Source organism: Pleurodeles waltl, chromosome 7, assembly GCF_031143425.1.
Source record: "Pleurodeles waltl isolate 20211129_DDA chromosome 7, aPleWal1.hap1.20221129, whole genome shotgun sequence".
NCBI lineage: Eukaryota > Metazoa > Chordata > Amphibia > Caudata > Salamandridae > Pleurodeles > Pleurodeles waltl.
Genome location: NC_090446.1, coordinates 59,484,632 through 59,556,720, shown reverse-complemented (window position 1 = coordinate 59,556,720; position 72,089 = coordinate 59,484,632). Strand labels below are relative to the sequence as shown.

At 44.9% G+C, this 72,089-nt stretch overlaps 1 protein-coding gene across 2 annotated transcripts; it reads right to left on the bottom strand.

Annotated features, from left to right (window-relative positions):
- Positions 1-19,843: 19,843 nt before the first annotated feature.
- On the bottom strand, positions 19,844-69,243 carry LOC138303627 (C-type lectin domain family 2 member B-like). Of its 2 annotated transcripts, XM_069242924.1 has the most exons (6): positions 69,021-69,243; positions 57,740-57,853; positions 53,181-53,389; positions 47,335-47,438; positions 34,498-34,894; positions 32,488-34,179 (listed from the first exon to the last, which is right to left on the bottom strand). In XM_069242924.1, exons 5-6 carry the CDS (start codon positions 34,870-34,872, stop codon positions 33,796-33,798), a joined length of 759 nt encoding a protein of 252 aa, XP_069099025.1. In that variant the 5' UTR covers positions 34,873-34,894; positions 47,335-47,438; positions 53,181-53,389; positions 57,740-57,853; positions 69,021-69,243; the 3' UTR covers positions 32,488-33,795. The 2 variants fall into 2 exon arrangements, with proteins under 2 accessions (XP_069099026.1, XP_069099025.1); XM_069242925.1 differs by lacking the exons at positions 32,488-34,179; positions 34,498-34,894 and adding an exon at positions 19,844-27,102 and having other exon boundaries at positions 69,021-69,230.
- Positions 69,244-72,089: the final 2,846 nt, after the last annotated feature.

Here is a 72,089-nt window from a genome sequence, read left to right as displayed (position 1 = left end):
ACAGTCAAAAAGCCTTGGCCACACGAAACAGTTTAATCAGCCAACCATCCCCGTTCCCCAAGGAAGCCCTTAAACATTCCCATTTACAACAATACCCTCTCATCACACCAAAGTTGCATCCTTCAGTAACATCCCAAGGTGCAGTCCAACACTGCTGCCCTAGGTTTGACTTTTCAATCCCCCAGAGTCCATCCTTTCCCGCACCGCTCACCGTGATCATCAAGAAAGCCAAACTTTATTCAAGTCCTGAAAACTCCCTTTGTCCCCCCCAGCAGGCTGGCTTCAGGAGATGCACTAACAGTTCACCTTCTATTTGTGGCACCTTCTCAGTGCGGCTCCTAAGGGCCTGTTTGCCCACCAGTGTTGTGGACGCAGGCCAGAGCCGGAGACGTTACCCTCTTGAGAGAACGCCATCTGACGACAGCTCTGGCACTACATGTGCTGTAGGACAGTGGTTCCAAACCTTTTCACTTCTGTGGACCCCCATTTGTCATTACTGGAAGCCAGGGACCCCCACTTTGTCATTACTGGAACCCAGGGACCCCAACTGAATCATTACTGGAACTGGAGACCTCCCACTGAGTCATTCCTGGAAGTCAGGGACCCTCCACTGAATCATTATTGCAACTGGGGACCTCCCACTGAGTCATTCCTGGAAGCCAGGGACCCCCACTGAATCATTATTGGAATCCGAAGACCTCCACTGAGTCAATACTGGAACCCAGGGACCCCCACTGAATCATTACTGGAACTGGAGACCTCCCACTGAGTCATTCCTGGAAGTCAGGGACCCTCCACTGAATCATTATTGCAACTGGGGACCTCCCACTGAGTCATTCCTGGAAGTCAGGGCCCCCCACATAATCATTATTGGAATCCGAAGACCTCCACTGATTCAATACTGGAACCCAGGGACCCCCACTGAATCATTACTGGAACTGGAGACCTCCCACTGAGTCATTCCTGGAAGTCAGGGACCCTGCACTGAATCATTATTGGAACTGGGGACCTCCCACTGAGTCATTCCTGGAAGCCAGGGACCCCCCACTGAATCATCATTGGAACTGGGGACCTCCTGCTGAGTCATTTCTGGAAGTCAGGGACCCCCACATAATCATTATTGGAATCCGAAGACCTCCACTGAGTCATTACTGAAACCCAGGGTCCCCGACAGAGTCATTCATGAACGTCAGGGACCCCCATTGAATCATTATTGGAACCGGAGACCTCCCATTGAGTCATTACTGGAATCTGGGGACCCCCACTGAGTCATTATTGGAAGCTGGAACCCCCACTGAATCATTATAGGAAACCGGGACCCCCCCAGTCATTCCGGGAAGTCAATGACCCCCACTGAATCATTATTGGAACTGGAGACCTTCCACTGAGTCATTACTGGAAACCATGGACCCCCACTGAATTATTATTGGAATTGAGGACCCCCACTGAGTCATTACTGGAACCCAGGGACTCCCACTGAATCATTATTAGAACTGGGGACCTCCCGCTGAGTCATTACTGGAAGCCAGCAACCCCCACTGAATCATTATTGGAACTGGGGACCTCCCGCTGAGTAATTTCTGGAAGTCAGGGACCCCCACTGAATCATTATTGGAACTGTGGACCTCCCACGGAGTCATTCCTGGAAGTCAGGGACCCCCACTGAATCATTATTGGGATCCGAAGACCTCCACTGAGACATTACTGGAACCCAGGGTCCCCCACCGAGTCATTACTGGAAGCTGGAACCCCCACTGAATCATTATAGGAAATGGGGACCCCCCAGTCATTCCGGGATGTCAATGACCCCCACTGAATCATTATTGGAACTGTAGACGTCCCACTGAGTCATTACTGGAAGCCATGGACCCCCACTGAGCCATTACTGGAAGCTGGAACCCCCACTAAATCATTCTAGGATATGGGGACCCCCCAGTCATTCCGGGAAGTCAATGACCCCCGCTGAATCATTATTGGAATTGGGGACCCCCACTGAGTCATTACTGGAACCCAGGGACTCCCACTGAATCATTATTAGAAATGGGGACCTCCCGCTGAGTCATTACTGGAAGCCAGCAACCCCCACTGAATCATTACTGGAACTGGAGACCTCCCACTGAGTCATTCCTGGAAGTCAGGGACCCTCCACTGAATCATTATTGGAACTGGGGACCTCCCACTGAGTCATTCCTGGAAGCCAGGGACCCCCACTGAATCATTATTGGAACTGGGGACCTCCTGCTGAGTCATTTCTGGAAGTCAGGGACCCCCACATAGTCATTATTGGAATCCGAAGACCTCCACTGAGTCATTACTGAAACCCAGGGTCCCCGACAGAGTCATTCATGAAAGTCAGGGACCCCCATTGAGTCATTATTGGAACTGGGGACCTCCCATTGAGTCATTACTGGAATCTGGGGACCCCCACTGAGTCATTACTGGAAGCTGGAACCCCCACTGAATCATTATAGGAAACCGGGACCCCCCCCCCAGTCATTCCGGGAAGTCAATGACCCCCACTGAATCATTCTTGGAACTGGAGACCTCCCACTGAGTCATTCCTGGAAGTCAGGGACCCTCCACTGAATCATTATTGCAACTGGGGACCTCCCACTGAGTCATTCCTGGAAGCCAGGGACCCCCACTAAATCATTATTGGAACTGGGGACCTCCCGCTGAGTCATTTCTGGAAGTCAGGGACCCCCACATAATCATTATTGGAATCCGAAGACCTCCACTGAGTCAATACTGGAACCCAGAGACCCCCACTGAATCATTACTGGAACTGGAGACCTCCCACTGAGTCATTCCTGGAAGTCAGGGACCCTCCACTGAATCATTATTGGAACTGGGGACCTCCCACTGAGTCATTCCTGGAAGCCAGGGACCCCCACTGAATCATTATTGGAACTGGGGACCTCCTGCTGAGTCATTTCTGGAAGTCAGGGACCCCCACATAATCATTATTGGAATCCGAAGACCTCCACTGAGTCATTACTGAAACCCAGGGTCCCCGACAGAGTCATTCATGAAAGTCAGGGACCCCCCATTGAATCATTATTGGAACTGGGGACCTCCCATTGAGTCATTACTGGAATCTGGGGACCCCCACTGAGTCATTATTGGAAGCTGGAACCCCCACTGAATCATTATAGGAAACCGGGACCCCCCCAGTCATTCCGGGAAGTCAATGACCCCCACTGAATCATTATTGGAACTGGAGACCTCCCACGGAGTCATTACTGGAAACCATGGACCCCCACTGAATTATTATTGGAATGGAGGACCCCCACTGAGTCATTACTGGAACCCAGGGACTCCCACTGAATCATTATTAGAACTGGGGACCTCCCGCTGAGTCATTACTGGAAGCCAGCAACCCCCACTGAATCATTATTGGAACTGGGGACCTCCCGCTGAGTAATTTCTGGAAGTCAGGGACCCCCACTGATTCATTATTGGAACTGTGGACCTCCCACTGAGTCATTCCTGGAAGTCAGGGACCCCCACTGAATCCTTATTGGGATCCGAAGACCTCCACTGAGACATTACTGGAACCCAGGGTCCCCCACCGAGTCATTACTGGAAGCTGGAACCCCCACTGAATCATTATAGGAAATGGGGACACCCCCAGTCATTCCGGGATGTCAATGACCCCCACTGAATCATTATTGGAACTGGAGATGTCCCACTGAGTCATTACTGGAAGCCATGGACCCCCACTGAGCCACTACTGGAAGCTGGAACCCCCACTAAATCATTCTAGGATATGGGGACCCCCCAGTCATTCTGGGAAGTCAATGACCCCCACTGAATCATTATTGGAATTGGGGACCTCCCGCTGAGTCATTACTGGAAGCCAGCAACCCCCACTGAATCATTATTGGAACTGGGGACCTCCTGCTGAGTCATTTCTGGAAGTCAGGGACCCCCACTGAATCATTATTGGAACTGGGGACCTCCCGCTGAGTCATTACTGGAAGCCAGCAACCCCCACTGAATCATTATTGGAACTGGGGACCTCCTGCTGAGTCATTTCTGGAAGTCAGGGACCCCCACTGAATCATTATTGGAACTGTGGACCTCCCACTGAGTCATTCCTGGAAGTCAGGGACCCCCACTGAATCATTATTGGAATCTGAAGTCCTCCACTGACTCATTACTGGAACCCCAGGGTCCCCCACCGACTCATTCCTCGAACTCAGGGCCCCCATTGAATCATTATTGGAATCGGGGACCTCCCATTGAGTCATTACTGGAATCCGGGGACCCCCACTGAGTCATTACTGGAAGCTGGAACCCCACTGAATCATTAAAGGAAATGGGTACCCCCCAGTCATTCCGGGAAGTCAATGACCCCCACTGAATCATTATTGGAACTGGAGACCTCCACTGAGTCATTACTGAAACCCAGGGTCCCCGACAGAGTCATTCATGAAAGTCAGGGAGCCCCATTGCGTCATTATTGGAACTGGGGACCTCCCATTGAGTCATTACTGGAATCTGGGGACCCCCACTGAGTCATTACTGGAAGCTGGAACCCCCACTGAATCATTATAGGAAACCGGGACCCCCCCCAGTCATTCCGGGAAGTCAATGACCCCCACTGAATCATTATTGGAACTGGAGACCTCCCACTGAGTCATTCCTGGAAGCCAGGGACCCCCACTAAATCATTATTGGAACTGGGGACCTCCCGCTGAGTCATTTCTGGAAGTCAGGGACCCCCACATAATCATTATTGGAATCCGAAGACCTCCACTGAGTCAATACTGGAACCCAGGGACCCCCACTGAATCATTACTGGAACTGGAGACCTCCCACTGAGTCATTCCTGGAAGTCAGGGACCCTCCACTGAATCATTATTGGAACTGGGGACCTCCCACTGAGTCATTCCTGGAAGCCAGGGACCCCCACTGAATCATTATTGGAACTGGGGACCTCCTGCTGAGTCATTTCTGGAAGTCAGGGACCCCCACATAATCATTATTGGAATCCGAAGACCTCCACTGAGTCATTACTGAAACCCAGGGTCCCCGACAGAGTCATCCATGAAAGTCAGGGACCCCCATTGAATCATTATTGGAACTGGGGACCTCCCATTGAGTCATTACTGGAATCTGGGGACCCCCACTGAGTCATTATTGGAAGCTGGAACCCCCACTGAATCATTATAGGAAACCGGGACCCCCCAGTCATTCCGGGAAGTCAATGACCCCCACTGAATCATTATTGGAACTGGAGACCTCCCACTGAGTCATTACTGGAAACCATGGACCCCCACTGAATTATTATTGGAATTGAGGACCCCCACTGAGTCATTACTGGAACCCAGGGACTCCCACTGAATCATTATTAGAACTGGGGACCTCCCGCTGAGTCATTACTGGAAGCCAGCAACCCCCACTGAATCATTATTGGAACTGGGGACCTCCCGCTGAGTAATTTCTGGAAGTCAGGGACCCCCACTGAATCATTATTGGAACTGGGGACCTCCCGCTGAGTAATTTCTGGAAGTCAGGGACCCCCACTGAATCATTATTGGAACTGTGGACCTCCCACTGAGTCATTCCTGGAAGTCAGGGACCCCCACTGAATCATTATTGGGATCCGAAGACCTCCACTGAGACATTACTGGAACCCAGGGTCCCCCACCGAGTCATTACTGGAAGCTGGAACCCCCACTGAATCATTATAGGAAATGGGGACCCCCCCAGTCATTCCGGGATGTCAATTACCCCCACTGAATCATTATTGGAACTGGAGACGTCCCACTGAGTCATTACTGGAAGCCATGGACCCCCACAGAGACATTACTGGAAGCTGGAACCCCCACTAAATCATTCTAGGATATGGGGACCCCCCCAGTCATTCTGGGAAGTCAATGACCCCCGCTGAATCATTATTGGAATTGGGGACCCCCACTGAGTCATTACTGGAACCCAGGGACTCCCACTGAATCATTATTAGAACTGGGGACCTCCAGCTGAGTCATTACTGGAAGCCAGCAACCCCCACTGAATCATTATTGGAACTGGGGACCTCCCGCTGAGTCATTTCTGGAAGTCAGGGACCCCCCACTGAATCATTATTGGAACTGTGGACCTCCACTGAGTCATTACTGAAACCCAGGGTCCCCGACAGAGTCATTCATGAAAGTCAGGGAGCCCCATTGCGTCATTATTGGAACTGGGGACCTCCCATTGAGTCATTACTGGAATCCGGGGACCCCCACTGAGTCATTACTGGAAGCTGGAACCCCACTGAATCATTAAAGGAAATGGGGACCCCCCAGTCATTCCGGGAAGTCAATGACCCCCACTGAATCATTATTGGAACTGGAGACCTCCAACTGAGTCATTACTGGAAGCCATGGACCTCCACTGAATCATTATTGGAATTGGGGACCTCCCGCGGAGTCATTACTGGAAGCCAGCAACCCCCACTGAATCATTATTGGAACTGGGGACCCCCAATGTGAGTCATTCCTGGAAGTCAGGGACCCCCCACTGAATCATTATTGTAATCCGAAGCCCTCCACTGAGTCATTGCTGGAACCCAGGGTCCCCCACCGAGTCATTCCTCGAAGTCAGGGCCCCCCATTGAATCATTATTGGAACCGGGGACCTCCCATTGAGTCATTACTGGAATCCGGGAACCCCCACTGAGTCATTACTGGAAGCTGGAACCCCCACTGAATCATTATAGGAAATGGGGACCCCCCCAGTCATTCCGGGAAGTCAATGACCCCCACTGAATCATTATTGGAACTGGAGACCTCCCACTGAGTCATTACTGGAAGCCATGGACCCCCATTGAATCATTATTGGAATTGGGGACTCCCACCGAGTCGTTACTGGAACCCAGGGAATCCCATTGAATCATTATTAGAACTGGGGACCTCCCGCTGAGTCATTACTGGAAGCCAGCAACCCCCACTGAATCATTATTGGAACTGGAGCCGCCCAGTGAGTCATTCCTGGAAGTCAGGGACCCCCCACTGAATCATTATTGGAACTGTGGACCTCTACTGAGTCATTACTGGAACCCAGGGTCCCCCACCGAGCCATTCCTCGAAGTCAGGGACCCCCCCATTGAATCATTATTGGAACCGGGAACCTCCCATTGAGTCATTACTGGAATCTGGGGACCCCCACTGAGTCATTACTGGAAGCTGGAACCCCCACTGAATCATCATAGGAACTGGGGACCCCCCAGTCATTCCGGGAAGTTAATGACCACCACTGAATCATTATTGGAACTGGAGACCTCCCACTGAGTCATTACTGGAAGTTAGGGACCCCCACTGAATCATTATTGGAATTGGGGACCCCCACTGAGTCATTACTGGAACCCAGGGACTCCCACTGAATCAGTATTAAAACTGGGGACCTCCCGCTGAGTCATTACTGGAAGCCAGCAACCCCCACTGAATCATTATTGGAACTGGGGACCCCCCAATCTGTCATTACTGGAAGTCAGGGACCCTCCACTGAATCATTACTGAAAGTCAGGAACCCCCATTGAGTCATTACTGGTAATCAGGGAGCCCCACTGAGTCATTCCTAGAAGTCGGGGACCCTCACTGAGTCATTACTGGAAGCTGGGACCCCCACAGAATCATTATTGGAACTGGGGACCTCCCACTGAGTCATTACTGGAAGTCAGGGACCCCCACTGGATCAATATTGGAGCTGGGGACCTCCCACTGAGTCAATCCTGGAAGTCAGGGACCCCCACTGAATAATTTTTGGAACTGGGGACCCCCACTGAGTCATTACTGGAAGTCGGGGACCCCCACTGAATCATTATTGGAACTGGGGGCCTCCCACTGAGTCATTACTGGAAGTCGGGGACCCCCATTGAGTCATTACTGGAAGACAGGGCCCCCACTGAGTTATTACTGGAAGCTGGGACCCCCACAGAATCATTATTGGAACTGGAGACCTCCCACTGAATCATTACTGAGAGTCAGGGACCCCCCACTGAGTCATTCCTGGAAGTCGGGGACCCCCACTGAGTCATTATTGGAGCTGGGGACCCTCACTGAGTCACTACTGGAAGTTGGGGACCCCCACTGAATCATTATTGGAACTGGGGACCTCCCACTGAGTCATTACTGGAAGTCAGGGACCCCCCAACGAGTCATTACTGGAAGTCGGGGACCCCCACTGAATCATTATTGGAACTGGGGACCTCCCTCTGGGTCATCACTGGAAGTCGGCGACCCCACACTGAATCATTATGGGAACTGGGGACCTCCCAATGGGTCATTACTGGAAGTCGGGGACCCAGGCCTAAACAGTGTCAATGATTTGAACCACAAAACAATACACAAGAAATGCAGAAACAAGCATTCATCAAAAACACACAAATGATAACATATTTTATTTAATTTGCAGACCAATAAAATAAAAATTATATTTGTTAATTTTAATAGGAAAGTTGGAGCTTTTCTAAATTTAATTGAAGCTACAGTTTGTCTGTGCTATATTCTATTTGATTCACCTGTGCAGTTCCCACAAATCAATCTGAGAATATTAATGTAATTTTTAGCCTCAAGTTTCAAATTCCTTGACATTTACAGTCATTTTAAAAACCTTATTTATAAACACGTTTTATACCTGTTAATAAATGATTGTCTAAGCAGTCACAGACCCCCTGAGGAGGCTCATGGACCCCCAGAACGCCCAGACCACAGGTTGGGAACCACCTCTCTAGCGTATTCAGCATTACAGAAGAGGCTGAACAATTGCCTCTGCCCCCTGCGGTAACATCAGAGCTCCCCGTGGTGCACACAACAGGCAAACAGGCTCATTGCATCCCCAGACCACTATCTGTGACAGAGTTACATTTTTGTAGTAACTCATGCCAACCCAGGCACCCTTTCCCAAGCTACTTCACTTGAAGGCTAGTGGTGTTGAAGCCCAGCTGCTTTCCAAATGTCCTGCTCTACGCTTGACGTGCCACCCATTTTATACATGAGTGACCACAAATCCAAACATCAAAATGTTCTCTCCTTGGATCCTCAACACAACCTTTACAGTTAAACACTTAAAGCATGGAAAAAAAAAGAGCCCAACGACTACATTGGCCCAGCAGTCAGATTTCCACCTCCCCAACTTCATAATCTCTTCACAAGTAAACCTCAAAAAGTTCTCTGCTTAGATCAATGGACATCATGACACTCTGAGCTCAACCCAAATGCGTTATTAGTAGAAGCAAGATTTTAGTGTCAGGAAAGGTGTGCTTTCCATTGCCAGCTAGTTTATCTACTTGTTTCAAAACACAGAGATATATTGTATATATTGTAATGTAATTTTCCACATCACCTTCACTCTAATTCAGTCTCTGAACCAGTGAAGGAGTAGCAGGGCCTTAGGAAACAAGCTGCTCTTCTGTTGCGATGTTGGCGTAAGTGACATTGCATTACCGGGAGCATCTATAGACTGAGGAGTCCTCAGGCTGGAGACAGAACTGGGATCAACAACGAGAAAACCAATATCTGGAGGCAGTCAACATCTTCAAAAAACACATGACAATCTGCATGAATGTCTTCATCATCTGCTAGAAATAAGGTTCAAGCAAACAGGAAGAAGCTAAAGCATCTTCAGAAGTAAAATAAAATGCAATGTATTTTGAGGTTTCTCTAACGAATGTCAAAAACTTTGAAGGAGAGTGTAGCAAAAAGATTTCCTTACATTTCTTTAACAGACTGAAATAGTTGACAAATATATCAGGACTCTGCGCCCTCTCACTGTTCCTTCAGAGATTCTCCTAGAGAGCCACTACAAGTGAAAGGGGTATGACATTTTCACATTTATATAATGGAGTAGTATTACTTAGCAGTAGCAGTAGGCATGTTCAGTTGTGGTGGCCTAGGTGTTGTGTAGATATCTCTTTATGTTATATTGTCAATAGCTGATATATTCTTGCGCACTCATTGGGAGTTATCTTAAGGGAGGGAAGGTCCTGAAGAAAGCCCACCAAGCCAATGGAGTTTATTAAATGAGGCTGACAAATGTTTGCCTACTTTAAAAGGATGAACTATTTCCCTAACCATTTGTAACTTTCCCCACTGGGGACTCTAATAAAGTGTTTACCATCCATCACCACTTAGAAATGTTTTAAGGCATGGGCAAACTGAACAATTGCCCAGGGCCCCCACTTCCAAGGGGCCCCTGGAAAACAGAAATGTTACTCTTTTTTTTTTATTTCTATTTTTCTGTCTCAGTCTTTAAAATGTAGTTCAATAGTTTGGCATCATGTTGCTTCTTGGAGAAAATGGGTAATAACATTTTAAAGCTGTTCCGAAGAGGGACCCCAGAATATTTCTCATTCGCCCCACCCCCCAAAATCCTTAAAATGACACTGCCTCTACCACACGTAAATACTGCATGCACACCACTTCTCTAAGCACTACTTCTCACTTGCCCCATCCTCAAGAGAGCACATGCAAGCCAAAGGTTAGAGCCCACACTGGTGCAATTCCACCTTTGCATGCAGGACCCCAATGATGAAGCATGCCACCTCCGGGAGAATTATCACTTTTGTCTTTTATACTGGATTTTTTTCAGTGCTTATTATGTTTCTGCAGGTCTTCTTTGTTTAGGGCACTCCATGTTTGTTTGATGTCAATTTCGAAGGAGGGTGTACCCTAGCAATACTTCTGGCCCCCACCTGCCAGGTATCGTAAACATTCTAAGCACTCCTGCCACCCTCCTTCTGTGCTGAATGTAGGAGGCAGCCTCAGTTTATGGTGTACACATATGGTGTGGAATTCTATACTGAGTCCAGGCAACCCACAGTGATAGTGAATAGGTTTCCAGATAGCAAAAGCTCTATAGGGGTAGCTGAGGCGAGCAGCTCATGCTTATCCAGGAGGAATGTAAAGCACCTGCAATACCACAGTAGTTGCAAGTATAAAGGATACTTTATTACAGCACTACTACTAGACTAGCATTGGTATATCCCCTTTGGAGATATCTGCACACAATATATATCCAAAATACCCAACAGAAATAACATAAAATATACAGGGCCCTACGGGAGGGCCAAACCATATACTAAGAAAGTGGAATGTGAAATAGTGAACCCCAAGCAAGGCAAGTGTGGTAGTTCACTAAGGGTAGATTAAAACACCAGACGTAAGTATCCCCAGCGACCAGGTTCAAGGTAGTTACCCACCCAGTCGTCCCACAGGCTAACACAGGGAGTAGTGGTTGGAGTTTGTGTGATTCAGGAATCTTCCCAGTACACCCTGAGGAAACCAGCAGACCAGAGGAGGGTTAGAGAGTGCCCCTACCCATGGATACCCACAAGACAGGAGTACCTACAATAGGGGACCTGGATGTAGAGGGGAGAAGAGACTCTCTTTTAAGTCAGTGGATGCCTCGGATTGTTCAGCTGCTGTCACAACCTGTGGACCAGGCCGATGGACCCCAGGGACGTATTTCAGACACAAAGGACCTGTAAAGGAAGGGGACAGAGTCCAGCACAATTGGAGGTGCCCAGGTGTTGAAGGTGCCATGCCCACCCTTCTACAGGTGATGTTCCTGCAAGTCGGTGGAAGAAGTCCAGCTGCAGGGTCCAGGAGCTGCAGAAGGTCCCAGGAGTCATCTACGAGCTGTCCCTCAATGGTCCCCGGATTGCAGGAGGATCAGTGAGGAGCCAGGTCACCAACAAGCACTGGCAAATGCAAGCAGGAATTGAAGAAGTATTTGTAAGGTTTAAGGGACCAGCAAGGTCCAGAAGATTCTACCCAGGAGGGGAAGTCAAGGCTGGGCCTCAGCACGCAGGAAGGCCAGCAGGAGTCAATGGAGCCCCCACAAGTGAACCCCAGGTGATGGACACAGGGTGTCACAAGGAGGTCTCAGCAGCACAACAAATCAGAAGCCCCATTTCATAGGAGTTGCAGGAATATGGGTTGAACTTCGAGTTGCAGAGTGCCAGAGGCCAGGGTTTCTTGGCGCCTGAAGTTCTCCTCGAGGAAGAGTCAACAAGTCTTGACAAGTGCAACAGTTGAGTTCCAGTCCAGCACTAGGAGCAGGGGCCCACAGTCTTCCAATTTTGTCAGAGGACAAGCAGGGCCCAGGGGAAGCCAGAGACTCATCACCTGTGAAGCAGAGCCCTTCAATGTTCATGGAACAGCAGACCCCACTAGCCGATCCATGTTGTCTGATGTTGCAGGGGAATGACTCCTTCACTCCAAGGGAGATTCCTTTGTGCTTCCAGGTGCATACAGAGTCCTTGTGACCCTGGAGGATGCACAGCCTTGGATGTTGCAGAATTCTTCCAATGTGGCAATTGGAGCCTTCCCACCAGAAACAGACGTCTCAGAGGCCAGGAGCAGAAAATGTATTGCAAAGAGTTCCTTTTAGAGTCTTGCTCGACAAATCCGAGAACCCACCCATGGGGGCCTGCAAGTAACCCTAAAAGGGGATTGGTCACTCTCTGAAGTGACCCAGCTATCGGAGGGGGTCAGGGACATCATCTACTTGGCCTAACCAGTCAGATGTGCCCAGGGGCCTCTACCCATCTTTTTTCCAAGATGGCACAATCAAGTGGCCACCTGGAGGAGCTGGACATGGGGGTGGTCACTCCCCTGTCCTCTGCGTAGTTTCATACCAGAGCAGGAAATGGGCGTTCCTGAATTGGTACAAACTGAATTATGCAAGGAGGGCAACAAATGTGCCCTTCAAAGCAGTTTGGTGGCGCTCAGAGGCCACCCCACCCAGCCCTTACACACCTTATATAAAGGGGAAGGTGGTCACACCTCTACTTTGCAGGAAACCTTTTGTTCTGCCTCCCCGGCCTGGGGCAGGCTTACCATCAGGAGGGCAGAACAGTGTCTGGGGGCGGCAGCAGCAGCACGGACTGACAGCTTGACCCCATAAGGCTGCACAGGCAGAAATGGGGGATCCTCTAAAGAACATCCCCATGAGTACATGCTATCATCCAACTAACACTGGAATCGGTGTAGTTGCATGATTCCAATATGTTTGATATCAAACATGCCTAGGTTCGGAGAAGCCATTATGTAGTTGGACCACTTGTGTTGACCAGTGTCCACTACATACCTTAAGATGACTTCCCCCCACTTACAGAGTCCAGGAAATGTCCTGGGGTCTGTAGGGGCACCCTGCTTATGCAGGGGTAACCTCACACTTTGGGACATGCAAACCCCCCCCCCCCCCCCTTGGGCTGAAGGGTGTACCAGTGGGGTGACTTATAGTGTTAAAGTGCAGTGACCAGGTTTAGTGGTGAAAGAGTGCATACACCATTTCACGCAGGCTGCAATGGCAGGCCTGCAGACACAGTTTGGACGGGCAGCACAATGCATGCTGCAGCCCATGGGAGACCCCTGATGTACCAATGCCCTGGGTACCTAAGTACCATACACTAGGGACTTACATGGTGTTAAAAATGGGGTCTCTAGTTGGCTTGGCACTGAACGGTCAGGCTTAGCTTAGAAGGCAATGTGTAAAGTATTTGTGCAAAAAATCATACAGTAACACAGTGAAAACACCACAAAATCCACCATACAGGTTTAGAACAATAGATAATATTTATCTCACTGAATTAAGGTCAAAACGATCAAGATTTGATTATAAGTAATGTGATTAAGTAATGTTGATTATAAGTAATGGTTATTAAGTTGGAATATCTCTTTTGCAATGATAAAAAGAGTCTTAAGTCTTTAAAAAGCAACAAGTGTCTCTTGTGTGCACAAAGTACCTGGTATCCGTCAAAATTACACGCACGGAGACCGCAGTGGAGGAGATGCATGGAAAAAGGAAGGTGTGCAACGGATTTCCGGGTGCACACAGACGGTGCATTGATTCTTTTCCAGGCAGCAAGGTCTCTGAATCGAATTCCGGCACGCAGGCTTAAATCCTCTTTGCAATGCGGGGTCGTTTGACGCCCAGGGACGATGCATGGAAATCCTGGGCATGCTGGTTGAATTCACAGGTGCTGTGTCGATTCCGTGGGCAATGCAGCGGAGTTCTGTTGCACAGCAGGCGCTGCATCAATTCCTAATGCAGAAAGTCGTGCTGCATTGTTCCGGCTTGACGATGTGTCGATCCGGTGGCCTCTGCGTCGATGTTCCGGTTGCAACGCTGGCGCTGCGTCGATCTCCACTTGGGGAGCTGAGCTGCATCATTCCGGAGTGGCGATGCAGTGATTCTTTCACCGCTAGGCAGGCTCTGCGTCGATTCCGGTAGGCTGTGCGTCGATTTTCACCACACAAGGAGTTCCTTTCGAAGAGAAGAAGTCTTTTTGGCCCGAGACTTCAGGAACAGGAGGCAAGCTCAATCCAGGCCCTTGGAGAACACTTCTCAGCAGAGACAGAGACCAGCAAGGCACCAGGGCAACAGCAAGGCAGCAGTCCATCACAGCAAAGCAGTCCAGGTGAGTCCTTTGGGAAGTCTGGCAGCTCCTCTTTGCAGGTTGCATGATCTGGTTCAGAGTGTCTGTCCCAGGACATGTCTGAGTAGGGTCAGGGACCCAGTATATATACCCAAAAGTGACTTTAAAGTCGGAGTGACTTTGATGAGTGGTTTTGAAATGCACAAGGTCCCCTTTCAGTACAGGTTTGTCTGCCAGGGTCCCAGTAAAGGGTGTGGCAGTCCTTTGTGTGAGGGCAGGCCACTAGCCATTGAAATGTAAGTGTCAAGCCCCTCCACCCTTCCAGCCCAGGAACACCCATTCAGAAGGCAGATGTGTGCAAGTGTGGATGAGCATCCTGTGTTTGTGGTTGTCTGGGTGAAATGCACAAGGGAGCTGTCAACCATCCCAGCCGAGCCCAGGTGTGGATTGGAGACAGGCTGTAAGGCACAGATGTAGTTTAAGTTCAGAGAAATGCTCACTTTCTAAAAGTGGCATTTCTAAAATAGTAATATAAAATCCAACCTCACCAGACAGCAGGATTTTCTATTACCAATGTGGGCTTACTAAATATGACCTGTCTACTCCTTTCTGATCACATTCTACTACTCAAATAGTATATGAAGGTAGCCCTAATGTTAGTCTATGAAAGGAGCAGGCCTCACAGCAGTAGAAAACGATTTCAGGAGTTTTCCACTACCAGGACATATAAGACACACAGGTATATGTCCTGCCTTTTACCGACACAGCACCCTGCCCTGTAGGTTACCTAGGGCCTACGTCTGGGGTGACGTATATGTGGAAAAAGGGGGGTTTAAGGCTTGGCAAGTACTTTTAAATGCCAAGTCGAGGTGGCAGTGAAACTGCACACACAGGCCTTGCAATGGAAGGTGGGAGACATGGTTAAGGGGCTACTTATGTGGGTGGCACAACCAGTGCTGCAGGCCCACTAGTAGCATCCAATCTACAGGCTCTGGCACATGTAGTACACCGTACTAGGGACTTACAAGTAGATCAAATATGTCAATTGGATTTGAATCAATGTTACCATGTTTTAGGGAGACAGCATATGCACTTTAGCAATAATTAGCAGTGGTAAAGTGTGCAGAGTCCTAAAACCAGCAGAAATTAGGTCAGAAAAAGAGAGGGAGAAAGGCAAAAGGTTTGGGGTCACCCTGCAGAGAGGCCATATCCAACAATATGTCCAAGATATAGGCACTGAAGGGGCAGTGACAGTTTGGTTCTCCTATCTGCACTCTGTTTAAATATGCAATAACTATTCCACAAGGATTGTGGCAGTCCCGGATATGGTTTAGCATCTAGGTTCAACCTCTGTGAGCCTTGATTAGGTCTTTGTGTTTTGGGTTCTGTTCTAGGAAGATGGCAAACAGTTAATCATCAAATGGACATTCAGATACTTTCGACAACTTTAAAACATCAGACTTTGTACCTGCTTTTCACCACAGATGTTGTCACAACTACCTGAAACTCAACATCATGAACTGAACTTTTGCTCAAAGGCGATCTTCCTGCGTGCTAAAACAGTTTATAGCCCCCTTGAATTCGGAGACTCCTCCAGCTTCTGCCCCCAAGGCTAACACTTTTGGAGTGATTTTAGATCAGGCATCTCTAATACATGAGAAGAAATTTGTAACAAGTTCATTTATATCCACTACCTATTGAGAAAAATCCTCTTGTCAAGCGAAAAATGTGCATGTTTTGTAATCATCACATGAATGCTATCTAATGTAGAGCTGGTATTTAGTTCTAAGGAGTATCCTGAGGGGTAAAATCCTGGAGTTACACTAACATATTGGTTACTTTCTACTGTCTTTTGAAGTACTCCTTTGCCCACAAATATGAAAATCTGTCAGAGCAGGGTAAGGTAAGTAAATTCGAACAGTAATAGACATGTAGTACAAGTGTAGTCTGCTATTTGCAAATAGCACAGTCGTCAAATTTACACATTCATTGCAGTCATCTCATTCTATTCTATTTCAAAGCAACAGAAAACATGGGCAGCCACCATGAGCTTCGCCCAGTCAATGGCGCGCAGGACTGGGGCTTTTCCAAGGCTAAAGGAGTCTAACAGTCAAGAAAAACATTGTGGTTTGTCCCTGGAAATTGAATATGCCCCATTTAGGGTTCTGATCCTGTCGTGGTAGTCCCACGTGTACTGTTGATTATAAGTAATGGCAATTTAGTATTTGAGTGATACAAGAGAATGTCTACATCAGTGACCTCCTGGCTGCGCTTGCTTATGCCTGTCAACTATTCAACAGATAGATAATTTTTCTGTATATAGTCAAAATCCTCAGCAAGTTTAATGCCGAATCAGAGGCCTAGAGAGATTTCCAAAAAGATTTCCAGTTGAGCAGAAGGTGCACTTCAGAATCCTTTTATGGCATAGAAAAGTTTGAGCTTGCCAAAGTACTATGGCCATATCCTTTAGCTTGTACCACATATTCAGAAAATCTGCTCTTTATTCACAATTCTCACATTAAGAAATCACGGACAAGAGGGTGCTCCTTTTACTATCTGGTTCCTAAGTTCTAAAATAATGTACTTTAGTATAATATGCTTAGGACTATCACCTCAGCTCTGGAATATAATTTCTAAGGGCTGCATAATTTATCATCTCTACTCTTTTTGGAGTGTCTTTTTCTCTTTCTTCGAGACAAGAAGTCTTTTAGAAACATAAAACCTTTAACGTATTCAAGTGCCCTACAAATAAAGGAATCATATTCTTTAGAGATATATGTGCATTACTTAGTGGGTAGAAAAGCCACTGGCCACAGCAATGCATTGTGTAAAGATGAAAGGGACTGACTGAAGGCCAAAAGGTAGAACTTTGACATGTCGGTGTGAGCTACTGATTATGAAGCAAGACTTTAAGGTGGGTTTGGGTTCACTGGAATGCTTAACAATGTGCCATGAAGATCTATAGCTGGGGAAACCACATGTATGGCATATTTCTCATTAAATCATGCATTGTATCAAGTCACCTTGCAGCGCTGCGTGATAGGGAAAGGGCTGGAATGCGCTGTACTTAACATTGTACAGCACATTCCTGGCTTTCTCCAGCGCTGGCGCACAATGTGCTGCGTAGTGCCAACACAAGCACCCTTGCACCATGGTGCAAGCGTGCCTGTGTTGTAAGAAGGATTGTTTTTGTGCTGTAAGTAACACCTTCCAACAAAAAAACAATCCTGAGCGGCATTTTGCCTATGTGCGCTGCAGAATGCAACAGTATTTCTCTCTCTTTATGTCCCACCTGAGGAGGCGTAGTTTTTTTACACATTACCCGGTCTACCAGCAGTCGCGGCTGGTGGGGATTCCTGGGGGCGGGGTGACACGCGTGGTGGGGGGAGAGGGGGATATGGGGGGTGGGACAGGGGTCACATTAAAAAAAAATACTTTCCTCTGCTCCCACGCCACACAACTCCTCGCTCCTCTGTAGGCTGCAGGCACAGTCTCCCAGCCTGCAGTGCACTGCTCAAAGCAGCATCAGGATTGGCTGGGAGCCCCCTGCCTGGGCACTCCCAGGCAGACTGGGAGTCTGTGCAGGTTCTCTCCAGTCGGGCAACAGCGTTGCCCGGCTGGAGACAGCCTACTCCACATATATGCTTGGCCGGCCGGAGACAGCTGGCCAAACATACAGGCGCAGTGAGGGGAGTGCACAGTGCACTCCCCTATGCTCGTCACCCCCATGTCCCGCCCCTTTCACAAGGAAGGGGAGTTTATTATCCCTTCCTTGTGAAAGGCTTCACAGCAGTTGCTGCTGGCGGGGTGGGGGGTGACGCTTTTCCCCCATATGGAGGAGCTGCTCCGGTCTACCAGTAATGGTAAATCTGGGAATGCACCAAAATCCATTGGTGGGTGTGAGGGAGCACTGGTCAGTGGGATGATTATTTATTCCAAAGGAGATCAGACATTGTGGGATTGTAGGGATATGGTTTCAAAGGAGATTGTTATCTGTGATGCGAGGTGTGGACAGTTTTCAGAAATAAAATAATAAAGCGTAAGACATACAGGCATGAGACTCAAGAGTAGGCTGTGCTAAGAGTAATACATGCAGAGGACAGAAGGTAAGGAAAGAGACATTTTAATGAAAACAAAAGTGGAAAACAAATGCTACTTTGAAGGTGAGGTTGATATTTCATTCAATATTTTCAGATTATAGCAGGAGGAGGCTGTTGATGTTGAATGCAATCTGAAGCTCTATAAATGTAGAAGGATGACTGGTGAGAGAGAACAGAAGAAATGCTAAAAAAACGCACTTCTGCATTATAAGATCCTGTCTGATGGTCATGGTCTAAGACTATTCCCACTCAGTTCAGAGTCAATGTCTAGAGCGAGGTACACACCTCAATGTCCCTAATTTGGAGATATCACCATGATCAGCAAGACAGACCAACTTTTACTCTATTAAAGAATACCTTTTTGGTTCGGAAGGATGAAGTAAGACTACACTGTAGCACTTGCTGAAAGGCAGGGATGTACTCTATCCAAAAATCACCTAAAACCGACATACATTTTGTCTTGTTTTTTCCACAGAAGAGGGATGACTCAATGTCTTATGAAAAAAAAAATCAACAATGACGTACAATATCCTTTATGGGAATATCTAACATTCTGTCTTACTGAACATTTTCCAAGACACGGGTTTCCGGACATAGGCTTATTCGCCATGGCAGAAAATGCAAAATGACTGAACCTCACATCAAGAGTGAGAAAACCAACTGACTTGATCAACTGGTTAAAAGATTTTCTTTATGCCGTCCCTCCGAGTCCATTGATTCCAACGGTGCTGCTCAAGCTGAAATTGTTTAATAAATAATGATTTTAGTAGCACCAGAATAGCCCAGAAAGTGGTAGTATCCAGAACTACTTCACCGCTCCATGAGAACCCACAAGAGGTTTTGATGCAAACAATCTACTATCGAGAATGCATGCCAAATTTATAAAAGTTATGAATTTGGGGGCATGACTCCTTTGGTAATTCATTGTGAACACTTGAATCTCCCTCAAGACTGTATGGACATTCTCAATGAAGTAAACATCCTAACACAAGAGCTTCTAAACTTTAAAGTGGAAAGGACTTATCAGATGATGCCTCATTAACAATAATGATTTAAAGGAAATGTCAAGAGAATGTAATTTTGCCCTGTTTACTTCATTTAGCTTGCTCATGTCTACAATTTGCTTGCATTAAACTTCATCTGGATGCTACTAAAGTATATTTAAATTGCCTAATTTATGTTTATTAACACATTACGAGTACAAAACCTCAACCTTCAGATAACAAAAACACACACATACTTATCTACACCTAAGTATGTAATCAGCCTCTGGTGGCATCAATCGTGGATGGCCCAAAATATACAGGTGAACTGATGAACGCAACGAAGTCTACAAATTACTGATGTCTTAATATACCCACAACAATCAACATTTCAAAATTGCCTAATTTATGTTTATTAACACATTACGAGTACAAAAACTCAATCTTCAGATAACAAAAACCCACCCAATGTAGACAATTCCAATTTGTGTGTGTCACAACACGAGAATAACATACAGACTCCAAAAATAATTATTTCTATGACTGGGACACTTATGAAATAGATTTAGAAAAACATTACAAATTAAACACCCATGATTTAGTGGTTTGGGTACTCATCAATGTTTCGCACCACCTTCTCATATATAAAGTATAGCAATTTTGTATTTCAATAATTAAGAGCTAATAGAATGATCACCTTTGGGTAACAGGTGTATGAATTGAAAGCCTACAGGTGAGCTTGAGTATTTCTATCAGCTTGTCAACAAATTAAAGGTTTTGCTATCTATAACATTATGAGCTATTTGATCTGACAAGAATCTTATGTCACTAAAATAGATCAATCAAAATAATATTTTCTATTACTTGGCAAACAGCATGACAAAATAAGCAGCCAAAAGCAAGCACATACATTTCAAATGACTACGTACTACCACAACGGATAATATTTTCATTGTACAATGCCTATAAGTTAGGAAGGATACACAATGGACACAAAAGTCAATTAATCCATGTAGGCACTCCTCTTTAAATGTGAATCTTTTTGATTAACACCTACTTGTTATGAATTTTAAACCCTGGAGTGAACAGTCGCTCATCCAATTTAATGGAAGAGCTCTGAATCATTGTTAACTCATTAAATTCAGTATTCCTTTCTAAAAGAGGTATTTACAAGAAAAAGTAGAGCACATATTTCGCCTTCTTAGAGGCTCATCAGTGCAGTGTAGCTCCCTCGCAACGAATGCCTGAATTTTCATTATCTCTACATTAATTGTCTACCCTGAGTCCATGTCAATCCTCCAGATGCTTCTTTTTAGTAACAAAGCACCACAAATGCTGGTGCTCAATGGGTTGACTGAAGGGGAGGTTCGACCTGGGTATCCAAAGCAGATCAAATACTTACATATTGCCTGCAAAACCTAACAGTATAATGGCTAAAAAGAACTACAGTGATACAAACATAACTTGCCTTTAAAGACTATCATTAACATGTGAAATAATCCACAACATGTCACTTAAGGCAGATAACACCTTAAATAGGAATCTTCAAAACAGAGTTGAATATATAGATTGTGCTCTCTGCAAAAGAACAGACACCCTCATGTCTTCTCCCTAAATATACTGGACCCTTATTCCAACTGATCACTTGTGTATCCTGCAACACATGAACTGGGCCATGACATCCATGTCAGAGTCACTGCACAGGGCAGTGTCAAAGAAAAAAACAGGGTTACGGATAATGCAGAGGGTCTCCAGATAAGATTTTGGAGCTGACAATAAGGAGTATTTCTGAAACTTAGAATTGGAAAATATAACTAAAGGGCATGGGCAAGTTAGGTAGGATTATACTCTCCCCTGGAATAACAAGAAACACAAGCTACTAAGAGTAAAAAGGGAGGTGACTAATCATTCGATACTCGAAACTCAGATAGGATAGAGTAAGGCAACGGCCACTTAGTACTCGCCACAGGTTGGGCAGTTTCAGTAACATGTCTTCTTTCAGATGTCCAGCTGTTTAAGAACACTTTTATGAAAACCAAGATCAATGCCCAGTAGTTACTTAACTTCCGTAATTTTCTCTCTGGTATATAATACATCTAATTGCACTTACCTCGCCTTATGAATACTACCAGGCACCAGAATAGACAAAGAGAATTTTATCAGCAATTTCTTCCCACATTTTGTAGGTGGCCTTGTGTGGTTCTGAATCGGATTGATCCTGCCCTGAAGTGACGTCTGGCCCCTACATAGCCACCACGTTTGAGTGCTGCTGTCAGTTACTTTCTGACATCTATCCTCGTCACTTGAAGTTGAGCCCCTAGGAATCAGTTTGTGCCAGTGTGCAGATCTCTAGATTGGAATCTTATTAGAATGGACTAGAGGAGTTCAATCCACAAAACTGGGAGAAGGGTGGGTCAGTGAGGAATCTGCAATTAGATAAAATGTCCACCAGAAAGAGCATTATGAAGGTACATAACTGTTCTTCTGATGGATACTTCTAACAGCAGGTTCCTCACCTTTTGAATAGATGCCAAAGCAGTCTGTCCCCAGGTGGTGGGTCTGTGGACCAGGAAGTCATGCAGGACAGAAGTCGTACAGCAACCCACACTCCAGACCTGGCTATTCAGGCAGTAGTGGTTCGTGAATGTGTGAGCTGATGCCCATGTAGCAGCCTGCCAGATGTCCAAGACTGGCCCACGGCACATCAGCGCAGTGGTAACAGCCTTTGCTCTGCTGGAAAGAGCATGGGATTCTTCTGGAGTCTGTTTTTTGGCCCATCTGTATCAGAATTGGATGCACAAGACAATCTGTCTGAAGACAGTGACGCTTTTTTTTTTCTTCATACCAGTGAAGCCCACAAAGAACAGATAGTCCACCCAATGACCCTTGGTCCGATCAATGTGAAGCCTCAGTGCTCTCTGAGTCCAGCTGATGAAGTTTATCTTCCTCTTTGGATGGGTGACGAGGAATGAAAAAGGCTGGCACAGTGACAGAGTACTCAAAGTGGAAGAAATTACTCTTTGTCCTGAGAACCGGCACAAAGTTGGTATACGGTGGTAGGACAGTTAGTACTTGTAATTCACCTATGGGATGAGCTATTGTTGTTGCTATGAGGAATGTTGTCTTTAGAGTGAGCAGTCAGAGAGAAAAGATGTGCACTGGCTCAAATTGAGTACACATGAGGAAAGTGAGAACTGGGTAGGTGTCCCACAGAGGCATCATAAATGGTGTTGACGTGAACATATGGGCCAGCCCATTACTAACAGATGATTTAAATAAAGATGGCTAATCTTCTAATTGAAAAAGCAGACAAGACAGTATTATGTTAGACAACTGTCCCTGTAGAGGTTCTAAATTTCAAGAAGAACACAGGACAACAAACCTCTCCCTGCATCCAGTATAGGCTGTTTCAGTTGAGGGATGCTAGGCTTCTAAAATGACACTCACTACTTTGGGAGGGAGATCAAAAGGAGTCAACTGTTGATGCTCAACCCCAAGCATAGAGATGTAGGTTGGGAACCTCCGGCTGCAGGTCCCTGCCATGCTTCTGTTACAGGAGGGCCTTCTTAAGGTGCAGCTGGATCAGAGGACAGATGCTCAAAGCCAGAAGTTCTGAGTACCACACTCTCCTCGACTCATATCCAGAGGTCCTAGGCTTGGACTCTGTCATTCCTCATCTACTTCAGAACTGTGACCAGGAGAGGCAGAGGCGGTATGGCATACAGCAGTGTTTTACTCCAATCCAAACGAAAGGCGTCTCTAAGAGAGAACACTCTTGGAGCTCCAATATGCAAAACCATGCACTGCACATTCGCTGCCGCAGTGAAAAGAATTGAGCAATGGTCCTTCCTACTGCTGAAAGACACTCTGTGCCACTTCTGACTGCAGCCACCATAGATGATATGCCAGGCAATGTCAGCAGAGTTTACCGACCTGGTCGTTTAAAGATTCTGCCAGGTGCTGTATGAACATGGAGAAGACAATTCTTCTGAAGGCACGGATCATCTTGGCAGACGATCCAACTCAGCCCTATTTTTGCAGAACCCCATGGCGGTGATGTCTGTGAGAAATTACACCAGTGTCCCTTGATGGATAGCAGGAATGCTTTCAGTGCCAAGGGAATCAACTTTAGCTCAAACAAGGTTATGTGGAGGTAGGTTTCCATTGAAGACCAGAGTCCTCTGATCTCCATCTCTTTCCCAGGTTACCACCCGAACCCAGCAAAGATACGCTCTTCACGACCGTTAGGTCTATGTGGGGTAGAGAGACGGGTCTACTAATGGTCCAATTGTGGTCTAGCTGCCACTACTGCTGATCTTTTGCCGTCTTCTCCAACACCTGAATGGAATCTGAAGGGTACTATTGGTTCTAAGCCCACTGAGACTTCAAAAACAACTTCAGAGCCTGCATGTGCCACCAGGTGTGGACCACAAGCTAGATGCAGGAGGCCAAGAAGACTCAGAGCCTCTCTCACTGAGACCGAGGTCAAAGGTTGAAACACTGGGATCATAGCCTAAATATCATGGACTCAAAGGAAGGCCTGGCAGAACACCATGTCTAGTATGGCTCTTATGAAGGGGAGCTGCTGTGAAGAAGTGAGGTGGGATTTCACCACGTTGATGGAGAAAGTGCTCCTTGACTACCTGAAACAGGCATCCCTCAAATGCAACACAACCATCCAGTCTCCTGGATTAAGGACAGATAGACCTTTGGCCATTATGAACAGTTCCTTAATAAGGAAGAAATTCAGCGAGTGAAGACTGAGGACAGGTGCCTCCTTCCGCACCAAGAAGTAACTGAAGGAACAACCAGTCCCAGCTTCAAGTACTCATACCCCTTCTATGGCTCTCTTGTCCAAGAGAGCCTGAATGTCCAAGTGAGGGTGTATCCATTTTGGACAGTTTGGAGCATCCATTGGCATCATGTGATGCCCTGCCACCCCTGGAGGTAAAAAGCGACCCTACAAGGGAGCTGCAAGGGTAATTTAAAGTGGTTTTGCAGTGTCTACGGAGGGAACGGCAGGGTATTGGATAGTTTGTTGCTTCTATGGGCCTGGACGCTGGCAAATGGATCCCCAGCCTCTGCTTCATGAGGCTGGCGGGGGGTTCCGCTATGGCTGAGACAAAGTTAGGTGTAGCCGCTGCTAAAATACTCTTCCGAATCCTTAAAAGGCGCCAAATTGTTGGGGGAACTCTAGCGCAAGCTGTGCCAATCCAATGGCGCACACTGTTGCCTTGCTCTCTTTGAAGGGTTCCAAAGCTGAATTCACTGCATCTCTAAAGAGACCTGTAACACAAAATGGCATGTCCATCAGGCATTTTTATAAGTCATTTAGGAACCCTGTGGAGCAAATCCAAGCATGGAGTCAAAGCACCACACTTCTCCATTCTGCCCTACCCAAGAAGTCTATATCGTCCAGGCCAGAGCATGACACATACTTTGCAGAATCTTGACCACTGTTTACAATCTGCTAAAGGTTCATCCTGAGATGCTCCAGGGTTGCTGGCAAGGTCCCTGTCTCCATGTATCGCATGGCATGGCTAGCAGAAAAGAACATACATTTCATAAACTTCTGGTGAGAAACGCACTGGGGTTAAGCCTGCTGCAAGAGGCCTGGACTACCAGGCTGTCGAGTGTGGGGTGTTTTAGGAGAAGGGCAGGATCTGCCAGAGCAGGTCTGTGTCTACTCACTAAATGTCTATTAACTGGTGGGCAAGATTATGTCTTCACCCAGGAGCCCAGCAGCTTATCTTGTGAGGTCCGCCCTGTCTGCAGGACCCCTGTGAGGACATTGGTCTTGACCTCAGTGGTGGGCAAGTCTAGGCCAGTATCTGGGGAGGTAGTGCGACCACTGGCAACTTTGAGATACAGAATCAGCTTCTCAACATCAGGAACCTGTGAGCGGTCATCATCAGGGTCAGGCAGGTTATAATCTAGTAGAAGAGTCCCAAAATTGGAATTTCCTAATGTAAGAAATGGGCGCAACTTCGGTGGAGGCTGCAGCAGATTTGATTCAGAGTCCAAAAGGACTATCGGCTCCTCCTCCTGTGTCAGTGTTGAAATTTGGAGTTCCAGCGTATATTGTGGTGCCATGTGTGTCCCGGGATCGTCCCTTGGCCCCAGAGTCAAGGTTGAAGGACGCATTCTGCAACAGATCCTGAGCGGTAGACCGAATGAAAACCCCTTAGGAACCTTAGGGCCTAAATGCAGTCCAAAGGGATCCGGTAGGGTACTAGAGATTTGCAGCATGGCCTTTTCATCAGCTGCAGCATCACTGACGAGACCAGGAACGGAGGTTAAGTCAGTATTAGAACTAAGATCTGCTAGAAGGTCAGAGACAGTGATCACAAACTAGTAGTGGCACGAGCACCACGCACTCCTCAGTGCGGGATGATGGGAAGCCCTGTCTCGATTTATTTTGCTTCTTTGATTGGCCCCATTATTTTGAGAGCACTTGTGGGTTTTACCTAAGGAACGATAACATGTCTATGCCATCAAAACCTCAGCTGTTTTCTGTACAACACAGATGAGTTCAAACACCAGAGACAGATTTTGTGTAGGTCTCTCACTGACATTTGTTTGTGGCAATCCTTGCACGGTTTGACCCCGAGGCCTTAGAAGGATGCATGTCCCTTGCATTGTGGAAAAAAAAATGCAAATTGTAAATGTACATTTTTGGCAGACAGAATTTGAGGGAGCAAGTTTTGAATCCACCTTGGAAGGTGGGGAAAGAAAGAAACCAACATCAGCTTGCAGAGGTGGTGGTTATGCAGGGGAACCAACATCACGAAATGCACATTGCCAGGTACCAATGCCCAAGGGAACTGCTGAGGAAATTCTCCAGGACTAGACTGGCACCAGGGGGTATTCAAAAAGATGAGAAAATAGTAGTTACAAGCATTCTTCAGAAAATAACTTTCAAGAGGCTGTGTAGTGATGGGGGAAAAAAGCAAAACGACTCTGATGTTCTCAGTCTGTCGTTAACTGCAAGACAGTGGAAGTGACACTGTGCAACAGCAGACAGGCAGGTCTGTCTAGCTTCAATGCAAGTTAGTGGCTATTTTAAAAACAATGACTGTGACAGAAGTCAGACTTCCTGAAAAAGGGCAATGCACTTTCAAGAACAACCATCTGAACAAACCTAGTTCAGGGAAAAAAGTTGGAAACATTTTTTTTTCTTTTCAATCCAGGAGATAGTCCCAGTAAAAGATAAGCGATAAAAAATCCAGTACAAGTGGAGCAACTGCAGATATATGCAGAGAGTCCATAGTCAGTTTTTTACATATAAAAAGACTTCCGGTCTGATTTAGAGTTTGGTGGACGGGTTACTCCATCACAAACCCGACACAACATTCCGTCTGTCATTTCACGATTTGCCTAGGATAGGATGGAATTGTAATACGGCGGATGGGATATCCGTAGGACCTAAATAATGGACATAGTGTTCAAGCCTGAACAGATGCCCAAACGACAGTAAAATGTACTCAATTATCCTACAACTCTTGAAGGTGGATAGCTGCAACCAGTAGACCATCAGTTCTTCCATTGTTTCTTGGTGCAAACCCAGTTCCTCTTGTTATAGCAGCGACCAGAGCCAACTGCTACCTCATTTAGGTAGGCACAATCTGAATCCCCCTCAACCACGAACCTGAAACAAAAATAAAATAAGTAATGTTAATGTCATACCAAATCATATGACCAAACTCCATTACAGTGTCATTTCTCTTTTTATTTCTTGAGAATCAAAACTGATAAAAAAAAAAGAAAACAACACAAAAGAATCCTGCAAACTGCGAACAGTCACTAAACAGCACACAGCTGGGCAATACATTCAATGTATTAAGTGGAAGGAAGAAGACAAAAGACAATTTTAAAAACACTGGTCAGAGAGCAAATCCTTCTCATTTGCATTTGGTGCAGCCCTCAAAATCGGCGGCAGATTTGTTGGGGTTTATGAAAGCTAATGTTACTGCCATCTGGATACTCAAATAGGCTTCAGTGATGCACCTCAAACTCTTCCGAATAAGGCCATTCCAGATCCATACCTGGGTTTTGAGGTCTGAGGAGGAGCAGCCACAAAAATAATCAATTTCTCTAGAAGATGGACAAAAATAAACTGTGAAGTAAGGTCTTTCATCAGTAACTTTTGATGTTTGTTAAAGACACCCACCCAAAATTCAGCTGGTGCCGGGCACATCTCAAACATGTGTATCCTATTTAGGAGCTGCGTACAGCATCTGGTGAGTTAAATACTTTTTGCCATTTCGTTATTCTAGATGGAGAGAGATAATAATCATAAAATAAAAATATGCAGTGTTGTTTAGCCTCGGTGCAGCTGGTCTGAATTTGATGTGACTCTTACCAATAAAATAGACAAAATCTGCTTCTGTTATTTCCTTGCCATCCCCTTCAGATCAGTTACCAGCCCACAGCTGCATATCAGCAAGTCTGTCACTGAGCAGAGATATATAAAAATCTCAAGTAGATGGAATTTATGTACCGAGAATATCATTTACAAATGCAATGCTTTGAATGCATTTGTATTCTGAGAAGGAATGTTAAAAAAATAAATCCTTAACTGAAAACATTTTTAAAAGCCTTGGCCAGACTAAATTCAGTCTGTAATCACTCGCATAATTTGAGATTTAGATTTTTGCAATTTAGAGCAAAATGGAACAGGACAAGCTATTGTACAGACTCTTGTGACCCCGTCCCCTTGTGACCTCACATTTCACATTGATACGTGCTTGAAACGGGTGTGGTGGGCGGTCGTACGCTCTGCCCCAGAGGGATTCCTCTTAGTAACACTGAATGGTAACAGGAGGCAAAGACTAAATGATTTAGGGCCTGATTGAGATTTCGGTGGACGAGTTACTCCGACACAATGGTGACAGACGGCCAGTCTGACAAAATATAAATCCCACTATGGCCTATGGGATTTATATTTTGGCGAACGGGCTATCGTCACTATTGTGACGGAGTAACCAGTCCATCGAAATCTAAGAAGAGATAAATTCTCTTCCCTCTTGAAGGTAGTTTTGTTCCGCCGGCCTAACTGGGTCCAGCTGGCGGCCCGGGCTCCTCACAGTTGGCCGGAAGTTGTGACTTTGTATTGGTCTGGCACAACCAGATGCCCACACTTGGTGCTTTCTGCACTAAAATCCTTAAAACTGCACCTCTCTGGTCCTTCTGGCCTTGTTCTTTTTATTAAACATGACTCTATAAAGCTAATCTGGTATGAGATGCTTTTTTGTGTGGTGTCTACATCCTATTACTCTTTGAAGTATTGCACAAGTACTTTACACATTGCTTCAAAATTAAGCCTGACTGCTCTGTGCCAAACTACCAGAAGGCTGAGCACAGGTTACATTCACCCTGAGAAGTATTGTGGTTGATGCTTGAGTAGTGTTTCACCCCCTCAACCACAAACCCTATTTCTTACACCGCAGAACAATGCTTCATGGTCTCGGACTGCCCTATATTTAGGGATGACATTTATTTCTGGCAATACTCTAGCACCCTGAAATTCTTTTAATTTAGACTCAAATAGGCAGAGGTGAGTTCTCTCGCACTCTCCCCATTAGTATGCTTTCAAGGCTCCGTAAAGCACCTACCACTGGTGCTCAAACCCACAGTAACATTCTGCTGTGAGCACCCTCCCTGTCTCTCTAAAAACCCTATGTAAAAAAAGTAGTGCAAGGTAACCACCCCGCACAAAGGTGTGCATATGAGCCCTGGGGGTAGGGGTGGAGCGTTGTATTAGCTCAAGGGTACGACCGATAGACAGTGCCAGATGTTCAACTGAGAAATTTCAATTGCTTAGATCCCGAGTTCCAAGCCGCTAGTTCAGGAAGGAGGAGATACCGTTAACAGAAGAATGGAATGAGCAACTTCTTTCTTCCCTTTACCTCTAATGCCATATGTCCAATAAAGCATGCTGCGTCATTAACTGTGTCAGTGTCTTAGCTGCTGCTATTGGTGGCCTAGCTGACCATCCATCTAGAAGCTCGGTCATTACTAAGTTAAAGTCCCGCCCTCATGTCATTGTACGGGCAGATAGCTGAAGGCACGTTGTGAGGACCATCTGATAGTAGTTCATTGAGTTCACATCAGGGCCATAGACGTTCACAAATGATGTGGGTAAGCCCCAACAGCCCTTGGACCATCATCTAATGCTCTTAAGTATCTTCAATTACATGTAGCTGGTGGAACGGGGTGTTCTGCTTCGCAACTCCTGCACACCCAGAGTGCGGAGCAAAGTCCCACAGTTCCCCATTTATGAGCTAATGTTTGCATTTGCTCCCTATGCTTTGCCAGGTGGGTCTCCTGCAGTGAGCAACACCACGCTACACTAAATAGGCCAACACTTGTCTCTCATTTTGTGTATTGGTAGTCCCCAAAACATTCCAGGCAACCCTGTTAAAAGTGTGTCTACTTGTGCAGGTTGATTAAGGTTAGGTACCATAGCAAGATGTGAACCTTTCTTTTACTAAGCATAAGATGGCCTAATTACCATCCCAAACGAGTAACATCATTAACAGCCCTGTTTCCTTCCCATCCACACCAACCCCAAACTTCTCAGTTCTACACAGCACCCCCACATTAATCATGAAATAAAAAAGAAATCAGATCCCCCTTGATGTTGTGATGCTGTTCCGCTCTAGGCATCGGGGAGGCGAAGAGGCAGCAGCAGGTTCTTTACACAACATGAAGATGGCTGGGAATACAATGTAATGGTGCAAGCAACTTGTCATCAAAATAAAGCGAGAAGGAGAGCTTCAGCAGCAGTGTGTAAACAATCCCTCTGAGAAAATGGCTAACTAGATGCAATCAGAGTAAGTAGTTGTCAGAGTTGAAAGCTGTTTCCCATTGCTTCCTCTTGGAGTGTTGCAAAGGCACACTCCTTGTCTTTCCAGAGTGGGAAAATAAAAATGTAGGATTTTCCTTGTAGCATTACCTTCAACTTGGCAAGATGTAGCATCTATTATCAAATACTGCTTTCCTGTTTCTTCATCTGCAGCATAAGCTCGCCTAGCCTACTCTTCATTCACAGTGAAGTTCAGTAACAAGGCATCTGAAGACAGCACATGGTAGATTGTCAGATCCAGCACTCTCTCGGTCTCTGCAGCGCAGCATCCCAGCGAGTATAGGCCTCCTAGAGCATCCACCTGTAGCCCAGGAGCCACAGACTGGTGAGCTCTTTTCAGAACACATCAGTGAACAGCTTCTCCACAAAAACATCCATTTTCCAATGAGCAATGATTCAGAAACACAATGTATATTTATATCCATTCTGGGGGTCTGCTTGTCTAGACGCTGAAACATAAGATCAGGTCACATTGTTCATGTCTCAATTCCGCGGTCTATGGTTGACAAGGTGCCATTCGTTTCAATCAAGAACGTGTCATATGCCTCAGGGAAGCTACTCTGGTGCTGCCTCAACTCTGTTGAGGAGGAAGAAGCTGCGCCTCGAAGGTTGTGGGGCGCTTCTCTTCTAGTTGGCCGTCTAAAGCCTCCACATGCAGATTGTCATTTGGTATTGCTGGAGAATCTTTCAAGTATCAAAAAATTACTTTCCTGCGGTAATATACATTTTAATAATGTGTGTTCTTCACGCTTCCTCACGTCTTTGCACCTTCATATGCCCACCAGACTAGAAATCTCTGGAAAGTGAAGGGAGACGAGAACGTGGCACTGTTGATGTGGTCAGGTTCCACCATGTGTGGTGTGTAACCAGTGGCACCAATCTGTCACCGGTGGCAATAATGGTGCCACAAGTAATGGCTGTGGGACAATAGGTCTAACTATGCGTTAAGGTTCTTCACGCATTAGCCCATTTGTGTGCAGTGTTGCGAGTGGGACAGTGAGCCATTCTACGGGTGAGTGAGTATGTGGATAAATTAATGGCTTGGTGTCTGGATTGTAAATGGGGGGGTTGCTGCGGTCTCTCTGCTGGCAATGATGCAGGAAAGAAGAACAACCCTGCAGGATACCTAATGAGATTAAATAAGAAAAACTCTAAGTGAAATAAGTAAACACAGTTAAGTGACCGCTGACTGCAGACCCACACATGCACTCCTGGGCAGGAACACTAAATATATATAAACCTTACACAATAATGAGCCAGTTCCTGGCGTCTATTAGGGTTTAATGCATAAATGATATCTGGATGATATGCAGTAGAAACACCAAATACCCAAGCATCAGCAATAGCACCCCTAGCCTTGCCAACGAAGAATGTTAAGAACTAGATTATACTCAGTAGAGAAACCTAGAAATGTGCCTAGAGGCAGAAAGCGCAAGTCTGTAGTACTATCTATATTGCAGCAATGAATTCAGGCTACAACAAGCATTTGCAATGCAATGGGTCTCGTGTTTGCTCGAGTTAGACCTATTAGCATTGTAAATTCCTAAGTGGACTTTTCTTGCCACATAAATTGAAATTGAAAAGCAAAACAGTTGACATAAGCGAGCTGATTCAAAGCCCCAAGACCGCCATGAGCGCAAAGGAAGGACACGAAAGGAAAAAATAAGTTTGCTCGCAGTAATGTATCGGCAAACGTGCAATTATCCATGTAACAGGGTGTGACCTCAAGGCGGTAACAAAACCGCCCCAAGGAGGGATAAACGTAAAGCGTTTGCCAATGATAACGTTTGCACACTCAACCTAAAATGGTAATGGTGTGCCATCCTGCACCCTTGAAATACAGAAAATGTAGGCATGAATTGCCTCTCTGTAACTCAACTACGGCATAGAGCGTCACCTGCCGGTGACTTGTTGAAGCGCACCATTCCAGCTCAGTAATGCTGGCAGGCTGCGAAACACCTCTTGGCTAGGGTGACCACCTGGCATTGGTGTAATTTCAGGACAGTGAGTATAAAAATTCAGGACAAAGGGTCAAAATTCAGGACAAAAATTCGGAACAAAAGGTAAGTTTTACTGACCTTCAGAGGCGGTCACGCAATAGTATACAAGTAAGTAAATAGATAACCAACATAAGTACAAGTCAAGATATGTTTATTAAAGGTTAAAAAGCAGTAAAACACACCAAACAAAATTGCCCACCAATGTACCAGACATTTGTCACGGACCGTAGCACTATACGTTTTAGTGCTTGTTTTTGAAACTGTACTTTTTATCGGAACTAGCAGAAGTCTGAAGTTCTTTGTTCCTCAGAGAAAACTGATAAAAATCTGCACATGAATGTTTCATGTTCACCTGGACCTGCAATTCTGCCTTAACAAGCTCAACGTCACACCTATTACGTGTGTCAGTCCAGGTGAACTTCAATTGTGAAAAAATCCTCTCGGTTGGTGCGTTGCTGCCCGGCAAGCTAAGTATAAATGACATCAGTTTTTTTATATTGGGGACATCACATGGCAACTTTGAGAAAGCACTCAACCACTTCTGTGCACATGGCAAGTTAGAGCCTACCACAGCCCGCAAAGCAGGAGCAATTAAACTGTATTCATTGAATAAGTACTGCACGTCCAGATGACGGCTCAAGTTAATTGCATCAGCAGCTTTGCAGAGCTGCTGAAAGGTGAGCACTTCTCTTAAACAGCATGGCTCTATTGCTGACAAGTAATGGCTCTCTGAAAAATCAAACCATTTTTCTAAATACTTTAAGGAGCGCTCCAAAAATGTCAAAAAAATCTCTCTGCATGGTTGCGCTCAACTCTGAATCATGGCACATTACATAATTGTGCACTTGGAAACCAGAGAACCGATTTTCCAGTCTGTCTTTTAAGTTGTTCCGCAATATCCTGAAGATGCCTGGTACCTCTGGTGCGCTCAACTCATCCTTCTCAAGCTGCAGAATAGACACATTGAATATGATAAAATGTCATGAACAAAGAAAAGGTAAGCTTCACCGCGTGACATGGCGGCCTCCCCACTTTCTAGCCCTAGAAAATCCCATATTGCTGTAGGTGTTTTTTCTTGACCTAGAGAAAGGAAATAGGACTTTAGGGCTGCCCAGCACTTCAACAGTCGATCGATGGCTGGGAACAAAGTGAGCCACCTTGTTGGGACATGCCGAAACAAAGGCTGCCACTCCAGGTCCACAAAAGAAAAAAATTCTCTCAACTCCGCTGTTCGCTTTGCTGAAGAAGAGAAGTGATTGTAGACCTTTAGAACAAAGGATTCAACATCCATGGAGAGGCCATTAATGGCTTGTTTAGCACAGTTGTGTAAGATGTGGGCAGGACAGTTTGCAGGCAGAATGTCTTCATTTGCTCTCTTCAAAAGCTGAAACACAGAGTGATGTCGGCCATAGTTGACACTTGCGTTGTCTCCACAGTATGCAGCAGCATGCTCCAATTTCAACCCATGCTCTTTTCATTTGTTTGTGATCTGCTGTGCAATCGCAGTAGCAGTCTCAGCATCATCATCATAGAAGTCCAGCAGAGTGTAGGTCACACCGGATGTGAAATTGAAGTGCCGCAACAAAAGCGGATATAATTTAATATTTCCTTTGTTGGAGGCATCGCTGCAAACTGAGAAATATCCATCCTGCAAGTCTTCATATGCTTGCTGCAACGATAAAGGTGCAAGCACTGTTTTTGTGATACTTGATGCCTTTGTGCGGCCACAGGATGCTTTTGCCGCAATAGAAGAGTCTGGATAAATTACTTTGGACAGCTTAAAGCCACAATCCAGGGAGCGATAGGAGATATGATGTTTGACAGCATGATACACCTGGGTCACCTCTGCAGCTGGGACCTAAAATAAACCCAAAAAAATGAAAAAGGGGTATAAGCGGCACGTAGATTAAGTCTCCACTGATGAAGAAAACGCTTTGGTTCTTAGAGCTGCAAACTTAAATTCAAGTGTCAGCTACCAAGCCAAAAACAGTTATAATGTGCTCTTGATATGGACAGAGTGAGAAAAACATGTTGAAGGCAACCTGACTTGGTAAACACAAATGCTGGCATAATCAACAGCAGGGCGGGCCGTACAAAGAGTGTGACAAAGTAAGAAGAGTGTATATGAATTACATGCGAGTTAGGATATGTTATGATGATGCATACAATGACTTACTTTAGCTACTTCCGGCTGAAAGCTTGGTTGCAGGTATGCCGAAATGGTTGCCATCTTCGCCCTGCCTGAGGCATTTTTCTTATGCTGTGATCCTGCCTCATGTGTTTTAATATCCCGCTCTCCTCCATAGGCAATGGAAAAGTCTTTATTACAGATGTTGCACTTGACCTTGTACACATCGTCTGAAGACTTCCGGATGTTGGGGTGTCTAAGTTCCCATTCTGGTCGGTACTTCACAAAGCGTTTTTTTGCCTTTTTCTTGGGTGGCTCAGGCACGGAGTATGCCTGCGAGGTAGATGTCGCATCTGAAAGTCCTTCAAAATCCGATGTGAATGTTGCCTCTGCGGCACCTTCGCCCGACTCATAACCAGACATTTTTTGTGTTTTTTAAAGTACTCTGTAAAATACGCAGCAGACTTTATGTAGATGCATACTGTCTTCAATTCTTCAATGAATAAATTAAGTCTATCAGGCACTTACTTTCCTCTGTGATGATCACTGAGGTGTGTATGTTAGGAAGCATAGTGACGTGCAACTTGGAGTGGTGTGGACAAACATGCACTTCATGGTTTTTCAGTATGCTGGTGGCAGGGTGCATACTCGGACAACCAGAAACCCAATTCCCAACAACAAGCACGAACTAAACAAACAATCACACTCTCAACTGCGAGCCACTGAGGTAACCGTTAAATAATATGAAAGGGTTTTCATTGCAAAACTTCAACATCCAGTAGGCACCCATGACACCACTGCATTCAGCTATATGGGAGTTTCACAAGTGCTAATAATGCTTCAGTCTTGGCATTCAGTTAGAACACAATTCAAGACAGAAAAAACATGTGTAGGATATAAGAAATGTTCACAGTACACAGGTACACATCCCCACTTGGGTCTGACTGTGAGGGTGCAACCACCATACACCTTTTTATGGCTTTTGGAACCTCTTTCCAGGACCAAGGGGCCATACCTCACATTTAGGTTTGGCATCTGCAAGAGAAAATTGTATTGTGCAGTCAATCAGTACACTAAGTTTGTGGCCCTTTCTTTTGGTTCATGGTTCCGAAATGAATGATCAGGGAAAAAGCTCCATTGTCCAATAATATAGATTATTTTGGCATATCCATCACCGTTGTGACGGAGTAACCCCTCCCCCAATATCTAAATCAGGCCCTTAGTCTTGATTGATAGCTCATCTCATTGTGAGGCCTACAGAAACCACTGTTCTAAGTCTCATTTTTTCAGATATACGCCACAGCAAGAAAAGGCATTTACTTCAGTGATGTTCTACTTTATACCAAGTTTAGTGTAATTCCATTCTGCCATTCATTTCTGTAGAGCTATCAAAATCTATCTTCAAAAAGCAGTTAAAATGAGAAATGTAATTTTTTTGAACAACTTCTTTTTGCCCCCTACTTGATTGATCTGCATAAAGCTCGTCATACAGAACTCAAATGGATATGCATGTCTAAATAAGGTTTCGTGCATATTTTTCAAGTGGTGACCCAAAAACTATAATCCAATAAAACAGGCCTTCGATAGAAAGTCAGACCTAATTATACCAAGGTGGCCTGTGTAATATATAAACATGATGATGAAATCATACATGATCTTCTAATTGTTGATATTTAGATCTACTCCACTAATAAACACACACACACACACATTTACTCCTAAAGTACAAAGTTCAAAATCCATCTTATTAACACAGTAGAGATATGTTGATAAGAAAAACACGGTTTACTGCCTCAGAAATTGTCTGTTACTATGATTTTACACAGGACAACAACCATCCCAATAGCCAAGAGCAGTGGTTCCCAACCTTTTGACTTCTGTGGACCCCCATTTTTTCAATTCTGGAGCCCTAATATTATTACATTTTCTAAGCAGTCGCGGACCCCCTGAGGAGGCTTTGCGGACCCCCAGGGGTCCCCGGCCCACAGGTTGGGAACCACTGGCCAAGAGGACTCTTCAACATGATTATACCTCAATTCACACAGTTAAAACTTGGCATCCTGGTTTTGAATAAATGCTTTCAATTTAAACAAATCCACGTTAGTAATATTGCGGCATTAACCATATATGCACATGTGCAGGGTGTAATGGGCTACACGTTACCATTTTTGAGTGAGATAGGAGCATCATGACCCACGTGATGCTTCAAATGTTCCTTCCCCACATTTAGCGATGTAATTAATAGCATACTGCGCCCTGCATATCGGTATATATACTGTACATCTACCACATATCATTAGATTTCTGATATTTTGGTAGTTAATACTGAAATTATGCATATGAAGACTCTTGTAGATATTTGCTTGCGCCATTCTGAGATATAACCATCAGCCACAGTTTATGCGCACATCCCTGGCTTTTTTTTCTATTACATCTGCCAGATCTTTTTAACCCGATTCACGAAAAAAGCGTTGTCTGTGTAACTACCAACCCATCTTTATACAGTAGATTTTTACAAATGTTTACCTAAATCATAGAAACAACAAGCTCCACAGAGGCGTTTGTGATGATTTACAGACTTTTTCCAGAGCCAAGCTCACTTCCCTCCTCAGCTGAGTAGTAAAACTAATAATAAAGGTAACACAGTTGAAAATATTTGCCATCCAAGCCCTCCAGCTAGCTAGTGAAAACTAGCTTCCTATCAGGGTTTGTCTAATTTCCAGGCTGCTGGAACGGAAGAAAAATCCAGCACGTTTTTGCAACTTACCTTTTAAAAACGCGATCGCAGGGTGTAATGGAGACTGGCAGTTGGCTTCGTGTTCCCACCGGCTCTTCTGGGACTAGGAAAGTCACGACGTCGCTCTTCCGAAGGGGCAAACAGGAAAAACAAAGTAGGTAACTACTGGTAACGTGCTCTGCACGTCCTGATAAAGCAAGGCTGGGCTGCCTAAAACTATTCTCATTGGCCCTGATGCCCTGAAGCATCACAGCCAATGAGAGAAGTCCTCCAGTGGAGCAGCGAGCACTAGGATTGGCTGATGGATATCAAGCCAATCCTAGGTGCTTTTTAGGGACTTTATACAAAGTCCTGCATAATTATAGGAGGGTGAGACAAGCCACATCATTGGCTGTCACCCAAAACCATTGAAATTACGGACAAATGGCGTCCGTGAAAGAAGTCTTCACGGACAACGGACAAATGGGTGAAATTACGGACTGTCCGTGAAATTTACGGACGGGTGGTCACCCTACTCTTGGCAACAGCATGGGGCAGAGAACACCTGATCCTCCAATAAACAAATGACGCTGTGAAATGGTGACAGTGGAAATAAGAAAGGAACCACGGTGACCGGTCAGCCTCCTTTTTATTAAGCAAGCCAGTACGATGAGGGAGCAGGTCTGATCAACAGTGCCTCCAGGATCAACTGACTCAAAGGGAGCTCCAGGGTCGTGGACGTGTCACCGGCCATACATTCCACCATGGAATGTACATACGCACACAACACACGCTGCCTAAAAGAAAAGATGCAAATCTTGCTCGATGAAAAGTAGTAGTTAGTTAGTTATGCTTCAGTTTGGTTTAAGTATCAAACATGGAGAAAAGAGATAATTTGCCTCAGGAATGAAAACTATTTTTTATCCACAGGCAAAAAAAGCCCTGCATGTTCCTACTCATGGATCAACGTGTGAAGAAAGGAGCAACAACGTAGCAATACTTCTTACAGACAAGTGTTCTGTTAAGTCAGACTTTATACGTGATTCGCCCTAAAATGATGCTTTAAGGGGCGCCTGCTTTGGTCACAACTGTAATGTACGTACAGACAACTAGAGATGTACTGATCACAGTTTTCTTGCACCTCCCAGATTCCTTCCACGTTTTAGTGGGAAACTGCGTTGACTGTAGTTAGTGGGACAGGACGTCCCAGGGGTAGGACGAGTGTCATAACCTCAGGAAAAAAGGCAGATAAATCTTGAAAGATTAACTTTATTCAGCAGCAAACGCAGTGACACCTGTAGGTTAGGAACCACAACAGCATCTGACTATGAGCAACTAGTGCTGCCCAAGGCTTTAGAGACAAGACCCTTGTTTTACTACGACAAACCTTTGCGACCCACCTAGCTTTAATTGGCATCAGGCGGGCAATTTTCTATTGTAACTAAAGCATCGTGTGATAGCGCCTTGTTATTTTCAGACAGCATATTTCCATTGAAATGGCCACTAAGTTTTCACAGACATAGGGACTTTAGGACCCCGGCGGTGAGTGTTAATGTGGCGGTAGTACCACCAACACGCTGGTGGTACTACATATCAATCTCCAGCCCAGCGGCACAGACACTAAAACCATGGCAGTAGGCCCTACCGCTGACAGGGAATTCCTTCAGTGTCACCGGCAGGTGGCTCCCCACCCCCAACACACACCTGACATGCCCCACCCCCCTTCATCCAAAGACCCCCACTCCTCCATACACACACTAACCCCACACCCGACATTCAAATACACCCCTGATACAAACACACACACACGCCCTCCGATCATCACCCCCCCAATACACGCACACACCCACAGACACGCACCACACATATACCCAATCATTCACACTGGCATACATGCATTCATACATGCATACTTCCAGACCTGCTTGCACACAATCACACTGACATGCAGACACGCACTCACCTCACCATTCTTACATGCATTCACTCACACAACCACGCAAACACCACAACACACATGGACACATTCACACACTCACACATTCATGCACACAGTCAGACACACACAACACCCCCTCACCCCCATCCCCTGCCGGAAGCCCGACTTACCTTGAGCGAGGAGGTCTTCCGGCAGGGAACGGGAAGGGACACTGCTACTGCCAGCATATTACTTGCCATAATACCGCTGGTGGCGTTATACTGGCGTGGCGGTGCTGGTGGTAGCAGCGCCACCTTACCACCATCCGCCACCATGAACACTGCCGGATTTTCACCCTTCTTGTGGCGGAAGTCCAGCAGTGCTCATAATATGGCAGACAGATGGCAGCCGCAGTGGCGGTATTTTGGCGGCCGTCACCACAGCGGTAGGCGTTTTTTACCGCCAATGTCTACACTGCACAAAAATGATACTATGTGGAAATGGGGTTTCAGTGAATATTTATTATTTCTGCATCACCAAGTAAAGTGTCTTGGTTTTTTCTGATCCCATAAAACCTTTGTTTTGACCACTTCCGAACTGGAAAAAAAAATGTAAAAGAAAGTACTTTTTTTTCGCTTTCCTAATTAATGAGTGTGTACAGTTTGTTTACAGGTATTTACATTTTGTTGTGTGTTCTATAAAAATGATACCTACAGCCTTTCCTTTCAAACTTTATGGACCAAAACAAGATTGCAACATAATTCACTTTGTTTTTATTTATTTGACTGCTAAGGGAGGAGTTTGTAATCGCCAATCCCTTTGTTAAATATAAATAATACCATCAGAAGACACAGCCTGACATTTGACCTCTGTCCCTGAAACACAGCAAATGTGAGAAGATAAAAGCGTAAATTAAAGGCATCTTTATTTATTGTTTGGACTTTCACGACCCATCAGAAATCAGCTATCAACCCACAAGTGGGTCGCTACTCTTAGTTTGGGAAACACTGCTCTAAAAATTTAAGGTAAACAAGGATTGAACACGGTGATGACACGTTCATAGACTCGTAAAGCAATAAATACTGAGTGGCTCCAATACATAGTTGACACACAGTTGTGCTAACAATACTACAATCCTGCCTTCCTCCACAAAAGCAATGAAAAGGAAAGACAGGAAAGAAGGAAGAAAGCGCACAGTACTATACAAGTGAGATACACACATTTAACACACACCCCGAAAGGTAACCAGAGGCACATGCACATGACTACACAAACAAGAACAAATTCCCCAACTGCTAGGTAAACTCATTCACACCAAACCCCCTCCCCCACCATCCTAACAGCCCATGAGACCTTGTGACCCTCCTACTAACAGGCATACTCTCCACACGTGTGTGGGCAGCAAACGCTGTGACTCCTGTAGGCCAGACCCACAACAGCAACGGACTGGGAGCATTCTACGGTAAGCGAGTATGGAACGCTGTGACGACACACGCAGTTATATTACATAACAGTGCAGTGGCCTGAGTACGCGGTCGACACCCAGGTGCACTAACAATACAACACTGAGACAGGTATTACTTTCTTTCTTTAAGCCAGTGGGGATTCGATGTGGCTACTCCGAAAGTCACTTATTAATATCACTGCAGAGTTAATGGTTTGCCCCAGAGGAGTATAGACTGTTTGTGCAAAGGAATGTGTCTTTGATGTAGGGCAGAGACCCAGGGTGCAGTCAGCAACCCGTCGGCCATGCCAGGTGGTGCTGCACTCACTTTTATGGGGATATTGCATTATCTATATGGGTAAGTGGAGCACACAGGACAGGGAAGTGAAGAAAGCAGGATGTGGCTCCTGGACATAGAGGGCGACCAATGTTCTCGTATGGTCTTGCAGAAAAAGATTCTCATTCACTGCTAATATCAACATACAATTTCTTGATGCTTCACTTTGCCTGTCTAGAGCTGCCCACTCTAACACATTAATCACATTTCTAAGAGAGCTCTAATGTAACAAAAGTGTACAGCATAGGTGGGGGAAAGAAGAGGGATGTGGCTAAGGTGGGTCCCTCAGACCTCGTCATGGCTTCATAAGCAAAAGCAAGATAGAAGCAACATGAAAATGAACCTCTCTGCCTCCTGAACATTATTTTAAAATGTTGGTAATTTAGTGGACTTTTGTAAAGACTGTGGACTTTTTACAATTTTACAAAAGTGGTGAGTTTGAATATTTTTTACTCTTTGAAAAAATCCTGGGTCTGTCTGTACCTCACAGAAAAAACCATAATTAACCCATTAACAGAGTTACACATTATATCAGACCCGATACATGATTCTTCAACCCCAAATCAAGTGTCAAGTCAATACCATAAATCCACTGTAAGAAAGTGAAATATTATTAGGGGTGTATGGGAGTCCACCACAAGGAATAAGGCCACAAAATTGTCAAGGTAAAACAAAAGTTCAATAACTTAAACTTGAACTCAATCTCCTGGTACCTAAGGCACGGTGGAGTCAGGCTAAACTTTAGAAAATTTGTTAAGTATTTATCAGTAAGAAAACAGTTTAGAGAGCCAAAACACAACACAACACAAACTATATATTTAGTCAAACAAAGCAAAAAAAGACAATTAGTACAGTGCCATGAAAATGACAAAAATCCAAAAAGGAGAGCCAGAGAGATTATTCTTTAAAGCTTTAAGGAAAAAAGCACCAAAAAAGTAAAACACCAACTAGTAGTTACTAATTGCAGCTGACTGGGATGTGGGAAGGATTCCAGGCTGCCTGCAATTGAGCATGGGCTCAGCTACACCAAGCAGATTCATTTTGGTTGAAGATTTTACCTTTTGTCTAAGGTAGAGAGTTTGGCAGAGAGGGAACTCTGTCATTAAGGAGACAGAATACCCTCTCCAGCAAACTGAAGTTCAGCCCACCTCATTAAGAGTTAGGCAGAACTTCAGCATGTCAGTGGCAGAGACCTCTCCATCTCAATTGCTGACACACCTCCGATGGCCCGATAGAGTAACAGCAGTCAGAGGTTTGGCCAATTCACCACCACATCAATTTAGATTTCACTGTCAGTCACCACCAAGAAAAATGGTACTGAGATGTGAAAACTGCAGAATGACCGCTACGCCACGGGAAGACAAACACAATGGTGTTGGATGTCATTACTTTTTTATTCTGTAGAATACCATCCTGCTTTGGGAATTTGTTTTTGAAAATAATAAAAAAAGGTTAAAGGTTTGACGGATGGTCACTTCCTCCTGAAGGAGACGCTGGTCAAACTTTTAATACAATGACAGGCACCACCATAATGTTGGTCCCTGCCGATGTAAGAGATGTCTGCTAGGCCAGCGAAGATTTCTAGATTTGGAGGACAGGTACTACATCACAGTGATGGGAGTATTTTACTCATATTTCCTTGACTATGTAAAGAGCACCCTCAAAAATCGAAAATCAGGCCCCTATTCTCTGAAAGGAAAATTTACATCCTCCAGATGAGCAAGGTTACATGATGTGTCCCCCAAAGATATTACAAAGTCAGATAGCAGCCGAAAAGAGGTTATGCTGAAGCCATTTATTTTAGCGGGGAAAGCTCAGAGAAGGAGAAATTCAAAATGCAAAACCTTCACCAGGCAGATATTTTTCTCTCCTTTTCCTAGATTAGGTTTCTGCTTTGAAACTTAAGACTTTTTTATGACACCCAAAATTCTCCAGTGGTGTAAACCTGACCCTGGATCAAATGAAGTCCCTTCAAAATCGGACATCTCCACAGCAAGGTCCCACTGACACTTCAGAGTTCTTGGAAGTCCCAACTTCTCAGAGTTTCTAGTGCACTCTCTCTTGGTTGGTTCTAAAGCTCCCAGGACCTCAAGAACAGCACACAGGGGCCAGGATTCAGTCCAGCAGAGGTCACCAGCAGGGCCCAGTCCAGGTCCATATGCAATTAGTCTGTTGTGCACTTCAGGAAAAAGGCTTCTTGCAGTTTGTTGTGTCCCTGCAGCCACACAGGAGTTCAGTCAACCGAACATTGGAGTCCATGTCTTAGTCCTGGGTACACGTAGAAGGTCCAGCCTGTCTGATCTCCACACAGGTCTCCAACAGGAAGGCCAATCTACTTCTGTACATTCTCAGGTCAAGAGTGTTTTGATGAGCTGTGGGTGAGGTGCCACATTTGTAGGATTCGCTAGCCAATGGAAAATGGTGGAAGGGACTCCTTGACACTCACTAAACAATGGGGAAAAAGTTCCCGGGGCAACACTGCCCACGTTTGGAGCAGATCTTGTTTGCCTTATTAGACACCTTTGAATTGGGCACTACTCTATGTACAATCTAAGACAGTGCACCTTTCTGTCTTTGGAGATGGCTGATGTGCCAGCCAGGGGGGGCTTAAGGAAATTAGCCTTCAACTAAATTAAACTGGTTCTGGAGCCAGCTCCCTCTTCCAGCGTGCTGGTGCCAAGCTGGTTACAGTGTATCGTAGGAACAAAGCCTACTTTTTCCCAGTTTTCCCTTTACACACAACTACAAATGACCAGGTATCTGCCTCATTCCTTTCAAGTTAATGAAAATTACTGAACCCTCTCCAGTTGTCCTTCCTGAGTTGATATGAGACTCATTATTGCATAAGTTACACACAGATCTTCCTGCAAAAAGGCCTATGCATTGTCTCTGTTTTGGTAGATGTTTTCACACCTTATTAAGGGGACGAATTGACAGGGCTATCTGCTAGCAGGCAAATGACTATTAGCCCACTGGACGTTGCAGCAGGCACAGCCTGACGTTTTAAAAGTCACTTTTCCTATTTATTTATGAAAATATAATTTCACCACTGAATTTGACTTTTAAGAAACAAACATAGGGGGTCATTCTAACCCTGGCGGTCCAAGACCGCCAGGGCTAAAATGACGGGGGCACCGCCAACAGGCTGGCGGTGCCCCGCAGGGCATTCTGACCGCGGCGGTTCGGCCGCGGTCAGACAAGGAAAACCGGCGGTCTCCCGCCGGTTCTCCGCTGCCCATTTGAATCCTCCATGGCGGCGGAGCGCGCTCCGCCGCCATGGGGATTCAGACACCCCCTACCGCCATCCTGTTCCTGGCGGGTCTCCCGCCAGGAACAGGATGGCGGTAGGGGGTGCCGCGGGGCCCCTGGGGGCCCCTGCAGTGCCCATGCCAATGGCATGGGCACTGCAGGGGCCCCCGTAAGAGGGCCCCACTTTGTATTTCAGTGTCTGCTTTGCAGACACTGAAATACGCGACGGGTGCCACTGCACCCGTCGCACCTTCCCACTACGCCGGCTCAATTCTGAGCCGGCGTCCTCGTGGGAAGGTTGATTTGCCCTGGGCTGGCGGGCGGCCTTTTGGCGGTCGCCCGCCAGCCCAGGGCAAATACCCAAATACCCTCAGCGGTCTTTCGACCGCGGAGCGGTATTTTGGTGGGGGAACTCTGGCGGGCGGCCTCCGCCGCCCGCCAGGGTGAGAATCACCCACATAGTGTTTGAAATATTAAGTTAGCTTGTTTCAGACCAAAGTTAGATTTAATTCTGAGCTTTAGTTTTGCTAATAGGACAATTAAAGTCCTTGACTGTGAAAACAACTTTTGGGGGCTAGTCGCTGTAGGTAAACGCTAACATCAAATTCATGCATGTACCAATTTTAAATACTAGGCCCACTTAAAAAAAAGAAGATTTTTTTTCCTCTCAAAAATGGTTACTTTGGCAAGTCCACTTGCAGATTTAAAAGCTACAGTCTTGGTGACTTTTCTTTGTCAGCCTAGTGGATGGCATGATATGTGCTGTAGTCCATAGGTAACATTTGCCTTTTCCAAGTCACTTGTGTATTTCCTGCACCAAATACTTTGCTCTTGCTGGCAATTGAAATATGCTAAGTGGTTTTTAGCCACATTTACCATGTGTTGGACCTGGCTTGGCACGAGCAGTCAGGCTTAACTTAGAAGGCAATGTGTAAAGTATTTGTGCAATAAATCATACAATACCACCATATAGCACCACAAAAATACACCACACAGTGTTTAGAAAAATATATAATATTTATCAGGATAATTGTAGGTCAAAAAGAATAAAGTTGCAATGGAAAATTGTAGAAATATCACAGAAAAGTGATATAAAGTGTCTTAAGTCTTTAGAATATAAACAAAGTCTCTGTCAAGCACAAGTACCTGGTTGGGAGTGGAAAAATCTCCTCAGAGGGCCACAAGAGAAGAGGTGCGTGGAAAAAGGGTGTGTGCGTCGATTTCTCCCCAGCACACACGGACTTGCGTCGTTATTTTCCACGCGGGGAAGTCGGGAGTCGTTTTCCGGCGCGCGGACAGTCTCTTTCTGTGGATCGCGGGGATTACCAGATGTCCCGGGTCTGTGCGTGGATTTTCCTGCTTGTTCTCCGGCTGCGCGTCGGTCTGCGGGGCTGCGCGTCGAAATTACGATCTAACGGCGGGCGTCGCGTTGATTTCTCCTCTAGACTTCGATCTGCGGGGCTGCGTGTTGAAATTACGATCTCACGGCAGGCGTCGCGTCGATTTCTCCTCTAGAGGTCGGGCGGCGTTGTCCTTGCGAGGCCGTGCGTCGGATCTTCGATCGCGCAGCCCCGCAGACCGACGCGCAGCCGGAGAACAAGCAGGAAAATCCACGCACAGACCTGGGACATCTGGTAATCCCCGCGATCCACAGAAAGAGACTGTCCGCGTGCCGGAAAACGACGCCCGACTTCCCCGCGTGGAAAATAACGACGCAAGTCCGTGTGTGCTGGGGAGAAATCGACGCACACACCCTTTTGTCACGCACCTCTTCTCTTGTGACCCTCTGAGGAGATTTTTCCACTCCCAACCAGGTACTTGTGCTTGACAGAGACTTTGTTTATATTCTAAAGACTTAAGACACTTTATATCACTTTTCTGTGATATTTCTACAATTTTCCATTGCAACTTTATTCTTTTTGACCTACAATTATCCTGATAAATATTATATATTTTTCTAAACACTGTGTGGTGTATTTTTGTGGTGCTATATGGTGGTATTGTATGATTTATTGCACAAATACTTTACACATTGCCTTCTAAGTTAAGCCTGACTGCTCGTGCCAAGCTACCAGAGGGTGGGCACAGGATAATCTTGGATAGTGTGTGACTTACCCTGACTAGAGTGAAGGCTTTTGCTTGGACAGAGGGTAACCTGACTGCCAACCAAAAACCCCATTTCTAACACCATGTTTTAGTTCTTAGACCACATGCACTGGCTGACTAGACAGCAGGGCTCCTACAGGCAGAGGTGGAGAATTCAAAACCAGCAGCATCTGTCAACAACAAATGGGGGGCGACCACACAAAAGCAAGGCACTTTCTCACATCCACCTCATGTATGGAGCCAGGTTTTGGGCTTAATTTATCAATACAGGTGTGTATGGTGTTAAGATGATCATGAGAAATATTTATCCTGCTGCACAGAATAAACATATACTCATCTTTCACTAACTGCAAAAGACCATTTTGAGGACAAGAGAATTAAAGGGGTTACAACACTGTGAAGTGGACTGCTCATAGTATCTATATTTTACTGTCAAACATTATCACTGACAAAGAACACATGCAAAAGACCAACCAACTCACGTCCTGAATGCAAGTTGAAAAACTGTTTTGAGCAAATAGCACAGCCACCCACAAGACATCATACACACTGCACATGACAGTTCTGAGATAAAACAGCAAGATTGTTGTGCACTTCAGAACTGAAAATGATTTAGACAGTTTTGGGATCATGTTTCCTTTGACGTATCATACAAAACAGAAGTCAGCTTCAGCATGTTACTTAAATACAATGTATCAAAAAACAGAAGTTTAAAGATAAGAAACAGGCAAGCAATCATCACAGGCTAATATGTGGCTAAGCCTTGGGCTACACTTACCGCTCTAAAGAATAAAATCACAGCCACCTAACTGGGTAACAGAGTTTTGTAAAGCAGAAGAAAAACAGGAGATTAACGGCAGAGACTATTTAATAGTCTGCTGAATTTCCAAACGCAATACAGATGAACAGGGCATGTGTCGAGCCAATAGTGCCACAGAGACAGATTTCATGTTTGACTTTGAGAGAAGTTAAATCTCTGCGCTACAGCACAGACAGCAAAAGAGGAAAAGTGTGTTTCTTCTGTACAGCAGAAATATTTCAAGAGAGGATCTTTACGTAGCCCTCCGAACATTGCCCCAAACTGAAACAATCACATAAAGAGCTAGCAAACTCACTGGTTGGTAAAGTTGCTGCCATCAGGCCACTGCCACAACTTCTTATGCGTCCTCCTCAAACCGATCCAGTGGTCACTGCTCCCTTTGTAGCGCAGCAGGAAGGTCTAAGCAGGAGAACAGAACCAACATTATGGTTAAAGCACAATATTCAAGAATGCGCCTTGTTGGATAAATGCTACAAGAAGCACAGCCATTTACTAGACTCCGACACAAACGCGATTGGTCAAAGGTAAACTGTAAACTGCCTGAAATAATGACAGTTGTCCAGCATTGGATGCTTCATATATTTACATGCTTTGTTGAGGTGAGGGTCTCCGGTGCATAAAGTAGCAGTGCAGAACAACAACTGCCAGGCAAATTTAGGTACATAGGTGTTAATTTAGTAGTATATACACCTCAAGACAATTAGAAAATGAACCTAAGTCCAGCCAATGGGATGGAGGAATACTGAACTCTGATACCCCTAGAGGTCACTGTAGCACAGACTTTCTATCACATGCAGGAACTGCAGGGGGTATTTTTTTTTGCTAAACACATGGGAGGTGTATAAGCTCCTTGTCTTCGATTGACTCAACATCTTCTTTCAAATCATTTCCCTGTACCATCTTGTTGAAAAGAAGCTCAGCACTTTGTGGGCCCCAGAAAACACGGTCTTATTTGTCATACAGCAGTCTGGGATTTGTAGGGTACAGAGATCTGCCTAAACCACTAGCAGTATAAACATCTTGTTGACTATTGTAAGAAAGTGAGTTATTAGTTGTACAAGATGAGAGGCCTGCGCAAGTAACAAGTCCACAATTGTCTCCTTACTGGAAACCAATCACTCCATTAACTTTCTGAAGGTAGTTGATCTGAGCTAGTAATTGTCATTCACGGGCATGAAAATAACACTCAAAGGATTGACCAGTCAGTGCCTTTTCTTCGAAAAAGGAAAATTACATTTATTTTATATACACACACACACACACACACACACACTACTATGGATTAATTTACAAATATATACATTGGGCAGATTGGAAATACCTTTGGTGAAATGTGGAAATCACATCTGACTCTTGCTGGGTCATGACCCACTAAATCTCAGACCCGCTCCTCCCCCACCTGTGCCAGATGGAATATCACAGGGTAATGTCACCACAAAGCAGACACTAGCTGGAAACAAATACAATTTACTATTAAATTACTGGGAGTGAGATTCAGGTAGAGTGTCTCACCGACAATAAAGGTCTACAAAAAGGGGGATCCACAGCAAAAAAAACTCCTGGTGTACTTAATGGGCCAAACCTATCAACAACTACGTAAACAGCCTTCTTCTTTTTATAGTCTCTAGCACAGACCAGTAAAGGAGAATTTTATGACCTCCAAAGGAGTTCTTGCTACCTCATCGTAATCAGTATTTTCTCATTGTCGATTGACTTGGATGATCACAGTACGAGGTTTGGGCCTCCATTTCTGTCCTTAGTGGAAGGACCTTTATGGCTCTCTAATGGAGTCATTTGTTAACGTATACTGGATTCTCAACTATATTCCATTCCGGCATCTCAATGATCCAGATGGTGATCAAGGCTTCCTCACCCTCATCTCCTATCGAGAGCCCCATTACTCCGATTTAGTTTTAGCATATAGAACTTTGCAGCACCTCTCTTGTATACCAGATAGCATCCAAGAGGTATGGTGACTGAACAGCAAAGAAAGTTGAGAGAAGTCTAATTTCTTAACCCATGAGAAGCCAATAATTAACCGAAGAATAGGGTTGATAGCAATTGATGCTTGCTCACTCTCAGGCAGATTAGTTTTATTTTGCTCCCCTTTAGAAATTACATCTGATATAACATAGGAGTATCTGTTACGCAGAACTTCTGCAGCCTTTGATTGTTGATCCCATACCACTGGTCAGAAACTTATATCTACTCCACCACAGAGGCCAGATTCTTCACCATGATACATTTTGACCTTCACATCTTGATGTTTACCTTTATCAGCTTGACAGCATGGCTCATAATCACAATAAATTCTTCAATAACTTTAAAATTACTTTCATTAAAATGCACCTTGCTACAATTTCATTGTTCAGTCAGAGTTCAATTGAGCCAATACTCAAGGAGGACTTGAAACTTGTTATTGGGGAATAGCATTATTTTTAGCGCTAGCAGCAGCCAAAAGGGTTTGTGAATTGGAAGAACTCAACATTAAATAATCATATATGAAAGTCTGCAAAGTTATGGATACCCTTCATACCAACCCAGACTTTTTTTTTTTAACTAAGGTGGCCTTGGAGAGCATCTAAACTAATCAGTGATATCTGATCTTTCTTCTTGAATCCCCCAAAAAGAAGAAAAAAAAGGCCCCTCATTCAGCGTACATGGGAGGACGCTTACATTTCTACATAGCTAGAACTCAGTCCTTCAGGGAATTTCTTTGGGTATCCAAGTAAAAGACAAACTCTCTCAGAACATGGTAATCCCAGATGGATTACGTTCAGCCCTATCAAAGCCAAAATTACCCTACCTGCAAGAGTCAAGGCACGCATCATTAGAGGTGTGATAAAACATTTTGAACAATGAATAATCCAAAATTAATCTGTGCCAAATGTGCCCTTTATCATCACCCACTTGATGATAGTTACTTGGTATGTATACGGAATTATGATGAGAGCACCTGTGCCTTTGTTTGTTTTTTGCAAATTAAACTCCCAAGTTCAATTCTGTAATTGTATTCAACTTATTTTTTTTATTTTTGCAGTCTTAAATTCATTACATGCATCCAATGGTGCCATACAAAAACATGTGTAACAAAATAGGCTGTTTGTGACTAACAACATAAAGGGACATGTCCTACATTTTACTTACATAGCACTCTGCACTTAGGGCCTACCTTAGGGGTGACGTACGTAGAAAAGGAGGAGCTTTTGGCTTGGCAAGTAGCTCAAATGCTAATTCGAGGTAGCAATAAACCAAACACACAGGCCCTGCAATGGTAGGACTGAAACAAGTTGAAAGGCTACTTATGTGAGTGGCACAATCTCTACTGCAGTAGCACTTGAAGTACAGGCCCTCGGTATCTGGTATGCCACTTTACAAGGGACTTATCTTACAAGGGACTTACTAGTCATTCAAATAAGCCAGTCAGGTACAAGCCAATGTCATCATATTTAGGGGAGAAGCATGTGCACTTTAGCACTCTTCTCCTGATTCCACTCATTCCTTAACAATACTGAAATTCAAGAGAGCTCTAAAAAATGATATTAGCAGCACTATACAGGTAGAGGCAGTAGTGATACTTGGACCTTTTGTAAAGATCCATGGAACCACACAGAAGACGGCTGTGCAAGACTGATCTGCTGACCTGACTTCAGGGGCAAATTCAACACCTGACTTTAACACCACTGAATTTGGTAGACTCCTCCTGAAGTAAGACAGCGTGGTCACTGAAATCAGCAAGAAGGGAGGTCTTAAAAGAAGAGAAATTTCTTTTACTAGAATGTGTTATGCCTGAAATGTTAAATATTGTACATATAGTATCAGAATAGTGGATGTAATACAATCACCTGTCAGAAGGACTTTAACTGGCCTTACCCATTTCATTTAGTCTGATGGAAACTAAACAACTGTTTGTTAATTGTGGCCAAATCAGGCAAGGTCTAGCCACATCCAAACAATTTATTGCTAGTTGTATAGTAATCCGTATTACTTTAAACTATCAATTGGCAAACCAATTCTTCCAGGAACGCCCAAGGCTCACTCTAACCAAGGGGAAGCAGCTACCACAGCTTGGATTTGAAATATACCAATTGATGACATCTGCAAGTAGCAACATGTAAATTGATTCACACATTCAGAAGACAGAGATGCAAGTAGGTGCTAAAATGGGCGATGAAACCCAGAGAAATCTCCTTCAAAAGAAAACTTCTGTTTTCAAACTACACCCTTTGTGTGCATGATTTTTATTTCCTTGTTGCCCAACAACTGCCTTCTGGTGGATAAAACTAGATTGCTATTCTGTTCTAATATTTATGTCTCAAAATGAAGATCACATGATGGAGAAGAAATTGTTACTTTACAGGAGTCTTCATCCAGGCGATAACCACACTGCCTCCCTGTCTGGACATGGTCAGGCATTGGAAACCAGATACCACACATTTCACCATAAAAAAAGAACGGACCCTGGGGCAACTGCCCGTAGAGTGCATCATTGGTCAGGGAAGCTCCCGGAGTCTTAAAGAACATGACTCTTTTTCACAGTTTTCAATGAAAGCCAATATAAGCCAATTGGCCTGCATTTTTACTACATCTTATTTCACCCCTTTCTTGCACATCAGATGCTGCAATGAAAGTTTGAAACTGCTCATCAAGGGATCATCAGTTTATTTCCAGGAAAAAAAAAACATTCTAAAGATTCTATAGGCTATTGTGGGGTGCTGCTCATATAAAGGACAAATGGACACACTCTCTATGATACTTCAATAGACATTACATCCAGCTCCACGCAGGCAGCTGGGAACTATTTCAACATGTATTACTTCAATGACAATTCCGTCAATACAGAACTAGGACTACAAGTAAATAACATTTTCTTATGGTTTTAACTTTGTGGTCAATTAAATAAACCTTAATCATAATTATTATTTAATTGACTACTAAATGAAAACAGCAGCTCATGCACCTTGGGAAAACCCCACACCTGGGGATCAAAGGAGGCAAAACACATTGAGGCTGAAGCACAATTTAGAATGGACTTTGATTCAGTGCTTCATTTGTAAATAAAAACATGTTGGTGCCCAAAGCCCTCCTCTTAAACATGCGGCTGCTCCATTTAAATGTGTGAACACGGAATACTGAGGCGGCGTAATCCTGAAACCATCTCGGGCCTCTTCAATCAATTTAAAGCCACTCCCTGCCCCTTCAGCTCACTCTAGCAGCTTTCTACCTTCCTGACGCTTTTTCGTTTTTCTCTTCCTCCGTCTTTCCCACATGTGTCTTTTGCTTGCAGCAAATGCTTGAGCCCGAAGAATAAGCCCCGGCACTCAAACATAAGTGCGGGTGCTCTGCACCGGAAACAATAAGCACAAATTAAGCACTGCTTTGGTATCTCAAACATCTGATCACTCCGGATGTAAGTATTATGGCCACTGTGGGTAGGATATAACTGAAATTGTATAGATAGAATAGACACTTTTTAGGAGCACGACAACTTGGATGTTTTCTCGAAATAAAACTAAAGAATCAGTGAAAAAGTAATATATAAGTAAGGCATTGCCCTTGGGAAATTATTACTCATTCAAAGGGATACTGCTACCCGCATCAAAACAGTCATCTTTAAAATATATGCCTGGAGCACAAGAGAGCCACTGGTTCTAGGTCTGCAAACTCACAACAGAAACAGTTACTTCACCATTTGCCCGCTGTGCCCGCTGTGCTCTAGCGGTTTTGATCCATTACTAGTTCCACGTGCTGGACGTCGACAGAGGAGGGTAGGACATTGGCGGTGCAGGCCCGAGGCTAAGCAGCTCCACGTCCCTGGACTTCTCTTGAAAATGAATCACTGCTCCAGCTGCCAGCTCGGTTTAAACTCTCTCACTTTCATTTCACTCACTCGGTCAGATACTGTTTAGTCTTTAGCCGACTGTCTTCAATGCAATTGAGTTATTTGATGAGAATCTGGCTTAAAGTTAATAAATTACACTTGTGTTCCTGAAATATGTAACTTTTGATAAGAGGAAACTCAACAAGGTATCAACAGGAGACGTGGAAAAAGGTGGGGTCGGGCTCAAGAGTCCACATGAAATGGCGGTCAAGGGAAGCGCTGCGAATCATGCAAGACTTTCACACATGTGCATCACTCACCAGTTCCAATGCTGGCCGCGCTAAATCAATCAAAGCCAGAGAGGAGTTCATCTCCCAGCATGACTTGTTGGCAAAGGTCCAGCTGCCTTCATCCTCAGAAAAAAAGTAGCAAGTTCCAAGATACCAGAGCCAGTGTTCAGCACACGGGGGATCGAAGTAGTTGAGGGGTGTCAGGTCCCTGTGATCGGGGCACTTCCTTCTTTTCAGTACTGCAGAGATCAGACATTTTAAAATAGTGGTTTCTGGGAAGGTACTGGCACTCAAAAGCAAACACTTTGAACATTTAGAAGATTATTCAACATGATAATGACTCTCTGGCTTCAAGGTTGGGCTACCTGGTAAAGGTTTTTTATCATCTCACAGTATAAATCAGGTTCTCATTTTACATATTGACTCAGCTCAAATTCGCAGTAGCATGGGACCCTCAGTAAGGGCCCCCAACTTGACTCAGAAGCTGTCAGACAGCAAAGACCAATGGATCTCCACAGATCTCCGGGAGGGGGGCCTGACTCCCCCAGCATCCAAGCTTCATCAACCTTGGTCCTCTAAAATACCTCTAGAACAATGATAATCAAAGTAAGGTCCAGGGGCCACATTTGGCCCTCCTGACCTTTACATGTACCCACCCCCCGCCGGGCAACAGCAGCACTGGACTCGATTAAGCACAAACATTTAAAAGACGTTAAATAAACAGGCAAGCATTTATCTACAGGTTAATTTAAGATAAACAAAAAAAAGAATGTAACTAGGGTGTTCAGCACAGTTTAAATTTAGAGACACCTTTATTTTTAAAGACATTTAGCAACAAAAGTGTAAAAATATAATAAAGTCTGTTCAGAATTTTTTGTTTATCATTAACGTGCAGAACCATTTCACCTTAGTAAATCAGATTATATCAATGCATTGAGAAGCATATTTTTGAAGTGATATTTTTCAAACAAATTTAGAAACTGTAATTCTCCCCCCACCCCGACAACAATGACAATAGTGAACTAAGAGGCAAGTCAGTGACGTGCACTATTTGTATTTATATTATATATGAACAACATAATGGTTTTCTAAATCAAACACAGGAGAAGGTTTTGTACAGCACACATCCTGAAGTTGTGTATTTCGAGAACCTCATGTATGAAAATGAAAAAGGAGGGAAAGTGATTATAAAACAATTGTTTAGGGTCACACAATTAAGTTCAGTGCAGAGACCGGGATTAATCCCATGATTTTTGCTTGACATTGTGTAATTCAGACACTAGATGTATATGCTTTGCTTCCCCTATACCCACCTAACTGTCACTCCCCCAAACCCTGACTGCAACCCTGCTGACAGCAATGAGGCCGTGCTTCTCATCACAGACCAAAGTTTGCAGCTGCTGGGAAAATGTTTGCGAGTACCTATGCTCTAAAACATGGAGGGTGGCATGGACAGAATTTAGTGCTGCAAGAGACCATAACAGAGCCTTAAGCAGGCTTAGATCAATCTATTTTCAAAGCGTGCTAATCACCGGGGGTATCCAGGTGCTGTGTGGTGGTTGGGGGGAAAGCTGCTCAAACATCCAGGCTTTGGGGCCGCTCCTGAATTCGGCAAGGGAGGACGAGGTACGGAGGTGGGTGGGGAGGTCGTTCCAGGCTTTAGCAGCAAGGTGGGAGAAGGCGTGTCCTCCGGCTCGAGTGCGCCTGATTCAGGGGACAGTGGTGAGGGCCAGGGAGGCAGAGCACAGGTGTCTGGTGGGGTGGTGAAAAGTCAGGCAGTTATGGAGGTATTCAGGTCCTGTGTTGTGGTGGGCTTTGTAGGCATGTGTGAGCAGTTTGAAGTGGCATCTCTTCTTGGCTTGGGGCGCAAGGACATGTGAATACCTTGCACTCTCAATCTGTAGCTCTGCATTTACACTAAAGCCAAAATACCTATAGCAGCATCTCAAAGTAACTAAGGAACTTTTAAAGCGACCCCATAACATCCCAAGCTCTAACCCCATTTACCTTTCCAAATACAGCGACCATGGGGTCCCAATTAAAAAGATGCACCTCAGCATTTTTACTTTTGGAAGTGAGTTGTGTGATAATATTGCTTCTAATGCATATTTTGTGCATAATATGAATATCAATTTTCTTTTTGTGCTACACAAAATCCTAACCTAAATCAAAAAGTCAGGGCATCTTAATGCATAAAGTGCAAAAGAAAGTAAACCAACCATTAGAGATCTGCCATAACTGTGTGACTGCACTAGGTCTACCCCCAACACTATCAGCACAGTCCACCACACAAGCCGGTGTGTGCCGTGAATCACACAATTTAGTGTCTGCTGTGAAACACGCAATTCCATATCTGCCGCTTTCCAAATAAATATAAATTTACTCCACTTGTCCAACTATCTAATCTATGAATGGCAAGATTTAATTAAAAAAAGTATTTCCACTTATATGGATCAAATGGGTTAAAAACAGTGCATCCAAGCCTCTGTAAAAGTACACTAGTCACCTTTCAGCTTTAACTGCTTTACTTAGGCATTAAAATAATAATTAGATTTGTTTCCCTCAATAGTGTCAACATTCGTAAGGCATTGACTGGTTGTGGAAGAATCCTTGGCTGGTACAGGAAACAAAAACAATAAGTACTTAAATGTACTTCGAACAGGGTGAAACAAATGATTCTATGGAAGGACCGGAGGCTTCGGATTATGCTTCTCTTTCTTTACTGTCCATTAAACAGCAGTCAATAAACTTACAGAAAAAACTAAAACTACATTTCCCAAGAGCACTTGTAGTCCAGCCTGACCAATCCCAGGCCTGCTCTCCTCTATAAGAGTCAACACAACAAAAGTCCTTCCTCCTTCTTTGCTGCTGTGCAACCAAAGATAAGTACTTTTTTCTGCATTGTATATCTATTGTATTGTTGTTTGTTTAGTTTACACTGGAACAGAACGGACAGAGAAGCATAATCCTCGCCTCCGTGTCCTTAATAGAACTGAAAATTCTTGACACAATAGCTTGAATTTTAATCAATTAAATGGTGTGTTTCTCTGTTCATGCAAATCCTTGTTTACCTAACACCACTCTGATCAAAGCTGCAGTTACTTCAAGGGGGCACTCAAAGCTTAGACATAGTCCAATCATGCTGCCCCTTTTTGTTCACAGTTTAGGCGTAGTCTAATCATGCTGCACCTCTTTACACAGCTTAGACATAGCCCAATCATTCTGCACCTCTGTCTATAGCATAGACACAGATCAATCATGCTGCACCTCTTCCATAGCTTAGATGTAGCCCAATCATGCTGCACCTCTTCCATAGCTTAGACGTAGCCCAATCATGCTGCACCTCTTCCATAGCTTAGATGTAGCCCAATCATGCTGCACCTCTTCCATAGCTTAGATGTAGCCCAATCATGCTGCACCTCTTCCATAGCTTAGACGTAGCCCAATCATGCTGCACATCTTTTTACAGCTTAGACAAAGCCCAGTCATGCTGCACCTCTTTTCATAGCTTAGACGTAGCCCAATCATGCTGCACCTCTTGCATAACTTAGAAGTAGCCCAATCTTGCTGCACCTCTTTTCACAGCTTAGACACAGCCCAATTATGCTGCACATATTTTTAAAGCTTAACCAAAGCCCAGTCATGTTGTACCTCTTTTCAGGATCAGATGTCTAGAGGCACTTTCATGTTCAATACGATTTTTATCAGACTTCTCTGTAGGACTCTTTCTTAATGTAAAAGGGAGCTTATTAAATGTGAAAACCGTGTAAAGACAAACCGTGCACTAGGGTTTGGAACATAGCTGGAATATACCAAATAAATGAGGCATACCTTTTGATATAATAAATTTGTACCTGTATGCTTGTTATTGGTGTTACAAAAACTTTTTAATAGGAGAGAAAGAAAGAATGGAAAATTTTGTAGTGCCCCCGTGCTCCTTTTCAATACAGGCATTTGTGAGAGAATAACCTTTTGTTCAGGATATGGTGAAAAATTATACTTTTCTTTAAGAAACAAAGGCCACCTTTATAGCACTGAAATGCTTTATGTACCAATCGCAAAATACTTAGGTAATGCCACTCAGTAAGAGGCCTACATGCCTCTAATTACATATTATATTTGTTGCTAGATAATTTACCTTAATAGGACGCATAATTTCAGCCTTTATACGTTAAACTTTATACGTTAAACTTAAGACAGACTCTTCAAGATATACATTTGTTATGTTTTGTAAATAAATAAAACAGGGACAACTGTTAAATTAAACCTGTTAGTCTTCTAATGTAAATAATGAAAACTAAGAGACAAAACTGTTTGGTCTACCTAGCTCAATCAAAATATACATAAGTCATAAGGGACCGATTAACATCAGGGCCATTAATGCATTACTTGGACCTCTCGCGACATTAACATGTATCAAAATCTGGCCCGTGTCCCAGAGGACCATCAGCTGTATTTTATACTCCAACCATTGTTTCTGGGGTGGTGATCTGCAGTGCAGAGCGGGAAAGCACAATACGAAGACTGCATCCCAATGGGTCTGTAATTTACACAATACATCTGACCCGTAAATAATAATGCCAACTTACCACCACAGTAAACAACCAGGGCAACTACAGCAGCGCACAGAATTCCAATAATGGGAAAGAGGTGGCTGGGTCTGGCAACTCTCGTCTGCAGGCGGGGTGAATTTCCAATTCCTCCTTCAGGAATTAAACACAACATAATGGTTAATAAGCAAAATGAAATTAATACACATTCATTGGTCAAACTGCAGCGTGCCTGTGGCTGGCTCACTGAACGGGTGGTGCAGCAACTTGGTTGAAGCGGGCGGAGCCACAAGAAAATGTTTTTTTTTTTTTTGGCAACAGCGGTAACCACAGGCTGTCTGCAGGGGTGTGCAGCCTCAGGTCGATACATCTCAGAACATCAGTGCGAAGGAGACCTTCAAGGAACACTGGGCCTGATTACAACTTTGGAGGACGGTGTTAAACCGTCCCAAAAGTGGAGGATATACCACCTACCGTGTTACGAGTCCATTATATCCTATGGAACTCGTAATACGGTAGGTGGTATATCCACCACTTTTGGGACGGTTTAACACCGTCCTCCAAAGTTGTAATCAGGCCCACTGTGTCCATTCTAGAGTTTTATTTGCATGAAAAACATTGGTGGTTCCAAGGGGCGGCTCCTCCACTAAGGCTGAGGAGCTTCACCCCACTGGATTGTGGGGAAAGAAAAAATAAAATGATAATAACGCTATTTTATTATCACTTTATTTTTCCTGGGAGAAGGGTCCGGGGAAGGGCTGGAGGGAGGAGGCCGAAAGAGGACTGGATGAGGGGTATGTGCCGCACAAAGTGCCTATGTCCGTTTGGCCGGCCATGTTGGGTCCACCAAACAGACATGCGCACTTTGCATGTTCTCTACCAAGCTGTATTGCACAACCGAATGGAGAACAAGCCCAGGCTCCCATTCTCAGTCTGAGCAGCGAAGCAGGCCCCTCAGACCAATCAAGTTGCTACTGTCATGCTGGTGACAGCAGCGCTGTGATAGGCTGTGAGCCTGTGTGCACCTGGGAACAAGAAGAGTACGACGACTGTGGGGAGATTAATGTCTTCCTCAAAGGTAAGCCTTTTGAATTTTCTTTCCCAAATAGGATGTGACGTTACTCGACATCTTGTGATTCTGAGAAAATCACTTATTTTCAAAGTGCTTATATACAAAAAAAAATAATGTGGCCTTGTGCAATGTAATTGGTACTCGTGTAAAGTGATCCGATATTTTTGGGTCTTGTTTGCACTATATAACAAGCATTGGTAAAGCCAATAGGTTGCTGCAATCCGAGAGCTATTGGTGTAATGAATGTTAATGTTTTTTAACCACATGCATGGAATATGCCTTTACAGCGGGGTCTCTGCCTGGTACGCATGCTGCCGGATTATAACGGACTCTTGTTGTAAACTCGAGTCGGCTGATCGCAGAGCAGATAAGAGCTTCACACAGCGATAACTGTAATAAAAGGCAGGGAGGTGGGTGGGGGAAAGCTGAACACAATGAAGGGCAGGGTAGAGAAGAAACAGACGGGGCAGAGGGGTGAAAGAGAAAAGCAGCAACCCGGAGAAGGGAGAAAGTAAAACTCGTATTCCAGCTTCGGTTGCGGCTCCCGCCCTGCTTGGAGCTCTGCGTTGAATGCGCGGCCCGAGGCTACAAACGTCTTTGAATCTCTGAAAAGGCTGCGGCTCGCAGACGCTGCTCGGCGGCTCTCAGACAAGGAGTGGGAGAGGGGAGCCGCTTACCGCACATCGCTGCTTATAATTTGCTGTAATCTTACACTGCGATTAAACAAAAACGAGACGAAAAGAGGCAATTACACCTGCATATCACTGAACTTCGTAAGTGGGTGTTATCAACAACAAACTCAAAATGAGAACAGTAAGACATTTCTATTCATGTACCTGCGTGTTCTGTGTAAAACGTAGCTTGCCTTGTCATTTTTGGCAGCAAGTTCTGTTCGTAATTCAACCACTTTATAAGAAGTGCATTACTTTATGCACACCTACATGTGTCTATGTGTACAAACATGCATAGCTTATGCACATGTGTTCACACATGTATACAGGTATGTTCTACATGAGTGGGCAAGAGCAGAGGGAGGGTAGAGAGGAAGCAGACGGGGGCAGAGGGGTTAAACAGAAAAGCATCACCACGGACACGGGAGATGGTTTGAAAACCCAAGTACTCCTATGGAGTGCTTCAAAACAAAGAGAAAAGTAGCTCCGAAAACCGGGAGCAGTGGAAGGAGATGCGCTATGGGAGGTCAAAAACAAAGCACGTGGCTTGACGCCCGAAAGCCATAACGAATGGCATCAAAGAAAATGTGAGTGACGCTGAACTTCACCAATGGTAAGAGACGGGCAGCCAGTAAGCCCACGACAGAAGACATGTCTCTTCGAGACAGCGAAAGCTTTGTCTAGCCAAGACCTAAAAACGGCAAAAAAATAAATCATTTCATGCAGAAAACTCTGAACGGAAATGTAAAAGCACATTGCATGTGTTCTGCTCAAAATGTTACAGGAATGGTTGCAAGCATATACGAAAACATAACAGCTGTGTGTGCTCTGGATAAATAATTTCACAAGGACAAGTGGGAGAGAGATGGGATCTCAAAGCTGCACAGTACCATCTCCCAAATGTCCATACAACATAAAGGGCTGTGACTGGCCGGAAGGTGCAAAACCATGTACAAGCTTTTGTTTAAAAGGACGTGGTCTCCTCACCCATACTAAGTGGCAGGCTTTGCCATAGATCACTGAGCAGTATCTTCCTGTGCTCTTTTCCCTGCATGTGTGGGTGTGTAAGTTTGGTATTGGTCCCTTTAAACTGTTAAAATTGTGTGGAGTAGAATTATTTTTTTTAACATTTCTTTAGAATACCCCTACTGCAAGAGTAAAAAAAAGAAGCCGTGGCAATGCCAATAGCTTTCCCCTATGTGAGATCTGTTGGCTTTGTCAATTTTTATTTCTAGTTATGTTGTAGAGCATGGTCCGATATGATATGGTCCATTTATTGTATAGTATGGTATGGTATGGTATGGCCCGTCATTGTATAATATAGTATGGGATGGCCTGTCATCGTATGGTATGGAAAGTTATAGTATGGTATGTTATTGCACAGTATGGCATGGCCTGTCATTGTATGGTAAGTTATAGTATGGTATGGCCTGTCATTGTAAACTAAGGTATAGAATGGCCTGTCATAGTATAGTATAATATGGCCTGTCACTATATAGAATGGTATGGAGTGTCCTGTCGATGAGTAATAGGGTATGACCTCTCATTGTACAGTATAGTGTGGCCTTCATTGTATGGTGTAGCAATAACCCTTTCTTTGTAATATTGCTAAATGCCCAGGATCTAAACCGGTCCTCACGGCCTCCTGCCTTTTGGTTATTATATGAAAGATAAAGCATTTTGTCAGAGAAGGGTGAAGGTACGAGGGAACAAAGAACAACAAAGGGAACCAACAGCAACAAGGAAGCAAGGTTGACAAGAAAAAAAAAAGTACCTTAGTCCGAGCAGGAGCAACAAAAGTGCAGCAATAAAACAATTAATCAGTACTTGGTACATACTTCAGGGAAGAGACAAAGACAAAATGAAACCAACACACACTGACAAATAAAAAGCAAGGAAATAAGAGGGACAATGAGGCAAACCAATTGTAAGTAATGGGCAGGCTCCAAGTCCCTTTTCAGTTACATTAACAAAAGATTTTGCAAGTGACAACACATGTGTTGTCTCAGGTGAGATCCAAGAAGATGGAGTATGTAGTTTTATAATAAAACCTACATCACCCCACTGGTCTCAATGTGCTTCAAACCCTTCTTGATTGCTTTAAGGCTGGGAAGCTTTTCTTAAGTCCAAAAGGCTCCTTGCTCCATGATTAACATTCCATTCTCTGTAGGGTCTAATGTGGTTAAATGGTAATAATGAAGGAAAAAGGTACACCTGCATGCCAAGGAAATACAGCCTCAGTAAAGCAAATAAAGTAGACAATGTAATGATAAAGTAAAAACATCAGCACTGACGGAAATAGGTTAATATTTTTGTAAACGCCAAGGAGTGCAGAAGAGCCTTGAAAGAAACAAAGCCAGAGAAAGGAGAGAGGGAACAGGAACAAGGCCCAGAGCATACAAGAAGAGAAGGGGTGGGGGGGCGGAATAAGTGAGAAGGTGAAAAAAGGGACTGAAACTAGAAGGGTGCATCAAGGGGGTGAAGAAGAAGCTGAAGGGACCTAACAAAGAAATTTGCTGAAACAAAGGAGAGAAGAACAGGGAAGAAAATTATATGATTGAAGAGAGGGGGCTAAGGAGAGAAGAGAATGAACCAGGCTCTTTTTAATGAAATAAAAGCACTGGTGACCTGTGGCACATTCTCTAGGGACTGAAGGATTGTACGGCCATATTCTTACAGTGAAGGATACATAGGTCATGATCCATGGTTACAATGGGGCTAAACATCTATTCAGCATCACCAATGGTTCTGTGAGGATGGTTCTCACGGGGTCTGTGCATCTGCCTTTGTTGAACCTGTTCCAAGTAGCCTGTTTTCTCACAATACTTTAGTCTTGAGTCTGACTCCATTCTTTTACATATGCTCTGGGCGCCTAAACTTTAACTCATCTCATCTTTTTCCCAACCATATCCCTTGCTCTCTCCACTTTATGCTGTGAACACCCTCGGCAACCATTTCACATTAGGCTGCAAACTGCCTTGGGTACAACTCTGGACCAGAGCGGGATCTGGGGGCATGGCAAGCCTATACTGTCTCAATCTGATATAAAAAAAAGTTCCCCTACTTTTCCTTAAAATACAACCACCCTGGACAGTTCCCTCCGAAAATGTAGATGCCTTAATAACTGAAGTTGAAGGGAGGGAGACTCCAGTGCAGTAAAGCCGAGGCAGGGATAGACAGCTGAACAAGAAACAAGCCTTCTTGCCAGGAGTCTGCTGCCTGAAAGAAATATAAATGCCCAGTTGGTTAAATTGCAAGTGTAAAGGCTGCTTGGAAGTCGGTATTGGATTTCATGTATGCAGTTTACTTGCAGCTTCGTGAGGGCAAGGTGTATTCTTTTTTTAGAGTTTTTTCAAGTGTGATGCCAACTGACCTGTGCAGTGTATGCTTTTAATTGACAGTTTTAAAAAATGTCTGCACTGGGATAAGCCGGAGTATTACTAAAATCTTTATTTTGGACGCACTTTTTTCCCCCAAACTTGAACCTACATTTTTTGCACTTTTTGTGTCAGCCGAACTTATATTGTGTGTAATGATAGACCTCGTAACACTAAAAACACAAAAGTTACTGTGGTTCTCTGTTACATACACAAACGTGCAATGATCGGATTAATCAATAGATCTTTCATAATGCACAAGATTGCATCTTTCACTGATTAGTTTAACTTGTACCAATTTTTGATTTATGGTGTGCATTATTTTATATGCAGTTACCTGTAGCTAAAAGACCAGCAAAATAGTTTCAGAGTAATTTGATCTTTTTAGCCACACCTTTGATCCCGCCCCCACACTTGCTGATCCCACCCCATTGCACTCTGGATCATAGTTCCCATACTTTTTAATGCATTTCGATCACTGCTCTTGCAACTGGGAATAGGCCCTCAACATCCTCGCCCAGACGAAGCTCTGCAAACTCTCATACACACCTGGCTTACCTTCCACAAATCTCATTTGAGGGGACTTTGAAATAATTCAGTTCAGGATGTGGACTGAATAAAAACCTCACTTGTATATTGTTAATAAACCAAAATATTGCCTCCAACTCACAGCTTTATTCGATCAATTGACCATAAAAGCAACATAAAACAAAGCTAACAATGATACTAGAATAAATAATCATTTTTGGTAAAATACAGCCGCTACATATCAATAAATTAATTTGAAATCATTAGAACATTAGAACAGTAAAAGCTCAAATTACACATAAAACTCTAAGAAGAGATAATAACTTTAAATTGCTTTTTGGAAATGGCAACCTATACACCAGGCTATCACTAAATACTTGCTTACTGGAAGAATTACATCAGCTGAATTATGAGTTTTTAACACCCGTAGAGCCAAGGAACAGGTCTTAAATCCCATAGCCCTACAAGTCTTGCGAATCTATTTAGATCGCGTGTTCGCATAAGCTGGGCGGAAGAACATAAAGTGTTCAATGGTTTCAGAGGTGCTGCCACAAGCAGGGCATATATCAGGGAGACCAATCGGCCCCCACCTGTGAGTCAATGACATCAGTGGCAGGGAGCCGAAACAAAACCTTGCATATAGGCTTTTGTCATGCAGATCCGGTATAATGTCCAAATAGGCTTCAAACCATAACAATAATAAAGGTTTCAAATGGGCGGCACAAGACAACTGACTTGCCTCTTGGGTCACTGATAAAACGGTCATCAAGGCAGAAGGGGGAAAATAATCCCATACCCATCCAGCATCTGAACTGCACAATGTTTAATCCGGAAACCTTGTTCTAATTCTGGATTTCAAACTTGACCAAACTGTTTTGCCCTATGCAATTACTTTTTTTTACTGTTCCTTCTTTTCCATGATCATCACATCTGAGGACACCTTCACATAATTCAGTTGACGATGAACACCACTCAAAAACTTGCTAATGTTTGGATTACCATAAAAATGTTGCTCTGTCTATAAAAAAAATAAAGGCTTACACAGGGGAAGCAAAACAATTGACTTGACTCTTGAGTTATTGATAATTTAAAAAAAAAAACAGAAAGGGTGTAGTTCATTAGTTCTAACAAAGCCACTCAGTGCAGTGATGTAATTTAGGGTGAAATAATTCAAAATACATTTTTAAATAAAAGTTTGCATCTCAGCTATAAATAAAGTGGCAGCCAGAGACATTGCAGCAGGGCAGGTGGTCGAGGCTGAGCTAAGTGCTTGTAGGAAAGTGCCACTATTTGCATGGTTACCCCCTGCCCCCACACACACACACATTTTGCCTGGTGTTATACCCAACTTTGATTGAAAGTGTGCTGGGATCCTGCTAACCAGGCCCCAGCACCAGTGTTCTTTCCCAAAATATGTACCTTAGTTTCCACAATTGGCACACCCCTGATACACAGTTAAGTCCCTTGTAAAAGGTACCAGTGGTACTAAGGGCCCTGTGGCCAGGGAAGGTTCCTAAGGCTGCAGCATGTATTATGTCGCCCTAGCGGACCCCTCCCGAACCACATGTACACTTCCTATGCAGCTTGTGTGTGCTGGTGGAGAGAAAAGGCAAAGTCAACATGGCACCCCTCTCTGGGTGCCATGCCTACAAACCACTGCCTGTGTCATAGGTAAGTCACCCCTCTAGCAGGCCTTACAGCCCTAAGGCAGGGTGCACTATACCACAGGTGAGGGCATAGCTGCATGAGCAATATGCCCCTACAGTGTCTAAGTCCATTCTTGGACATTGTAAGTGCAGTGTAGCCATATTGAGTATATGGTCTGGGAGTCTGTCATTGCGAACTCCACAGTTCCATAATGGCTTCACTGAATACTGGGAAGTTTGATATCAAACTTCTCAGCACAATAAACCCCCACTGATGCCAGCCTCGGATTTAATGAAAAATGCACACAGAGGGCATCTTAGAGATGCCCCCCTGTATGTTAGCCAAACTGCTAGTGTAGGCATGACCCAGCTAGTGGAGATGCCTGCCTCCCCCTTCCACCCCCCAGACAATGCCCCACTCTTGGCGGCAAGTCCTGCGGGAAGATTAGGGAAAACAGTGAGGAGTGACCACCCCAGCCAGGACCACCCCTAAGGTGCAGAATATACCCTGCAGAATCCTCCATCTTGGTTTGGAGGACAGGGACCAATAGGATTAGGGCTGTGCCCCCTCCCCAAAGGGAGTGGGCACAAGGAGGGTGAAGCCACCCTCAGGGACAGTAGCCATTGGTTACTGCCCTCTGACCCCTGTAACACCCCCTAAATGCAGGATTTAAGGGCCTCTCTGAACCCACCTCACCTGATTCCTGGTGACCTGACAAGGAGAAGAAGGACTCCATAGCTGAAACCCCCAGCAGAGAAGAAGGAAGACGACAACTGCTTTGGCCCCAGCCCTACCGACCTGTCTCCTGCTTCAAAGAACCTGCAAAAGAACAGCGATGCATCCAGTGTGACCAGCAGCCTCTGCAGCGCTCCTGAGGACTGCCCTGCACTCGAAAGGACCAAGAACTCCTGTGGACAGTGGTCCTATCCAAAAGAAATAACATCCAAGGACTCCAATCTCAACTTGAATGCGTGAGTCCTAACCACCCTGCACTCGACGCCCAGGGCCCGTGTCCAGGTGGCACAAACAGCTAGAGGGGCTCCCCAGGCAGTTGCGAGCAAGTGCCCACCCTGGGTTGCCCTCTCTACCCCTCCACAACAGCGCCTGTAGAGGGAATCCCGGGACCCCCCTGACCGCGAAAGCTCAGGAAGAAGATATCCAATGCCTAAAGACACACTGCACCCGCAGCCTCCAGGCCTTGGAGAACCCGACCTCAGGTGCAGCAACATTCAGCAGGCAGTCCTCCTCCCTGTCCAGCCCGAGATGACCTCCTGGACCTCGTCTGCAGCAGCTGAGTGACCCCAGGGGGGCCCTCATAGAGAATCATTGGAGACCCGATGCTTTGTTTGCACCCTGCAACCGGCCGCCCCAGTGCCGCTGAGGGTGTATGTTTGGGTCCTACTTGTGGCCCCCCAGTGCTCCTCTAAACCCCCAGGTCACCTCTCTGAAGACGCTGGTACTTACCTGCCTGCAGATCTAAAACAGAGTACCACTAGTCTCTTTAGGAGCCCACGTTAATTTTGCCTACATTTTGACCTCTGCACCCGGTCGGCCCTGTGTTGTTGGTGGTGGGTGTTTGGGGTTAACTTGAACCCCCACCTGTGGACTTCCTAACCCCAGGAGACTGGAACTGTAAGTGTTGTACTTACCTGCAAATCAATCTAATTTTTCTTCCCCCCAGGAACGGTTTCTGAAAAATGCACTGTGTCAAGTTTTAAAACAGATTATTGCCAATATTTCAAAAACTGTATAACTTATCGATTTCAAACAAAGTACTGTTGATACATGTGTGAAATACGAATATATTGAAGTATTTACCTGCAACTTGAATCTTGTGGTTCTAAAAATAAATTAAGAAATGATATTTTTGCTACATAAAAACCATTGGTCTGGAGTTACGTCATTGGGTGTGTGCTTCTTCTATTGTCTGTGTGTGTGCCACAAGTGCTTTGCACTACCCTCTGATAAGCCTAACTGCTCGACCGCACTACCACAAAGAGAGCATTAGCATTATCTACTTTAGCCTCTGGGGAACCCCTGGACTCTGTGCACACTATATTTCACTTCGATACAGTATATTCAGAGCCAGCTTCCTACAGTGCTGTTCTCTTGAGCCTCAAAAGCAATGCTTTTCCAGACAGGGGCCAACATGGACACCGGGAACTATGGGGCCCAGACTTCACTGCCTCACTACCACTGCGCTACTGGCGCTGGTAGTGAGAAGAAGATGCTTTGGTGTTGGACATGTGTTTTGCATTCTCAAGGTCTATGAAATCCCACTGCCCACAACCAGTCACCTGCAGGTGTGGCACAGCAGTGTGGGCATCGCCTGTATCATAGCCTAGGCTACGGCTACAGTAAGTATCCCTGTGAGACATGCTGCACATGGTGGCAGCCTCACCAGTGTTACTTTGCGACACCTCTTTAAAGAGTGGGCCCTGAGGAAATTTGTCCCATCACCCTACGAGCCGTCCCTTCTGATGCTGGAGAACATGCCCTTTGAAGCAGGGATTGTTCACAATATGTGTGAGGTACTTATATTCCAGGGGAAGATGCCTGACCTCACTGGGGCAATGTTTGAACACCAAAATAGGTTGATGGAAACACCCGTCCTGTGGTAGGCAAACACCAGTAAAACATTTCCAGATCATCCACATACACTTTTAATATAGGTCAAACAGTTTAACAAAGGAAGAAAATAAATGTCAACATAAGTCACGTACCCACACCTAAACGAGGTTACCTACAAGTAGGAGATTGCACAACCAGTGAACAGTGTGTGATGTCCCTTCTACTACTGGCATATGTTAGGGAAGGCTGCACCACTGGGGTCCAAGTTACCTTTACTGTGTTGTGAAGCTAGGTATAAAACTTTCCACTACACAGAGGAAGAATTGATTCAAATTGCCAAATCTCAATTGCATTATGCAAGAGAGGGAACCCAAAAATTGCTGACTGGTTGCTCCATGTCATGTATGACACCTCTGGTCAATTCTGGCACTTGGCCACAACACTTTGTGTATGCTTTTTTTCCAACAACCATGAAACTGTTAAAAGCTAAACTACAAGAACCACAATGCAACATCTGATGGCGGGAGGGGCGCAAAATAGGTGCGTGTTCACTATGTTGACACCAAAACGCAAAGTTTTGAAAAGTAAATTAAATGTAGCTCCTGGCTCTCAGCCTTTCTGTCTTGTATGCAAACACGGAAAACCAGCCCAATGGGCGAGAATGCACGAGAGTCAAACTGCAGAATCTCAATGTCAACGAGCTAACAGGGACGCTCCTCCGCCTTGAAAACAAAATGTCTATTTGCCAGCACAGTGGCTGGTCACATTCCTTTTTTTGTAGTCATGGGAAGAATAATGTGGCCAGATCCTCAGGATGTTGATTCGACGCCGAGACTCGAACCTGGTACCCGGTTCCAAAGGACAGTTCTGGCCGGGACGCCACATCCTGTCCTACATCATGTGTCTGCAGTGAGAAGGTATTTATAGAAGTCACGAGAGGAGAGTCAATGCCAGGAAAAAAGAGGAGTCCTTTGATTCGCTCTCAGAGCTTTAAACGGAAGTAAATGTCGTACACTCGGTGGTGATGTTTGTAAACAATAAACCTGCCCCGCCGGCGCCCCCGTGACGGAGGGCCCGGCCCCCTTCAGAGTCTTCCTGGGCGCCCCCGTGACGGAGGGCCCGGCCCCCTTCAGAGTCTTCCTGGCAGGGGGGGAGGAGGACTCAATCCCGGGCATGGGACTCATCCGCGCCTCTCATTGGACGATAGGGATGCAGTCAACGCCCATCCTTTCCTAGGAAGATTCTGATGCAACAATGAAACGAGTCAAAGCCCCTTTTCACACTCACTACTCACGCCCCGGACTTTAAAACCCGCAGCTGTCCAGCTGCTTCACAGAGGATTGACAGACCAAAAAAACACCATCCATTGTAATTTCATCATCAAAGCTGCCCTTCTCTCTGAGCGTGGACGGTTGGATGATTTACACCCACCCGCCAGCCCCTTCCAGACCTACCCCGATCTTCGCTCGCCGGGAGGGTCTCTGGACTCTGAGGGATCCCCGTGTATTTACCACCGACGCCCGGGCCCGGTCTCTGCAGCGGACCGGACTCCATTGATGCTGCCCAGGAACCCTGCAGCCGCTCTGTTGAGGCATGCGAAGTTTACTTCCGGGTGAGCATCCCTCAGACTACTGCCCGCATGCTAGGGGTGAGTCATGTGAGGCGGAGGAGACGAGCCCTTTCCAACTACCAACCAGAACGACGTGCTTTTTATACACAAATAAATGCACGAACAAGTCATGCTCGACTGTACTCTACGATCAGCTGTGCAAGCACATGGTCTACCCTGCACCTGCTCACCGTCCGGTGTAGAGCTGTAATAACCTGCCGAACTGTCTGGCGTAGATCTGTAATAACCTGTGTAGAGCTGTAATAACCTGCCGACCTGTCTGGAGTAGAGCTGTAATAACCTGTATAGAGCTGTAATAACCTGCTGACCTGTCCGGTGTAGAGTTGTAATAACATGCTGACCTGTCCGTTGTACAGCTTGTAATAACCTGCTGACCTGTCCGGTGTAGAGCTGTAATAATCTGCTGACCTGTCCCGTTTAGAGCTGTAACAACCTGCCAACCTGTCTGGTGTAGAGCTGTAATAACATGTGTAGAGCTGTAATAACCTGCTGACCAGTCCGGTGTAGAGCTGTAATAAAATGCTGACCTGTCCGTTGTACAGCTGTAATAAACTGCTGACCTGTCCGGTGTAGAGCTGTAATAACCCGTGTACAGCTGTAATAACCTGCTGACCTGTCCAGTGTACAGCTGTAATAACCTGCTGACCTGTCCGGTGGAGAGCTGTAATAACCCTTTTCATTGTTCTCTTCCTTCTTCCATAGTCAAGAGCGTTCAATGGCAATCGTTAAACATATCAGCGGAAGTATCTCGCATGTAAGCAGGTCGCTAAGTCCTGATCTTGAATCTTTGCATTCTGGGACTTGTAGTTTTGCTTGACGCATAAATAATTTGCTAAACATTGAAATTAATGCGCTGACATGAATTCTAAGCACACCACTGGGTACAAAAGCAGAAATCACATAAACCCAGAACAACACAGCACGCACAATAATACGCATTATATGTGCCCACATGCACATCTACGTGACAAAAAATACAGAGAATATGCTCATTTTACAACAGAAGACACTTTAATGTAGGTGCACATAAGGAGTAATATTTCGAAATGAAAAAAAAAAACAACCTGCGATGTTTTTGCCACCTTGGCAGGGCGCACAGCATCAGCAATAAATAGAGCTTGGTGTATTTAAAACAGACGTACACACATTTGTATTTCCTGATTATGACACAGCAACAACTTCCACATCAACGCTTGAGCTGCAAGACAAGGCCTCGCCAGCATGCAACTGGGACAATAGGATGCTCCAACAAAGTGCACAGAAAGGATTGCACCGGGGGCGGGGCACAGACCTTGCTTTCTTGCTTCCTGGGGCTCTGGGATCACAGGTACAGCCCACGTTGTCGGTACATTCTCATCCGTTCTCGGGAGCTGCTGCAGATAAGTTCACCGGCAAACTCCGGCCTCCCTCTGCCCCTTCAGCAGTTTCCCATTCTTGAGCCGCCCCCTCCTTTCACTCAGGGTACGAGGAGAGCTGGATAGGAACATGTTCTAGCATTTGCAACAAGAATTTTAGATTCTAATAAGGAAACAGAGGCGAGGATTATGTTTTCTCTCTCTTTCCTACTACAAAAACAGCACCCAATTGAAAACAGTAAAACATAGACTACATATCCCATGAGGCTTTGAACCACGCCGCTACCCTAGTCCACCAGTAGTAGATGGATGTAACCTGGAAAACAATGAAGCACCATCTTGATTGCATCTTTCTTTGCTTTAAGAACAGTTCAATTTAACAACTCGAGTCCATGACAGGAACAAATAACAGAATCGTGAACTTTTAACAAAGAACCCAACAAGTTCCGGAAGAGACCGAACATCTCAGGAAAACTGTAGTCCCATGACACCTTAGCCTTGCTTGTGATTGGAGCCTAATATTAGAGTGGAAGATCTGGATCCAAAACTACAACCCTGAAAGTATCACACAGGTGGGTACATTAGAAAATAAATCATCCACAATGACATATTAAATCAAACTTACATTGTCACGACGTCTTTCCTGACCCAATGGGTGGGATGATCCTCAACTCTGTGTCCTTAATGGAATCTAAAATTCTTGTCTCAAATGCAAGAAAACTTTCTATTCTATGGCAGGACCGGAGGCTCTGATTATGCTGGTTCAAAGCTGACATACCACAACAGAAGACGCATGCACAATAGGCCTGTAATAAAAAGTCTTAAATGTAGATTCAGATGGCCAATCATAAATTTGTTTTATGGACAATCCAACATTATGTGGCCAAGAATCGACCAGGGATAGTACACAATTGACATCCCACAATTGGGACTATCTAGGCCTGGGAGGATTTGCCACACAAATGCCTTTAAACAACTTACACACCAAAGGGTGCATACCCACGTTTGCCATCAATGAGATCGTGTCCAGTGGATAATGCTGACCTGAAGCTATTTACTGACCAGTAACATAACCCAGATTCTACACATTCTGAAAGGAAATTGAGAACATCTTTAATTTTGGATCCCATGGGATCCACATCCAGTTGAAGGCACTGACCCACCCATCTCTTTCATGCAGAAGAATTTCACTTGTAGGTGGACTGAGCCCAAGCTTGTTCTATAAATGCTACAGCTGCAATCGAAATGCCTTTGGCTTGACCATTTCTCCCGACATTTTCAAGCCATGAGGGTGAGTTTACCCTAAAGGAGAGAGGATGAGGTAGTCCCACCGGATCTACTAGAAGAGGAGGGAATAATGGAAGAATAGGAAGAGACGTTGCCATTTTCCAGAAGAACCGGAAACCAAGGTTGAGTCTTCCAGACGGCATTATTAAGATTGATGATGCCGTCTGACATCTGGCAACCCTCTGGGTCATCGAAAAAGGAGGGAATGCATAGTTCATCTCACCATGCCAAATCTGGAGGAACACATCCAT

Excerpts from the sequence above, each read along its gene's own strand:
- LOC138303627 (XM_069242924.1), bottom strand. The coding sequence starts at position 34,872 with ATGTCTGGTTATGAGTCGGGCGAAGGTGCCGCAGAGGCAACATTCACA. Across the intron at positions 34,180-34,497 it reads TTCAGCCGGAAGTAGCTAAA|GTCCCAGCTGCAGAGGTGAC; the intron begins GTAAGTCATTGT and ends GGTTTATTTTAG.